This window comes from Muscardinus avellanarius, assembly GCF_963383645.1.
Source record: "Muscardinus avellanarius genome assembly, chromosome: 7".
Taxonomy (NCBI): domain Eukaryota; kingdom Metazoa; phylum Chordata; class Mammalia; order Rodentia; family Gliridae; genus Muscardinus; species Muscardinus avellanarius.
Genome location: NC_137793.1, coordinates 27,522,595 through 27,594,683, shown reverse-complemented (window position 1 = coordinate 27,594,683; position 72,089 = coordinate 27,522,595). Strand labels below are relative to the sequence as shown.

Below are 72,089 nucleotides of genomic sequence, written 5' to 3'. Positions count from 1 at the left end.
TTCCTGCCACATTTCACATATCATGCACTTTTTAATTTATGGTGCTTTCTTTTCAGAATGTTGTTTTTATGGCAATGAAGACCAAGTGTCAGCAGGGCTTATATGTGCTGCTTCCTTTGATCCCCATCTTTCTGGAAGTCCTTTAAAAACATCTTAAAAATAACTCATGGACTTCCAAAGGCCCCATCTTACCCAACCGTGTCAGGACTGCGGATTCTGCACCTCCAGAGACCCCAGAAAAAAAGCCAATGACTTGAAGTAAAGTAAATGGCTACAGCTCATTGGAATGTAAGAAGTTGGCCCCTGCTGCATGGACCATGGCTATGACTTGCTGCACAGGTGGCCTAGCTCATCGCATCCTGCAGAGATTTAGAGCAGTGCTCAACAGCACTGTAAGTGAATCAACCATTCCTGAGGGAGACTGCCCAGTGTGGCTGCAGGGACTCATGCAGCAAAAAATAGAATCTCAGTGTCTGAGATTTTGTGGTTTGCCCTGGTGAAGGAGGAGATGGAGTCTGCTCTTCGACACAGCAAAAGCACAGATCAGCAGACAGCTTCCAGGACCAAGCAGGCAAAAAGGCTCAGAGCCCTAGTAGGGCCTTTGGAGAGTGCTGCAGACCACCCAGTTGTGGTGACCAGAGAGAAATCAGACGAACCCAGCCCTAGCTTGGAGAATGTGGACTCCAAATTATACACTGTGTCTGATCTCAGTAGCATCAACACCTATGCAGGTGGGGAGAGGTGGGGGTTAGCATTGGTTGAAATCATGTAGGCCTGTACTTAACATTAAATCCAGCTCCATTGAGACTGGCTGCCTGCATAGACTGAGAAAATCTGAGACAGGGGTGCATGTGTGCTTCTGTCATCTTGTACCTCATGAAGAAGTATGATTACAATGCACCAATAAAATTAAATAAAGAAATAAAACAATTCACTTGCACTGTGAGACTGTTCCTTGTTTTATTTTATGCATGCATTATCACTTATTTTCCCTTTGAAAAGATTAACTCTTTAGGGACTATTTCTTGCTCTCCTTGAGTTGTCTCTGTTTTTTGTCAGTGCCTTTATTTCATTTTTAAATTTTTCTGCAAATTTCATTTGACTCTTTCATTTCACAGGATCTTCTCATATATCTGCCATTTCTTCTCCATTCATTTGTACTTAGCAACCAGTCAGAAACTTTGGGACTACCTTCTTGTCTGGCCAGAATACATACTGGTTGTTTCATGGGAACACAGTGCTTGGGGAGCTATTTTGTCTGGAGATGTGTTTCTCCAGAGGAGAGCCCTCCAGTATTCACTGAAAGGAGTTATCTTTCAGTTCTTATTATATAAATAGTTTTAGAAGTGGGAGAACTAAATTTATTAAATTGGCGGTTACTTAATATTTTGTGACTAGTCCTCAATCAGCCTTTGCCTTCCACTGTGACCCATCTTTCTATATTATAGAAATCATGTCCTTCAAATTCTCCATTAACTAATTCCACAAACACTTATTGGGACTTACCATGTGGCATGTTGAAAGGTAAATAAAAATACATGCCTATGTGGAATTTACACTGTAACAGGTTGAAGCAGGTAATTAACAGAGAAAGTAAAACAAACAATTTATTACACAATATTTTGTGGGGTGGCCATATTATAATTACATCAAACAGCTGCTATGAATAATACAAATGTACTGAAAAATATTGTGCAAAGTTGAGCAGGAAATGAATAAGGAAGCTGTACATTGGAGAATGTTGTGATTTTAACCAGGGAAACCAGGATGGACCTTGTCCAGAAGGGGTACTAGAAATAAAAGTTTGTAGGAGAGGAATGATATTGGCTGTGCATATACACATGGGAGGATTTTGCTCCATTGGGCCAGAATTCTGGAAGAGAAAGTGCTTGATGTGTTCAAGGACCACTGCAAGGGCCACTGCAGTGGAAGCCCAAGAAGCAAGAGCTTAGTGGGAAATGCTGTTCAGAGTGAAGTGGGGCTAGTGTGGGACTGATGTGAGGGCCATTAGAGTGTCCCCAAGAGTTTACCAAACACTTTTAGACAGACGAATTATTTCCCCTCTGTTATTTTTTAAATTAATAGAACTATTAATTAAGGCATACCATATCATTACATTTTATGTAAGTTTGCATAAAAGTCTTCAAACTGTGAAGAAGTTTTGATACTAAGAGTGTAAGTATAGATGAAGAGATGAAAGTCATCATCTCCTTCAATAATATTTACTGCATAGTGTTATGGGTCACACATTCAGCTAACTGCTATTACTGTCAAGCTGTCACCAAGTTCATGATCTAGGGTCTTTGCCAGAAATTTAAAATAAGTGTAGGGGAGGGAATGGGATGGGAACTGGGTAAGGGCTAAAGTGATATGTGCATATGTTCTTTTAACATCTTGTATTCCATTAAGATGTATGGCTATAATGCACCAATTAAAAAATAAAATATGTATAAAATAAAAAATTTGTTTTAGATAGTAGAAATTAAAAGGTATAGTTGGAAGAATTTGTTTCAAATTGGCAGTTTGGACAAGATTCTTGAATAGTGAAGTAGGAACATGGGTTTAGACTGTGAAAAGAATATTTTGGCTTAAGAGAAGAGCAAGAAATAGTGCTCTAATATTTGGGATAAACTGAAGTGAGAGCAATGTAGAATAAAAAAAATACAAAATGCAAGAGAAGCTGGAGCACATGGAAATTAGGAAAAATGCTGGGACCGATTGTATGGAGCTGTGAGAATTAGTGGAGTTTGTAAGATCTACTGAGAAATCCCTGGAAAGATTTGAATAAAGGCCAATGTAGCGGACTGGCCAGCCATGCAGCCAGCTGCAGTGTGTTCAGTGAAGCCTCAAGGGTTTCCTGAGTTGCTTTGGAAACTCTAGGAAACTTCACATGACGAGAATCCTGACTTTAGGGACCACAGAGCACTGCTGTCTCTGACCACCACGTGTTGATTCACATTTCCTGGGAGCAGGAAATCCCAAAGGGCCATCCCAGGAGCTCTCTGGGGTGTTTGAGTTAGATCTTCAGGCTTCCTAATAAAGTCTGGCTCTTCTCTCAACATCAAGAGGGCAACAGCCCTCTTCCTAAATACAGATTGTTTACAAGATAGTATTATTTTAATTTACAAGATTTCTTCAAAATTGAGAGGATACTACATAATCTGGGAGGTTCAAATTGCATTTCCTGTAATCTCCTGATACAACCGACATACTGAATGAAAGGAACGTTGAGGTCTTCGAGTTGAACAGAGTGAGGAAGAGGATTTGAGTGGCGCCTGGTGATGTTCACAGTTTTCTAACTTCAGAGACACCCTTCCTTCTAAAGCATTTGCGGCAGTTTCATTGTGAGTCACAAATTTAGTTAAAATACAAATTCTTTGACTTAAAAATCATTTTAAAATGTAGAATGGTGAACCGGAGGCTGGGAAGAGTAGAGGATAGGGAAGGATAAGAAAGGTTGATCAATGTTTATTAAATTGCAAATAGATAGGAGTAAGAAGTTCTGGTGTGTAGAACAACTGTAGAGAACAATAATGAAATGTACATTGAAAAAAATTTAGAAAAAATAATTTTGAATGTTTTCACTATAAATAAGTTATATGTTTGAGGAGTTAGACACATTTAACCTGTTTCAAACATGATACAATGCATCCATGCATTGGGACATCACATGACACCCTATTAATAGGAACAATTTTTATGTTTTTATGTATCAGTTAAATACATCTAATTTAAATTAAAAAAACTAAAAATTATAAAATGACTTTTTTAGAGTATATCCTGGGATGCTTTCATTTTCATTTTCTCTTTCCAGAAACATTTAGAAATGAGCCTGCCTGTGAGTTCAAGATCTACAATGAATTGATAGCAGATTATTTAGGATTAGTGTGAACATGGAGCAGAGAGGAAGTAACAGGGTAATGCTATTTTGAAGAAAAACCATTAGTGGGGTATGAGAAATTGGCTATTGAGTGACTTTGAAAACTGTCATTCCCTTGGTGAATTGATGAAAGAAGAGGCCTCTCTTTAGTTCTGTGGTCTCAAAATACTATGAATTTAAATTTTCCTATTTAAGGCCAGGCATAGTGGTGCATGCTTGCAATTCCAGCATTTGAAAGGCTGAGACAGGAGGATCACCTTTTGTGGCCAGCTTCAACTACTTAGTGAGGCCCTTTGCAACTCAGTGAGACCCTGTTTCAAAATAAAGAATAAAAAGTAGGGATGGGGTTATATCTTGGAGGTAGAATGCCCTTGGGTTTCATCCCCAGTAATACCAAAATAAAAATAAATAAATAAATAAATAAATTGTCCTACTTAATAGTGGTATACCAGCACTCAATCAGATTTTAGCAAAAATCCTTTTCTCTGAGAAGCTTAAATTTACATTATAGTAGGAATTATATTTTTATAACCCATCTCTTTTATAGTTCAACTTTCTCCTCCACATTTTCATTTAACTTCAAAATAAAGAGGAAAAGGAGGAATTACTCAACAAAAGAAAAAAACCCTGAGATCAGAATAAATGTCTGTTGAAGAAATGAGACAAGTATGCATGTTACCACAGCAAGAATCAGACCTGGCTTCACTCTGGGCTGCTCAGAGGGAAAATTACAGGTGAACTTTGTATGCTAACATATTTTAAAGGTAATCTTTAAGATCTTTCCAATGTTCTTTCATCCCATAAGTAATACCTGTATGATTTAAAATATGTAACAAGATAGTTGAAATGCACTTGGATGAGAGTAATTGTGCTTAGATAGAGTGTGCAGGGTCCATCCTGCTAGAGGAGGGAAGCATCCTCTGCATTGCTTCCTGTACCCTACATTTTCCCAGAATGTACTGAACCAGAAGCACTTTGAAATTTAAATGCCAGTGGCATACATACCAGGTTTTCTCTACTGGTGTGATTAAGTGAATATCCCTAGACCCAGGAGCTGCAGAGCTGTACTAAACCTACCAGTGCTCCCACCACCCCCCTTTCTCAGCATCTTCATCAATCCCTGATATTACTCAGAACCACCTTCCATTGGTCCAGTTTGTATCTCCCTATTCAATCTCTTGTACTCTCCTTCCTCCAGAACAGAGCATTCAGATGCATTTATCTCAAATAGGAGTTTCTATAGCATCAGGGTGACACTGTTTCCTACCTACAGTCATGCAGTATAAAGACTATGTTTAAATATTAAACATCCAAGGGCTCCCCAAAGAGCCATTAGAGCCTGAAAGTTTGAAGGTATAACTAGAAATCATTTTGCCAAGAGACATTTTACCAAGCCAACCATTTTAGAGGAGACCAGGGGCCAATGAATGACACACTAAGAGAGGCTTAGATGGTTAGGGGGTACATATGTGTCCATTTCTCCCATCCCACCAGGGATTAGGAGGTCTGCAGAGAGTGAAGAGCCATGTCTCCCTAGGTGTATTACTTCTCCATTCTCATCTGGGGTCCCCCTCTGATGTTGCACATGGGGACATCACTTTAGACTCATTGTGGAGAGAATTAGGTTCACATGAGTCACATCCTTGGAGTGGAGCTTGGTACCTGGTGAGTCTTCTGTAGTTGTCCCTTCTGATTTCATCATGGGCACTAAGAGCTCCCAGCTCTGCTGTTAAATCTATATTCAGGCACTCATATTTTTGTAGAAAATGTAGTTTCAATTTTTTTTATAGCAATGTGTCTTGGATGCACAGAGAAGTTGATAGAAACTGGTGTCAGTATTTCCAACATTCACTTAAAATTATGCTGTTAAAAGATATGCTATTAAAAAGATAGAAAAAATTGTGCTGAAAATTAAAGATATTTCCATATATCTCTATGTAATATAAAATATAATGAAATAAGCAAAAAACCCTTTCATATTTGTTTTATTCATGTGTATGTGCACATACACATCTCATTCATTTTTCATGTGTCGTTAGTCCTACTCTATATTCATATGGTATGGGACATGCATCCATTTTGTGAAATAATACTGTTTTCCATGAGGCTCATAAGCAGCTCTCTTAGGAGCTGTATTTATATTTTTGTTAAACATCTCAGTACACATATTACAGTATGATCATTTGTTCTCAGTGAATAATATTGTGGTCAACAAACAGACGTTTACTTAATAAGAATTTTTTGGAGACTACATTAGATAGTAATGGCATAAAGACAAAATAAGGCATTGCATTAACAGTACTTTGATACAAATAATGTACAAATAAAATACAGTGTCTTAAATGAATGAAAAATATAGATTTTCTCTAAAGATCCACATGTTATTTGAATTGAGTCTTAAAGGGTATATAAAATGTCCAGGCAGATCTCATCATGATATCCTGGAAATCACTGTGGGCGACAGGATTTGGCTTTGAAGAGCACACTGTTAAGTTTGGGAGCCGGGTGAGTTCTGGGTGGTTGGAACTTGCTGTGGCTCAGAAGCAGCCAGTGAAAGCTTGGGAGGGAGGTTTAGGTAAGATCGCTGCGGTGCTGGTAAACTACATGAGGGCCTTCAGATTTTATCTTCAATGTCCATGAGTGTACAAGATTCATTTTACTCATAGGCATTTGTCCCACCACAGGGCAGGTGCTCTCTCATTTGTTCTTATTCTCTTCCTTCAATGTGAGAGTGACTTCTTATCTCCATGCTATGGAGCAGCCAATCAAAGCTCAGTGGTACTCAAGGATTCATTCAAGGAAGTCAACCAAAACGTGGAAGACCAGGATGTGAACCTAAGCCTGTCCTCTCCCCCAAAGTTTGTGATTTTTCATCTGATTCTGGAGCTTCTGTCAATGTGGCAAGCGACAATGAGTGAGTGCACATCCAAGGACACTGGAAATGACTTCAGTAGGGCCCTGATGGCAGGACACTAGTTACAAGTCAGGTTTAGAGCGTAAGAGAGAGAAGTTGTGAAAGCTTGAGTGGAAATAACAAACTTGGTGATATAGGGAAAGACATAGTTAACCAACATGCATAATTATATTGTTTGTGGTGCTAGAGATTCAACCCAGGAGCATTCTACCTCTGAGCTACATCTCCAGCCCAATTTTTTATGATTTATTTTGAAACAGAGTCTCACTAAGTTGCAGAGGGTCTCACTAAATAGCTGAGGCTGGACACAATTTTGAGGTCCTCCTGTCTCAGCCTCCCAAGTACTGGGATTACAAGCATGCACCGCCATTCCCAGCCCCCAAATTTAAAAACTGAATGAGATTGCATTTAAATAACTGCAAAATAAGAGCTGAGTGTGGTGGTGCACACTTGTAATCCCAGCATTTGGCAGGCTGAGACCAGAGGATTGCAGTTCATAGACAGCCTCAGCTACCTAGTGAGGGTCTTTGCAAATCAGTGAGACCCTGTTTCAAAAATAAAAAAAAAAGACATCCGGGAGTTGTGGAGCATGCTTGTAATCCCCGCGCTTGCGAGGCGGAGACAGAAGGATTGCGCAGGTTTGAAGCCAACCTCGCTGGTTTAAGAGACCCTGTTCCCAAATAAAAATATAAAATTGGTCTGGGAGTGTAGCCTGGAGGTAGAAGGGTTTTCGGGAACCCCAGTACCACCAATAAATAAATAAATAAATAAATAAATAAATATTACAAAAGACAAAAAAGTAGGGCTGGGAACTTAGCTCAGAGGTAGAATGCCCCTGGGTTTCATCTCCAGTACCACCCCCCCAAACCTGCAAAATAAAGAATTAAAGTCTTGATGTATTTTACTGCTCAGCTGTGTTTGCTTCTGAAAGGAGGCTGAGGAATTTATCAGTGACTAATTTGTTACATTGTTCTTCAGATAACCAGTGTTCTGGCAGTTGCTAAGGAAAGTATTTATATTCACTTGGCTTCCCTAATAATGTTATTTTTGAATTGTCATAGTCACATAAGTTGTATACGTTTTTGTTTATGTGTGTCTTGATTGCACAAGAGGTCACATCGGTAGCTGGCATTAATGTGTTACAGGTGTGTGTGAAGCCAGTGGAGCAAAATCTTTATCCCAAGAAAATCATCAATCATTCTAATTTTTTCACGGGAGGTTTTAGACATAATTAGTCTTGTTTTCAGCAACAATTTGTTTGGGACTGAATGGACCGGAATGATTTTTAACTCTTCAGTATTCTTTTTGTTTCATGTGAAAACGTCAACCATTTTAATTTTTTCCTATTAATTGTCCCAATGCTCCTTTTTAGTCAGATCTGAATGAAGTTTACCTAATTATTCCTCTGCTGTGCTTCTTGATTTTTACATATATTTCTCACTCTCTTCCAAATGTGTGACATAGGGGTCATTGTCCACTGTTGCTTTAACACATACATAGACTCTAGATCAGGATGTCTGTGTTTTAAATTCTTTTGTACTGGGCAGACATACTTATCTTAAGAAGGAAAATTCAAGCCAAATTATAACCCATTTTCAGGCTTATGCTATCCAAATAATGCCTACTGACATTGAAAATTTGATTTAAATTCAGCTTCAAAGTACCGTTTTCTATTATGTAGCATAGTCAGTGTAAGCAATAATTGCTCCCCAAATGACAGTTCCTTTTTCCCTCTGGCTTCTTATAACGTGCCCTTTCCATTTCTATACTCAAGCACTTCTTCAGACCTGGCTTGCTTTCCTGCTCATCTCTTCAGGAACAAGACATAACCACATTCTGAACTCATTCTGAACCAAAACTGTGTAGACTGTTGTGTAGACCCTCCTCCACATTCTTGAGTACAGCAAGTCTTTCATCCTCTACCTACCTTGTCTGTCTATGCAATCAGTAGATTCTGAGAATGTACTATATTTCTACGGTGTGTGTTAGCTCCCCTAGCTCCTATAAAGTTCTAATTCTTTAAAATTGAAAACAAAATTATGATGAAAATTGGGGTAAACATCATTCATACCTCATTTTAGCTTTTGTTTTATCCTCATGGTATATGGAAAACCTATAAGGTATGACACTTCATGGGATAATTAAAAGTAGCTCATAATGAAGTTCCCCACTTTGGCCTTTTCTCTTCACATATCTCCAAAGACTTATTTCCCAGATTCTAGCTCTTCACTGTCAAGGATTACCTCCAATCCCTGTGGTTTCTGCCTAATGTGACTTCACCTCTCAGGGGCAAGAATGATGTGGCAAAGCAATGCCAGTGTCCTCTCTGGGTTTGTTCTGGTAGGGTTCTCAGACCGTCCTCAGTTAGAGCTGGTTCTTTTTGGGGTGATCTTGTTTCTTTACCTCATGACTGTCTTGGGCAACACCATCATCATCCTTGTCTCCATCTTAGACTCTAAACTCCATACTCCCATGTACTTTTTCCTCTCCCACCTCTCCTTCCTTGACCTGTGCTTCACCAGTAGCATCATTCCACAGCTTTTGGTCAACCTGCGTGGCTCAGATAAGTCCATCACCTATGGGGGCTGCGTGGCTCAACTCTACGTCTCTCTGGCACTGGGGTCCACAGAGTGTGTCCTCTTGGCTGTGATGTCCTACGACCGCTATGTTGCAGTCTGCCGTCCTCTGCATTACGCCTTTGTAATGCATCCACGACTTTGTCACACTCTGGCGTCCATGGCATGGCTCAGCGGCATGGCCACCACCCTGGTCCAGTCCACCCTCACCTTGCAGCTCCCCTTCTGTGGGCATCGCCGGGTGGATCACTTCTTCTGTGAGGTCCCTGTGCTCATCAAGTTGGCTTGTGTGGACACCACGTTCAACCAGGCTGAGCTCTTTGTGGCCAGTGTCCTCTTCCTCATAGTGCCTCTGTCACTCATCCTGATCTCCTATGGGAAAATCGCCCAGGCTGTGCTGAGGATCAAGTCCACCAGTGGCCGGCGCAAAGCCTTCGGGACCTGCTCCTCCCACCTGGTGGTCGTCACCATCTTCTATGGGACCATCATCTTTATGTATCTGCAGCCAGCCAGGAGTAGGTCCAAGGACCAGGGAAAGTTTGTTTCCTTGTTCTATACTGTGGTGACCCCCATGCTCAACCCTCTTATTTATACTCTCAGGAACAAGGAGGTGAAGGCAGCACTGAAGAAGATTCTGGGGAAGTTATGAGTGAGTGGGACTTTCTGATGATCAGGAAACCTTTTGGAGAAATGGAGTAAACTGCTTCTCTTAATGGAACAAGACTCAAAAAAAAAAAAAAAAGATTGGAAGAAGAAGTTTACCCTGGAGTCTTAGAGTTGGATGAACTGAGCCATCTGAGTGTCCTGAAGAATCTCTGTCACCTTTAGATGGTTGCATGGCATTAAGCAGCCTAAATTAAAATGAGTCAGCTATCCTAGGCTTTTACTAATTAGGAAATTCAACCTTTCTAATAGTGCAACCACATGTTAGATAGACGTTTTAGCATTTGATCATTTGCTCTGAACAGAAAGCACATTCTAAACCTCGGGGACAGTGCCATCTCGACTAGTTGGCCCCCGGCCCCTGGCCCCCGGGATGTTCAAGTTCACTTCCCCATTGGGCCACATTCCCTCCATCGTGAGTTTCTGGCTTTTGTATTTCTCTCTTCACTGTGTTTTTGAGAATGGCAGCTGCATTGTGACTTGATCACTATTTGAAATAAAAGCTTGGCACAGGCGAATTAGAAATTTGTATTTTGGCATGGGTCTTTTCTGTCTGTGTCCTCGTATTAACCCACACTGTGTCTGAATGGTCTGTTGGGTATATTAGAAGCAATCTCAAAATTAACACTGTAACTAAATCATGGGCTCCCTATCTGTGATTTATTCCTCACTATTGGTAATGAAATATACTACATCATCCAATCTCTCGTCTTTTCTCTACCTACTGTACATAACTTACACAGAGTCCTGTGGATTTTACTTTGCTGTCACCTTTCTCCCACCTCTTTCTGTTTTACCCTGCTATCATTACGTGCTGTGTGGAGTGTGGGGTGCTGATGAGAACTTCCTACTAAACAAGGGTTATACATTTAATGATATAAGCACCTCTTTATGGGTGTTCATGTTGCCATGCATCATTTTTTAGCAAATTATGAACAATCTGAGTTAATGCATCAACATTTCTAAACTGCTTCTTTTAAGAAATCAGTTTTTGTCCCCTGAGGCATCGAGGGCACATACCTGAAAAAACACTACCAACAGCTTCATGGAATTTCTACTCTAATGGTCAGCTCAATTTTCAGATCTATCACTATGTCACCACATACATTATCAAACAGCAGAAGTAAATATTAGGGGAAAGGCCTTCAATTTTAGAAGATTATTTGTAAAATCTGCATCAATCCAACTAGAAGACTAATGGCAATCTGTTTTCTTTTCATTTGGATTTTGGTAGTAAATTGATGCAGCACCAAAGCAACATTACCTCAGCAAGGGTGCTTCACTTTGAAGAAGGGTGAACGAATTTTTATTATTTCCTAAATCACAAATATGTAAACAAGTATATCAGAAATGAAAGACTCTGAGCTGGGCATGGTGGCGCACGCTTGTAATCCCAGTACTTGGGAGGCTGAGACTGGATGATCGCGGTTTGTGGACAGCCTCAACTACTTAGTGAGGCTCTCTGCAATTTAGTGAGACCCTGTTTCAAATTAAAGAATAAAAAATAGGACAGAGGGTATAGCTTGGAGGTCGAATGCCCCTGTTTTCCATCCTCAGACCTGAAAAAAGAGGAAAGAAAAGAAAAGAAATGAAATGAAATGAAAGACTCTGTGGGTCAGTGTTAAAGGGGCGGACATCTTGTAATGGGCATAAAACGGTCCTAAGGTGCTACAATCTGTAAGTTGAAAGATTTTTTTTTCCCAAGGCTCTTGGAAGGGTCAAGTTTAGAAGTTATTTAGATCTTTCTATTTTTGCAGCCAGCATTTCCTGGCTGCTCCAGAGACAACATGCACTACAGGGACATCTTTGGAGCTGTGGCAAGAAATGCAGCCTAGAGGATTAGTTCTGAGCTGTGGAGATGCTTCCTGCTCATAATTGAGGCCATACTGTATTTGTACTCTAGAGTCCCTGGAGATGTCTTTAGTGTCCCTGCACAGGCTCCCGGGTAGGGACAGTCATTATGGGCATCTTGTCAGTCTGCCAGACTCCACAGAAGCTGGGACAAGACTCTGTGTTCCGCTTCCTCAAGGCATTTACCTGGCAACCACTTTAGTACTAGTGGCTGCTGTGTCTCTGGGACTGCCACCTGGGAAGCATATTTAGTTCCCTTCAGATCACAGGCAGCAGAGACACCACGCAGCAGGGAGTTACTCCCAAGGCCAGAAAGCATATTCTTGGCCAGAAAAAGGTAAGCAGACAGGAGCCACAGGCCTAGTCAGGATGGTCGGGGGTAGAGACATCAGAGGAACTAAACAGAATGGTGAAGTCCCTGTGCTTCAGAGTATCATTTCACAGTCTCCATTTCCAACAGATTTTCTTACTAACCCTTCCTTCCTTCCTTCCTTCCTTCCTTCCTTCCTTCCTTCCTTCCTTCCTTCCTTCCTTCCGTTCTTCCTCCCTGTCTTCCTAGTTAATTTTTACTAAGCTTTCACTGTTTCTAAAATGAACAAAAATATTCCAATTTATAGCTTCCTCCATAGTATAAGTAGAGATATAGCATAAAATACTTTCCCATCATCTAGAGACAATCCAGTGTGTTAAAAGGAATTAATTCAGTATCTATCTATCTATCTATCTATCTATCATCATCTATCTAATCTGTGCTCTGGTTGATCTAGAGCTACACCCTCTGGTCCTTTGTGTTTTTAATTTTTAGACAGGGTCTCAATAATTTCCCAGACTTGCCTAGAACCTGAGCTCCTCCTGGCTCAGCTTCCTGCATCACTGGGATTATAGATATGTGTAACCACACTTAGTTTTGCTTCTTTCTTTAATTGCAACCACAACCTCCTGCCTGCCCTGTGTCATGATTACCTTAAAGACAAAGTGCTTGTCCCCCATCTTTTACACCACTATCCTTTTCTTGTTCATGCTATATCCCATAATCTCCACATGTTATTAAAGACATTTGGGATCATTTAAAAAATAACTGGGATACAGCATTTTAATTTTAAAGGGTGGAAGGGGATTGGAAGCAGGAAATGGAAAGGAAAAGAGGATTGAGGAAGGTAATAGTTTAAATAAAATTATGCCTATAATGAAGGCATCACTGTCAATCTCATGAACATGTATTGGGGGAGGAGGCAGGAGCTGGGTGTTGTGGGAGGAAACACACCAAGTGCTGTGGGCATGTCTGTTTGTATCACTCTGAACCTCACTCATTACAATGCACCAATAAAAGAATATATAGTAAATCCCCTAAGAATAGTTCTGGGCACCTGCAATAAGTGTTTAGAACAAGGTCAGCTGGGCGTGGTGGCACAGGCTTGTAATCCCCGTGCTTGGGAGGCTGAGGCAGGAGGATCGTACAGGTTCGAAGCCAGCCTCAGCTACTTAGTGAGGCTCTCAGCAACTTAGTGAGACCCTGTTTCCAAATAAAATATAAAATAGGTCTGGGAGTGTAGCCCAGAGGTAGAAAGCCTCTGGGTTCCATCCCCAGTAACACACACACACACACACACACACACACACACACACACACATACACACAAATAAAAACAAGGTGACCAAGGATGGCTCAAGAAGTATATCAGTGTATGTACTTTTATTTTTATGTTGGAGATCAAGAAATATTAAATGCATAGTTAGGACCAAAGAAGAAATTAAAAGAAAAAAAAAACCCAGTTAGTTGACAATATTTATTACCTTTAGCCTAAACCTTTATTCTGCTTTGAAGAGAATGTTGTGTTTAGGATATTTTCATTTGAATAAGATTTCATATATGTGTTCTGTTGTTGGATTTGGGAAATAAAAGAATCGACCTGAATCGAGTGAAGGACACTCACTTTCATAAAACTAAAATTAATAGCAAAAAGGTTAATGCCGAAATTTAAATAGTTTATTAAAATGTATCATTAACAGAAAACCATCAAAACATAATGATATTCAATTTAACACACATTAAACAAGATACAACATAAGCAATTAAGTTAGAAATTGGAAAATTATCAGAAAATAAGAGAGCTTATAAATCTAAAAGTGGGGAAGGGCTAAATGAATGATGTGTATATGTATGCATCTACCATCTTGTACCTACCTTATTAAGATGTATGACAATAATGCACAATAAAAAATCTAAAATAAAAAAATCATAATTTTTTTAAATCAATAAAACCAAGCATAATAGGGCATAACTGAATCCCGGCTACTCAGGAACCTGAGGCAGGAGGATCACAAGTTTGAGGCTGTCCTGTGCAACTTGACAAGATCCTATCTGAAAATAAAAAGAGTGAGGATTTAGCTCAGTGGTAAAGTGCTTGCCTAGCATGTTTGATACCCTGAGTTCCATCCCCAGTACTGCAATGCTTGTATACTTAAAAGTACTTTAAAGAGAATAATAATCTTATGGGCTCAGTGAAATATATGCTTTTAACTCTTACCCTGCAGTCACATAAGAAAATGGGGTTGCTGGACTGAAAGAAATCAGCATTATCGAGCAGGGCGCCTGTGGGAGTTCACATTATCTCTTGAGTCAGGTGGTGTTCCTGATGGTGATCACCCAAAGGGGAAGACGGGGTGGGTAACACCAGAGCCTGGGCCTCATGGATGCACCGGGTGTGAGCAGGTTGGTGAGGGAAAAACAGTTGCTGGTTGGGTGTGAGGTGTGAGAGGGGTGTTCAGCACAAGGGGATGTTTTCCATGCTTAGGTTCCAGTCAGGCAGATATGGTGTGGCAGGAAACCATTTAGAAGTTTGCAAGATTTTAAGATAGAGAGTTGGGCCAGAGATACACTCAATACAACATTTAACATGGCTGTTTCATTTTATAAAGGTGGAAAATAATCCATGGTCTTTAAAGATGATGGCAGGTGCTGTGAGGAATCAGAATTGCATCCTTAAGGTTTCAGAGAACTCTGTTCCCTGGGATGCCCTGGTCACTATGAATTTCTTCTGGGAACAAAGGACAATGCTTTTTGGGAGGTCTTTTCAGCTGCCTGTTCCAAAACTCTGCTTCCAGCATGGTTTCAGGCTCACACACAGAGTGTGAGGCTCATAGAACAGGTTGCACAGAAAGGAGAAACAGAGGCAAGCTGTCAAGTCAGCACCTGGGGAGGGCAGAAAGGGAACTTGGTTGGGCTGGGCAGAGACTTTGGGTGTGTGGATGGAGGAGCAATTGTTAGTATGATTCCTTTGAGCTCAGTGAGGTGACTCAATTCTTTTCAAGATGTGTTTGTATATTCAAGGAAACGGATCTTGGTCTACAAATCTTTTTCTACTTGAGTGTTATATTGTCATTTTATTAAAATCATTCTACTTTAATTAAAACTATTCAACAATGATGTGCTGCAGTACAGATATTCTAGTGTTGTAACCAAAATACAAATGGTTCTGAAGCATTGCAAAAATTTACAGTAATTGTTAATTCTAATTATTTATTTATTTATTTATTTATTTATTTAGTGGTGCAGGGGATTAAATTCAGAAAGTTCTGCTTCCAAACTATATCCCTAACCCTTACTAAATTGTTGAGGGCCTTGCTAAGTTTCTGAGGCTGACCTCTAACCTGCAATTCTTCTGTCTCAGCCTCCCAAGTACTGAGGTTACACGTGTGCAACCACCAGACTCAGCTTGTATTCTTCCAATGTTTTAGTTAAGGAATTTTTCTTTTTTGACATTACTGGGGATGGAACTCAGGGTATCACACATGCTAGGCAAGCACTTTACCACTGAGCTAAATTCTTACCCTTTTTATTTTAAGATAGGATCTTGCCACATTGCACAGGACAGCCTCAAACTTGTGATCCTCCTGCCTCAGGAGGATTCTCCTACCCAGGTTCCTGAGTAGCCCTGGGATTACAGGTATGCCCTATCAGGCCTGGTTTTACTGATTTTAAGAATTTATGATTTTTTATTTTAGAATTTTATTGGTGCATTGTAGTCATACATCTTAATGGGGTACAAGATGGTAGAGGCATACAATAACACATCATTCACTTTTTAAAACTGTCGTATTTTTTGATAATTTTTCAACATCTAACTTAATTGCTTATGTTATATCTTATTTAATGGGTATTAAATTGAATATTATTAGTTTTGATCATTTTCTGTTAATGATACATATTAATAAACTACTTAAATTTTGGCATTAACATCTTTGCTATTAATTTTAGTTTTATGAGAGTCAGAGAAGATAAGGAGCAAAATTTTTATGCTGTTCATAATTAAAAACTTATTAAAGCTTAATATTTGGTTATTACACAAAGCTTATGTCACCAGTCCTTTCAGTTTATATTTGTTTATATTATGTTATTTGTTGCAATATATTGTTGTGTCTTATCTATAATAGGTAGTTATAAAACAACAGTGAGAATTACCACTTTTGCTTGTATATCAGTTTTCATAAGGTAAAAAGTGAGTTACTAATTTCTATACTTTGGGGATGATAAAAATTAATTGGCCCCCTTTAAATTAAAAATTGCTGAGATGGGTTTGGTATTGCATGTCTGTTATCCTAGTAGTTAGTAGGCTGAAACAGGAGGATCACCAGGTTGAAGCTAGCCTCTACACTTGAGAGAAGCTCTCAGAACCTAGAGAGATCCTGTTTCCAAATACCAAAAGGCTGGAGGTGTAGCTTGGAAGCAGAATGCTCGTAGTTCAGTACCTAGCACATTAAAAAAATTGCTGAGCTGGGCACGTTGGTGCAGGCTCGTAATCTCTGTGCTTGTGAGGCAGAGACAGGAGGATCGCGCAGGTTCGAAGCCAGCCTTGCTGGCTTCAGACACCCAGTTTCCAAATTAGAAAAATATAAAAAATAGGTCTGAGAGTGTAGCCCGGAGGTAGAAGGGTTTCCAGGAACCCTAGTACCACAAAAAATTGCTAAAATTATATTTCTGTCTGTAGTTTTTACTTTTCTGTGACCAAAAAGATCATTTACAGAAATAAATTTTGTTAGATTAAAAGGATGACCTAACTTATTTCTGAAAAAGGTGATTGTCTTGCCCCTCCCCTCCTAGCTTCTCCCCTCCCTTTTCTTTCCCTCCCCTTCCCTCCCCTCCCCTCCCCTTCTCTTTTCTTCTTTTCCTTCCTTTCCTTTCTTCTCCTCTCCTCTTCTTTCTCTCTTCCCCTTTTTTTTCTTTTTTTTGCACTGGGGATTGAACTCAAGGTAGTTCTTCCTCTGAGCTACACCCCTATCTCTTTTTATTTTTTTTTTATTTTGAAATAGGGTCTTGCTAAGGCATTGAGTGTCTTGCCAAATTGCCGAGGCTGGCCTCAAACCTGAGATCTACTGTGTCAGCCTCTCAAGTGCTGGGATTATATGTGTGCCCCAATAGTGGTGGTGTTTTCTAAAAGTGTTCTGCTTTAGAGTGCATCGTAGCACAGGTAGACACTAAGAGATACTGACTGCACTGTTGTGGAATGTGTCTGCTTGTTGAGACACTGCTTCTAAGCACTTGCCATGCAGTGCCTGTTTGGGAGGTGACATTGGGGCTCTTGTGACCATCTGTGATGTCACCTCTCCAGCTGAGCCTCAGCCTTCAGGAACACACTATTCATGCCGGGATGGTGCAGAGCGCCAATGAGAGCCAGGTCACAGGCTTCATCTTGTTGGGGTTTTCTGATCATCCTCGGTTATTGAAGGTCCTTTTTGTGGCCATCTTGAACTTGTATTTACTGACCATTCTGGGGAACTCCACCATCATTCTGGTATCCCGTCTGGAGCCCAGGCTTCATACACCTATGTACTTCTTCCTCTCCCATCTCTCCTTCCTCGACCTCTGCTTCACCAGCAGTGTTGTCCCCCAGCTCTTGGTTAACCTGCAGGATCCCATGAAGATCATCACCTATGGGGGCTGCGTGGCTCAACTCTACGTCTCTCTGGCACTGGGGTCCGCAGAGTGTGTCCTCCTGGCTGTGATGTCCTACGACCGTTATGTTGCAGTCTGCCGTCCTCTGCATTACACCTTTGTAATGCATCCACGACTTTGTCACACCCTGGCATCCATGGCATGGCTCAGTGGCATGGCCACCAGCCTGGTCCAGTCCACCCTCACCTTGCAGCTCCCCTTCTGTGGGCATCGCCGGGTGGATCACTTCATCTGTGAGGTCCCTGTGCTCATCAAGTTGGCTTGTGTGGACACCATGTTCAACCAGGCTGAGCTCTTTGTGGCCAGTGTCCTCTTCCTCATAGTGCCTCTGTCACTCATCCTGGTCTCCTACGGGCACATCGCCCAGGCTGTGCTGAGGATCAAGTCCACCAGTGGCCGGCGCAAAGCCTTCGGGACCTGCTCCTCCCACCTGGTGGTCGTCACCATCTTCTATGGGACCATCACCTTTATGTATCTGCAGCCAGCCAGGAGTAGGTCTAAGGACCAGGGAAAGTTTGTTTCCTTGTTCTATACTGTGGTGACCCCCATGCTCAACCCTCTTATTTATACTCTGAGGAACAACGAGGTTAAAGGGGCACTGAAGAAAGTTCTAGGGAAGATTCTGAGGGTAAATTTTACCTGATTTTTGTAAACTTTTTAAAAAACAGTACTGTGGTGAATATCTTTTATACATGGCAAAAAGCACATAAAATCTTGTATTAGAATTTTGGAGTGCTTAGGAATTCGCCGAATCCAGTACAGCTACATCTGTGTACTCAAGAACAGTGAGTCAAATTGCGGGCCACAGAGGAGAAATCCCAGTACTGTACCTCACCAGTGGGGGAGTTGTGGTGGCAGAGATATCACACCATAGGAGAACGTGCAACCTGGCACCCCCCATAGTTTAAAGCAGCCTCTATTGACTCCCTGGGTCGGAGACTCTGTGATACAACCCAGTAAAGGAGTAGTGGGGTCTGAGATACTACTGACTCGAGATCCAGAACACCTTAAGTGAAGTCATAGTGACCCAAGGGAAGAACCCAGAGAAGGCACAAACATCCGAAATCATGGGAAAGAGGAATAATACTGGAGCAATGAATGCCGCCCACAACCCCACAACATCAGAACCTGATAAAACAGAAAATCAGAGATTTCTAAAAGATCAAATCAGGAAAATAACTGTAGAAATAATAGAGGTGCTTCGAAAAGAACTCAGAGAGAGCCAAAAAGAGATAAAGGATGCAATTAATGAAGTAAAGGCCTCAATTCAAAGCACAAACAACCAATTAGACCACATGGAGAACAGAATCTCGCTCTTAGAAGATGAGCAATCCAAAAATGAACGCATAGTTTCTAATCTAGAAAAAAATATCCAACAGCAGGAATCTGACATTGAAGAAATATGGGCCCATCTTAAGAGAGCTAACTTAAGAATAATTGGAATAGAGGAGGGAAAAGAAAGTGAAACCAAAGGGATCAACAATCTCTTCAAGGAACTAATAGCAGAAAATTTTCCAAACATAGAGCAAGAGGTTGATACACAGGTCCAGGAAACTTATAGAACTCCCTTTAGACAGGATCGGAGAAGAGGATCCCCACGCCACATAATTGTCAAAATGACCAATGTGGAAGCCAAGCAGAGAATCTTAAAGGCAACAAAAACAAAGGGCCAAGTGACATTCAGAGGCAAACCGATTAGAATCACTCCAGACTTCCCAAACCAAGTCATGACAGCCAGAAGGGCTTGGAGTAACATATTCCAAACTCTGAAAGAAAACAACTTCCAGCCAAAAATTTCCTATCCAGCAAAACTTTCTATCAAATTAGATGGAGAAATAAGAAGCTTCCATGACAAACAGAAACTGAAGGAATTTATGTCTTCAAAACCAGCGCTAGAGAAAATACTCAAAGAGATTAACTACAAAGAAGAAATAGGTAACACTCACCAGAACCAGAGAAACAAGATTTTCCATCCAACAGACAACTAAGATTGGTTATCTGTGGAGATTCATTATTTATGTTAGTCTTTTACCTATCTCTAAATGGTATTGTTTGCCTTATTTGTTGTTAATTTTTAGGATTTCTAGTTGGGATATTAATATACCTTCAGATATAGCATTTGGAAATATTTTATCCAATTCTATTAGTAACTGTTAACTCTGTTTACATTGTCTTTGGATATCCATTTTTTTTATTTTTTAGGGAGTTTGTATACTCTTCTGTTGCCTGTGCCATTGAAATCATATCCAAGAAATCACTGCCAATTTCAATGTTGTGAGGTTTTATGACCCAGATTTTCTCCTAAAAGTTTATAGTCTTAAGATTTATATTTAGGTCTTTTATCTTTTTTGAGTTAATACTTGTATGTGGGATTAGGTAAGGGTCCAATTTTATTCTTTTCCATGTAATTATTATTTTTCAACAATATTTAGTTAAAAGAATATTATTTCCACCACCAAATGTTCGTGGAAACCTTGTCAAAAATAACTTGACAATATAGGGAAGAATTTAGCTCTAGGCTTGTATTTAACTCCAATGGTTTATATATCTGCCATTAGAATAGTACTACACTGTTTCAATTATTGTAGCTTTATATGGTTTGAAATCAGAAAATATATATCTGCTAGCTTTGTTCTTCTTCAAGATCGTTTTGGGTATCTAGAATTCATATTCCATATTAGGATAGATTTTTTTCTGAAAAATAAATATATAAATATATGATAGTTTCACCAAAAAAACAGAAAAAAATATGCTCTGGTAAGAAAGAAAGCAAAAAGAAATATTGAAATGTTATCTTTAAATCATCAAAAGCTTGGCATCAGACAAATGAAACTGTTATGTGAGATTATCATTTTTAATTTTGGATAAATTGCTATAATACTAGATGGCAACCACTAAGCCAAGCATGGGAGGGAGGGATGGGGAGAGAATGGGGTGGGGATCAGGTGGGGGCTGACTGGACGATGTGTGCATGTATGTCTACAAAAGTTTGTATCCCACTATGATGTATGAATACAGTGCACCAATAAAATAAAATTAAAAAAAATAATTTTGGAGTGCTTAAATACTTAGGCATGTTGTTCTTGTTGTTGTTTATGTTTATTTATTTATTTATTTATTTTCTTAGTGGTACTGCGGTTCCTGGAAACCCTTCTACCTTTGGGTTACACTCCCAGACCTATTTTTATACTTTTTATTTGGATACAGTGTCTCTTAAGGCAGCATAGCTGGCTTTGAACCTGCGCAATACTCCGGTCTCTGCCTACCAAGTGTTGGGATTACAAGCATGCTCCACCAAGCCCGGCTGTTGTTCATTTTTTAGGCATAAGAATATGAAAGTTTAAGTTAAGGAAAACAGAAAGAAACTCCTGCAGGGGACAGGACCCCAAAGAGGGAGCACATGATATTTTTATTATTCAAACTACTATGAAATCTGCCGGGCGTGGTGGTGCACTCGTGTAATCCCAACATTTGGGAGGCTGAGACTGGAGGATTGTGGTTCGTGGACAGCCTCAGCTACTTAGTGAGGCCCTCTGCAACTCAGTGAGACCCTGTTTCAAAATAAAGAATAAAAAATTGGGAAGGGGGTGTAGCTTGGAGGTCATATGCCTCTGGGTTCCATCCCCAGACCTGCAAAACCCCCCCCCCCAAAATAATAAAAACAAAATACTATGAAATTTATGTCTAGTTCCAAGTTGGTGAAATTGCATAAATAACAATACCTATCATTGCTATTATAACTCTACATTTCTATTATATAACATGTTTTTCATAATCTTCAGAGTTATCATTCAGATAAAAGCTTAATCAGACATACTAACAGGTTGATCATCAGTTCACCTCGGTTCACTCTAATAGTAGCACAATGTGAACCTTTTAGTTAATCTGTGCTTCAGAGTTTATTTTTTCCTATAAAATGCATATTTATATAGAATATATGGGACTCATTTTGATTAAATGCATCCAGATTGAGATAAAAGTGAAAATTCTCAGAATGCTTAGGCACAAGTTAACCTCCTTTTCTTTTGCAATTGGGTATCTGAGTGTTCTAGATGGACACATGGCTTAGATATTTCCAAGGATGAGCTGGGAGGGACACACACTGGGAAAGCTGTCATGGAGTAAATTTTTTTATTGCACTCTATAATTCATCCACTTAAGTTATGGAAGAGATATGCAGAGGTGTAAAACAACATGCTGACAAGACACTACATTATGGGTAACATGGTGGAAGGGGGCGGGCTGTCTGGCTATGCAGTGGAGCCCAGGAGCCAGAATGAATTTTCTGTCACATCAGACTGATGTCTGATTCCTATGAAAAAGCACAACTGTATAATTTTCTGTGGCATACACAGATGCATAAATAAAAATACCTATCATTGCTATTATAATTCTACATTTCTATTATATAACATGTTTTTCATAATCTTAAGAGTTATCATCCAGATAAAAGGTTAATCAAACATACTAGGTCGGGCGTGGTGGCGCACGCTTGTAATCCCCGCATTTGGGAGGCAGAGACAGAAAGATTGCGCAGGTTCAAAGCCAGCTATGCTGGCTTAAGAGACCCTGTTTCCAAATAAAAAAGTATAAAATAGGTCTGCGAGTGTAGCCTGGAGGTAGAAGAGCTTCCAGGAACCCCAGTACCATAAAACACACACACACAAACACACACACACACACAAAAAAAAAAAAAGCAAAAAAAAATCTACTAACAGGTTGATCTTCAGTTCATCTAAGTTCACTCTAAATGGCTTTTGCATATAGCATTGCTATTCTGGAAATGAAGTTTGTTTTACAGCTTGATTTTTGGTAAATTTGTGTGAACACATACAATTATATTTTCTATTTCTCTTTACTGTAACAGGCATTGAGCTACAGAGTCTATAGAAGGAAACAATTCTCTGTGTTTAAACTTATATCTGAATAAATATCTGAATTCAATGAGATGAGTGGAACACGATGGGAGGGTCCTATAGGTGCAAATGTGTTGACCATTTCAAATAAAGGATAAGTTAAGGAAACCTCATTTATAACTAGTTAGAAGCAGAGGCATAATTAGGCAGAATGCACTGCCAGGAGTTCATGCCTGCAGTGCTGGAGTATGAATCTTTCAATTGTTTATTTACCCATTTATTATATTTTGGGTGTGCAAGTACTGATTCCTGTAGACTGTGCTAGTTACTGGGCTAGTTTTGAAGAAAACTAGCAAGAAGTAAGCATATGCTTAATTTGAATGCATTGCCATTAGGAAAGATGGATTCTTAAAAAAACTATAGGATAATTAGGGAGATGAAATTGGGATTAGAGCATGAAGGAAAAAATAAGTCTCAATGTAGTTGAATGTTAAAGAAAATATGAAACTATTCTAAGTGACCTTTAAATTGTGACTTCAATAAAGCTCTAGTCCTGAAGGATTTGGATACAGAAGGGAAGAGCCATCAGGAGACTCTGCAGGAGGCAAGGCACTCAAGATGTCAGGTGGAGTTTTATTCTGAGACCCTAAATCTGAGTAGTATGGGTGTCCCCTCCATCAATTACACAGGCTGTTGTATTTCAACCACTATCCCTAAATCTCTAAAAATTCCTGGCTTCTATTCTTAGAGTGTCTGTAGTCTTGACCTGGCTCCTTATAAATCTCTAAGTTTATACCAATTTAAACAAAATTGTGTTTTGAGCAGGACCTTTCATATCTTCTTTGGAACACTGCATTCCTTCCTCACATCGTAACTAGTCGTTTTTCTACATAAATTTGATATCAGCAATCTGGGATTCAGTATAAAAGTGGGGAAGTTATTAAAATATGGTTCCAAATATGGACACCATTCTTCCTAAGAGGACCTCTAGATCCATATTGAGGTGAAAAATTTCCAAATCATGAGATAAAAGTAAAAGTAGGATACTCATTACTTTTTATGGATAAGTAAAACCAGAAAAAATTTATAAATTATGCAGTCTGTAGTCATCAATATTTTATTTTAGGAATTTATTTTCTACTCAGCTAGACATTTCCAATGGAAGATTAGGATCTATGTTTATTATATCACCTTTTATGGAGACAATAATTTTGTTTGCTAAACAGTTCACTTGTAAATTGTGTCACAGCTAACATATGCCTATTAAATATGTTATCACTAAAGTCTAGTGAAAGTTATTTTATTTTATTTTTTGTGTGTTACTGGGGGTGGAACTCAGGGGTTTTTCTACCTCCGGGCTATACTCTCAGACCTATTTTATACTTTTTCTGGAAACAGGGTCTGAATAAGTTGACGAGAGCCTCACTAAGTAGCGGAGGCTGGCTTCGAACTTGTGTGATTCTCCTGTCTCAGCCTCCCAAGCACTGGGATTAAAGTGTGTGCCACCATGTTCTGCTGGAAGGCATTTAAAAAAGATGTTTGATGATGCCTTTATTCTCAAGTAATAATAACAGAAGATTTGTCTTCATGCATGAAAATATTAGAATCTGAAGGAGGCTGTATATTCAGAGTGGAGAGAGTCCAAAAAAATGTAAAGACAATATAAGCGTACACATATGGAAGTCAGATAAGAATCATATGTTTGTAAGTAAATTCAATTGTAACACATAAACTAATGTCCTAAGTCGCAGTGTGCCAAGAACATTATATTCAGAAGATATGTTTTTGGTCTTAGTCTCAAGCCTTCTACAAAGCTCAAATCTCCACACTTATTTGGACTTGCTTTTTTTCTTAATTTAATAAAACAAATACTTTACAACAGAAAACACCTTCTTTTAGCCTATACACAGCTAACATTTGGTTATTGTGAATTTGAAAGATTTTGAAATATTTAAGAAGTAGAGGTATCGGCAGGTCAGCAGAGCTTTTCTAATGTTGAGGGCTGGGTGATGGGGAGGAGCTGGGGCCTGTTCTTCTGTTGTCTTCCCATTGATTGTGGGTATTGTGTATAGTCCAGTCTTAGTAATATGGATTTAGAAGGGTTAACAGGTAAAGAGTACTTTTTCTAATGGTGGGGGTTGGGTGATGGTGGAGTAGCAGGGGTCAGAAGTCAGGAACAATAAACACCCAAATTTTGTTTCTCTGCTTCACAAAATGACAATAAACAGTAACTCGCTGCCACCCCCGAAGGCAATATGGCACTGATGTCATACCCTCGGCCGTGAGGCTGGCATATTTCTTTTCTGGTTTTAAGCTCCACTCTGAGTCCCTGGAGGGCGTGCTGAGCCTGGCCTCTGGGAGCTTTAGATGCTCCTTGCACTGAAAAAACTGCTGAATTACACCTGGTATTCTGCAGCTGCTCACCTCAGCTCGCTGTCCGCCCCTCCTGTCTGGAGCCTGGTGGCTGGTTGAGTGCGCTAGTCTTGAGCCGTCCAGTAAATTCTCCGCTGCCAGCAGCAGTATGGCGCTGCTGCCGTGTCCAGGCCATGAGGCCGGTGTATCTCCTCTCTGGGTCTGAGCTCCATTCTGAGTCCCCCTCCTCTCTGGAGCCCAGCGCTGCCAGGAAAGATGGCGCCGGTGGCGCGGCTCCGCCGCCGCTGGAATGCAAGCTGGTTTCCTCTCTGGCGTCTGGCTGTTCTTCTAACCTTCCTTCTCTCTGTCCCTTGTACTTGCAGTTTTTATTTCTCTGCTGGTGGTGTTTTCTGGCTATGAAAAGCACTGTATTTGTAGTGATAAAGATCGATTGTTAGCGGGATTCATAAACGTGACTTTACTTGGTTGCTATCTTCCCAGAAGCATTTTTGAGAATGGCAGCTGCATTGTGACTTGATCACTATTTGAAATAAAAGCTTGGCACAGGCGAATTAGAAATTTGTATTTTGGCATGGGTCTTTTCTATCTGTGTCTTCGTATTCACCCACACTGTGTCTGAATGGTCTGTTGGTATATTAGAAGCAATCTCAAAATTAACACTGTAACTAAATCATGGGCTCCCTATCTGTGATTTATTTCTCACTATTGGAAAATGTAATATACTACGTCATCCAATCTCTCATCTTTTCTCTCACCTACTGTACATAATTTACATACAGTCCGGTGGATTTTACCTTGCTGTTACCTCTCTCCCACCTCTTTCTGTTTTACCCTCCTATCATTACGTGCTGTGTGGAGTGTGGGGTGCTGATGAGAACTTCCTACTAAACAAGGGTTATTCATTTAATGATATATGTACCTCTTGCTGGGTGTTCATATGTTGCCATGCATCATTTTTTAGCAAATTATGAACAATCTGAGTTAATGCATCAACATTTCTAAACTGCTTCTTTTAAGAAATCAGTTTTTGTCCCCTGAGGCATCGAGGGCACATACCTGAAAAAACACTACCAACAGCTTCATGGAATTTCTACTCTAATGGTCAGCTCAGTTTTCAGATCTATCACTTTATCACCACATACATTGTCAAACAGCAGAAGTAAATATTAGGGGAAAGGCCTTCAATTTTAGAAGATTATTTGTAAAATCTGCATCAATCCAACTAGAAGACTAATGGCAATCTGTTTTCTTTTCATTTGGATTTTGGTAGTAAATTGATGCAGCACCAAAGCAACCTTACCTCAGCAAGGGTGCTTCACTTTGAAGAAGGGTGAACGAATTTTTATTATTTCCTAAATCACAAATATGTAAACAAGTATATCAGAAATGAAAGACTCTGAGCTGGGCATGGTGGCGCATGTTTGTAATCCCAGTACTTGGGAGGCTGAGACTGGATGATCGTGGTTTGTGGACAGCCTCAGCTACTTAGTGAGGCTCTCTGCAATTTAGTGAGACCCTGTTTTGTATTAAATAATAAAAATTGGGGCAGAGGGTATAGCTTGGAGGGCAAATGGCCCTGGGTTCCATCCTCAGACCTGCAAAAAAAGGAAAGAAAAGAAAAGAAATGAAATGAAATAAAAGACTCTGTGGGTCAGTGTTAAAGGGGCGGACATCTTGTAATGGGCATAAAACGGTCCTAAGGTGCTACAATCTGTAAGTTGAAAGATTTTTTTTCCTCAAGGCTGTTGGAAGGGTCAAGTTTAGAAGTCATTTATTTATTTATTTATTTTTAATTTTTTTATTGGTGCACTGTATTCATACATCATAATGGGATAAAAAAAAACTTTTGTAGACATACATGCACACATCGTCCAGTTAGCCCCTACCCAGTCCCCACTCCATTCCCTCCCCATCCCTCCTTCCCATGCTTGGCTTAGTGGTTGACATCTAGTATTAATAGCAATTTATCCAAAATTAACAATGATAATCTCACATAACAGATTAATTTGTCTGATACCAAGCTTTTGATGACGTAGAGATAACATTTCAATATTTCTTTTTGCTTTCCTTCTTACCAGAGGATATTTTTTTCTTTTTTTTAAGGTGAAATATTATACATTTATTTATTAACTTTTCAGAAAAATCTATCCTAACATGAAATATGAACTATAAATACCCAAAACAATCTCGAAAAAGAAAAGCTATAAGATGTACATTTTCTGATTTCAAACCTTATAAACCTACAATAATTGAAACAGTGTAGTACTGCTATAAAGGCAGATATATAAACCTGTGGATTAAAATAAAAAGCCTAGAAATAAATTCTTCCATATATGGTGAAGTTATTTTTGACAAGGTTTCCAAGAACATTTGGTGAAGGAAATAATAATCTTTTCACTAAATATTGTTGAAAAATAATAATTACATGAAAAAGAATAAAATTGGACCCTTACCTCACACTAGAATTTATTTAGATCTTTCTATTTTTGGAGCCAGCATTTCCTGGCTGCTCCAGAGACCTCATGCCCTACAGGGACATCTTTGGAACTGTGGCAAGAAATGCAGCCTAGAGGATTAGTTCTGAGCTGTGGAGATGCTTCCTGCTCATAATTGAGGCCATACAGCCATTGTACCCTAGAGTCTCTGGAGACGTCTTTAGTGTCACTACACAGGCTCCCGGGTAGGGACAGTCATTATGGGCATCTTGTCAGTCTGCCAGACTCCACAGAAGCTGGGACAAGACTCTGTGTTCCGCTTCCTCAAGGCATTTACCTGGCAACCACTTTAGTACTAGTGGCTGCTGTGTCTCTGGGACTGCCACCTGGGAAGCATATTTAGTTCCCTTCAGATCACAGGCAGCAGAGACACCACGCAGCAGGGAGTTACTCCCAAGGCCAGAAAGCATATTCTTGGCCAGAAAGAGGTAAGCAGACAGGAGCCACAGGCCTAGTCAGGATGGTCGGGGGTAGAGACATCAGAGGAACTAAACAGAATGGTGAAGTCCCTGTGCTTCAGAGTATCATTTCACAGGCTCCATTTCCAACAGTTTTTCTTACTAATCTATCCATCCTTCCTTCCTTCCTTCCATGCTTCCTTCCTTCCTTCCTTCCTTCCTTCCTTCCTTCCTTCCTTCCTTCCTTCCTTCCTTCCTTCCTTCTGTGCTTCTTCCCTGTCTTCCTAGTTAATTGGTACTGAGCTTTCGCTATTTCTAAAATAAAAAATTCCAATTTATAGCTTCCTTCATAGTATAAGTAGGGATATAGCATAAAATACTTTACCATCATCTAGAGACAATCCAGTGTGTTAAAAGGAATTAATTCAGTATCTATCTATCTATCTATATCTATCTATCTATCTATCTATCTATCTATCATCTAATCTGTGCTCTGGTTGATCTAGAGCTACACCCTCTGGTCCTTTGTGTTTTTAATTTTTAGACAGGGTCTCAATAATTTCCCAGACTTGCCTAGAACCTGAGTTCCTCCTGGCTCAGCTTCCTGCATCACTGGGATTATAGATGTGTGTAACCACACTTCGTTTTGCTTCTTTCTTTAATTGCAACCACAACCTCCTGCCTGCCCTGTGTCATGATTACCTTAAAGACAAAGTGCTTGTCCCCCATCTTTTACACCACTATCCTTTTCTTGTTCATGCTATATCCCATAATCTCCACATGTTATTAAAGACATTTGGGATCATTTTAAAAATAACTGGGATACAGCATTTTAATTTTAAAGGGTGGAAGGGGATTGGAAGAGGGAAATGGAAAGGAAAAGAGGATTGAGGAAGGTAATAGTTTAAATAAAATTATGCCTATAATGAAGGCATCACTGTCAATCTCATGAACATGTATTGGGGGAGGAGGCAGGAGCTGGTGTGTTGTGGGAGGAAACACACCAAGTGCTGTGGGCATGTCTGTTTGTATCACTCTGAACCTCACTCATTACAATGCACTAATAAAAGAATATATAGCAAATCCCCTAAGAATAGTTCTGGGCACCTGCAATAAGTGTTTAGAACAAGGTCAGCTGGGCGTGGTGGCACAGGCTTGTCATCCCCGTGCTTGGGAGGCTGAGACAAGAGCATCATGCAGGTTTGAAGCCAGCCTCAGCTACTTAGTGAGGCTCTCAGCACCTTAGTGAGACCCTGTTTCCAAATAAAATATAAAATAGGTCTGGGAGTATAGCCCAGAGGTAGAAAGCCTCTGGGTTCCATCCCCAGTACCACAAAAAAGGAAAAAAATAATAAGAGCAAGGTGACCAAGGATGCCTCAAGAAGTATATCAGTGTACATAATTTTATTTTTATGTTGGAGATAAACAAATATTAAATGCATAGTTAGGACCAAAGAGGAAATTAAAAGAAAAAAAACCCAGTTAGTTGACAATATTTATTACCTTTAGCCTAAACCTTTATTCTGCTTTGAAGAGAATGTTGTGTTTAGGATATTTTCATTTGAATAAGATTTCATATATGTGTTCTGTTGTTGGATTTGGGAAATAAAAGAATCGACCTGAATCGAGTGAAGGACACTCACTTTCATAAAACTAAAATTAATAGCAAAAAGGTTAATGCCGAAATTTAAATAGTTTATTAAAATGTATCATTAACAGAAAACCATCAAAACATAATGATATTCAATTTAACACACATTAAACAAGATACAACATAAGCAATTAAGTTAGAAATTGGAAAATTATCAGAAAGTAAGAGAGCTTAAAAATCTTAAAGTGGAGAAGGGCTAAATGAATGATGTGTATATGTATGTTTCTACCATCTTGTACCTACATCATTAAGATGTTGACAATAATGCACAATAAAAAATCTAAAATAAAAAATAATAAATTTTGTAAATCAATAAAACCAGGCATAATAGGGCATAACTGAATCCCGGCTACTCAGGAACCTGAGGCAGGAGGATCACAAGTTTGAGGCTGTCCCGTGCAACTTGGCAAGATCCTATCTGAAAATAAAAAGAGTGAGGATTTAGCTCAGTGGTAAAGTGCTTGGCCAGCATGTTTGATACCCTGAGTTCCATCCCCAGTACTGCAATGTTTGCATACTAAAAAGTACTTTATTTTATTTTTTTAAAATTATTATTGGTGCACTGTATTCATACATCATAGTGGGATACAAAAAACTTTTGTAGACATACATGCACACATTGCCCAGTCAGCACCCACCCGATCCCCACCCCATTTCCTCCCCATCTCTCCTTCCCATGCTTGGTTAGAGGTTGACATCTAGTATTATAGCAATTTATCCAAAATTAAAAATGATAATCTCACATAACAGTTTCATTTGTCTGATACCAAGCTTTTGATGACTTAAAGATAACATTTCAATATTTCTTTTTGCTTTCTTTCTTACCAGAGAATATTTTTTTTTCTTTCTTTTTTTTTAGGTAAAACTATCATATATTTATATATTTATTTTTCAGGAAAAAGTCTATCCTAATATGTAATATGGATTCTAGGTACCCAAAACGATCTCGAAAGAGAACAAAGCTAGAAGATATATATATTTTCTAATTTTAAACCATATAAAGCTACAATAATTGAAACAGTGTAGTACTGTTCTACAGGCAGATATATAAACCATTGGAGTTAAATAAAAGCCTAGATATACATTCTTCCATATATTGTCAAGTTATTTTTGACAAGGTTTCCACAAACATTTGGTGGAGGAAATAATAATCTTTTAACTAAATATTGTTGAAAAATAATAATTACATGAAAAAGAATAAAATTGTACCCTTACCTAATCCCATATACAAATATTAACTCAAAATAGATAAAAGACCTAAATATAAATCTTAAGACTATAAACTTTTAGAAAAAAATCTGGGTCATAAAACCTCACAACACTGAAATTGGCAGTGATTTCTTGGATATGATTTCAATGGCACAGGCAACAAAAGGGTATACAAACTCCCTAAAAAATAAATTATTTTATATCCAAAGACAATGTAAACAGAGTTAAAAGTTACTGATAGAATGGGATAAATATTTCCAAATGCTATATCTGAAGGTATATAAATATTCCAACTAGAAATCCTAAAAATTAACAATAAAAGCAAACAATACAATTTAGAGATATGTATAAGACTAACATAAATAATGAATCTCCACAGATAACTAATCTTATTCGTCTGTTGGATGAAAAATCTTGTTTCTCTGGTTCTGGTGTGTGTTACCTATTTCTTCTTTGTAGTTAATCTCTTTGAGTATTTTCTCTAGTGCTGGTTTTGAAGACATAAATTCCTTCAGTTTCTGTTTGTCATGGAAGCTTCTTATTTCCCCATCTAATTTGATAGCAAGTTTTGCTGGGTAGAAAATTTTTGGCTGGAAGTTGTTTTCTTTCAGAGTTTGGACTATGTTACTCCAAGCCCTTCTGGCTCTCATGACTTGGTTTGGGAAGTCTGGAGTGATTCTAATTGGCTTGCCTCTGAATGTCACTTGGCCCTTTGTTTTTGTTGCCTTTAAGATTCTCTGCTTGGCTTCCACATTGGTCATTTTGACAATTATGTGGCATGGGGATCCTCTTCTCCGATCCTGTCTAAAGGGAGTTCTATAAGTTTCCTGGACCTGTGTATCGACCTCTTGCTCTATGTTTGGAAAATTTTCTGCTATTACTTCCTTGAAGAGATTGTTGATCCCTTTGGTTTCACCTCCTTTTCCCTCCTCTATTCCAATTATTCTTAGGTTAGCTCTCTTAAAATGGACCGATATTTCTTCAAAGTCAGATTCCTGCTGTTGGATATTTTTTTCTAGATTAGAAACTATGCATTCATTTTTGGATTGCTCATCTTCTAAGAGCGAGATTATATTCACCATGTGGTCTAATCGGTTGTTTGTACTTTGAATTGGGGCCTTTACTTCATTAATTGCATCCTTTATCTCTTTTTGGCTCTCTCTGAATTCTTTTCGAACACCTCTATTATTTCTACAGCTATTTTCCTGATTTGATCTTCTAGAAATCTCTGAATTTTTGTTTTATTGGGTTCTGATGTTGTGGGATTGTGGGCATTCATTGCTCCAGTGTTATTCCTCTTTCCCAGATTTCGGAAGTTTGTGCCTTCTCTGGGTTCTTCCCTTGGGTCACTAAGACTTCACTTAAGGTGCTCTGGTTCTTTAGTCTGTGGTATCTCAGTCACCACTACTCCTTTACTGGGTTGTATCTCAAAGTCTCAGACCCAGGGAGTCAATAGAGGCTGCTTTAGACTATGGGGGGGGGGTGCCAGGTTGCGCGTTCTCCTATGGTGTGATATCTCTGCCACCGCCACTCCCCCACTGGGAGTCAGTACTGGGATTTCTCCTCTGGGGCCTGCAATTTGACTCACTGTTGTTGAATACACAGATGAAGCTGTAGTGGACTCGGTGAATTCGCTGCTGCTGCCACTGCCGCTGGTGGCAATATGGTGCCGTTGCAATGCCCTCGGACATGAGGCTGGCATATTTCTTTTCTGTTTTTGAACTCTGCTCTGAGTCCCTGCAGCGTGTGCCGAGCCCAGCCACTGGGAGCTTTAGATGCTCCCTGCGCCGAAAAATCTGCCGAATCCTACCAGGCTCTTCCACAGCGACTCACTTAGGCTCGCTGTCTGGGCTCTTCCGCAGCAGCTCACCTTACCTTGGCTGGCTGTCTGGGTTCTTCTGTAGCGGCTCACCTCGGCTCGCTGTCCGGGCTCTTCTCAGTAGCTCACCTTGGCTCGCTGTCCGCCGCTCCTCTCTGGAGCCTGGTGGGCTGTTGAGTGCCTTGGACTGTAGCTGTCCGGTGAGCTCGCCGCTGCCGCCAGCAGTAAGGCGCTGCTGCCGCGTCCTTGGCCGTGAGGCCGGTGTATCTCCTCTGTGGCTCTGAGCTCTGTTATGAGACCCCCTCCTCTCTGGGGCTGGTGATTTTTTTTTGTTTCTCTGGTGATGGTGTTTTCTGGCTATGAAAGGCGCTGATTTTGTGGTAATAGAGATTGTTGTTAGTGGGGCTCTTAAGCTCCTCTTTTCTTGGTTGCCATCTTCCCGGAAGTCTAAAGAGTACTTTAAAGAGAATAATAATCTATGGGCTCAGTGAAATATATGCTTTTAACTCTTACCCGGCAGTCACATAAGAAAATGGGGTTGCTGGACTGAAAGAAATCAGCATTATCGAGCAGGGCGCCTGTGGGAGTTCACATTATCTCTTGATTCAGGTGGTGTTCCTGATGGTGATCACCCAAAGGGGAAGACGGGATGGGTAACACCAGAGCCTGGGCCTCATGGATGCACCGGGTGTGAGCAGGTTGGTGAGGGAAAAACAGTTGCTGGCTGGGTGTGAGGTGTGATAGGGTGTTCAGCACAAGGGGATGTTTTCCATGCTTAGGTTCCAGTCAGGCAGATATGGTGTGGCAGGAAACCATTTAGAAGTTTGCAAGATTTTAAGATAGAGAGTTGGGCCAGAGATACACTCTATACAATATATAACATGGCTGTTTCATTTTATAAGGGTGGAAAATAATCCATGGTCTTTAAAGATGATGGTAGGTGCTGTGAGGAATCAGAATTGCATCCTTAAGGTTTCAGAGAACCCTGTTCCCTGGGATGCCCTGGTCACTATGAATTTCTTCTGGGACCAAAGGACACATGCTTTTTGGGAGGTCTTTTCAGCTGCCTGTTCCAAAACTCTGCTTCCAGCATGGTTTCAGGCTCACACCAGAGTGAGTGTGAGGCTCATAGAACAGGTTGCACAGAAAGGAGAAACAGAGGCAAGCTGTCAAGTCAGCACCTGGGGAGGGCAGAAAGGGAACTTGGTTGGGCTGGGCAGAGACTTTGGGTGTGTGGATGGAGGAGCAATTGTTAGTATGATTCCTTTGAGCTCAGTGAGGTGACTCAATTCTTTTCAAGATGTGTTTGTATATTCAAGGAAACGGATCTTGGTCTACAAATCTTTTTCTACTTGAGTGTTACATTGTCATTTTATTAAAATCATTTTACTTTAATTAAAACTATTCAACAATGATGTGCTGCAGTACAGATATTTTAGTGTTGTAACCAAAATACAAATGGTTCTGAAGCATTGCAAAAATTTACAGTAATTGTTAATTCTGATTAATTAATTAATTAATTAATTAATTTATTTATTTATTTAATTTTGTGGTGCAAGGGATTAAACTCAGAAAGTTCTGCTTCCAGGCCTTATCCCTAGCCCTATTATATATTTTGATTTTGAAACAGGGTCTTACTAAATTGTTGAGGGCCTTGCTAAGTTTCTGAGGCTGACCTCTAACCTGCAATTCTTCTGTCTCAGTCTCCCAAGTACTGAGGTAACATGTATGCACCACCAGACTCAGCTTGTATTCTTCCAATGTTTTAGTTAAGGAATTTTTCTTTTTTGACAGTACTGGGGATGGAACTCAGGGTATCACACATGCTAGGCAAGCACTTTACCACTGAGCTAAATTCTTACCCTTTTTATTTTAAGATAGGATCTTGCCACGTTGCACAGGACAGCCTCAAACTTGTGATCCTCCTGCCTCAGGAGGTTCCTTCTACCCAGGTTCCTGAGTAGCTCTGGGATTACAGGTATGCCCTATCAGGCCTGGTTTTACTGATTTTAAGAATTTATGATTTTTTATTTTAGAATTTTATTGGTGCATTGTAGTCATACATCTTAATGGGGTACAAGATGGTAGAGGCATACAATAACACATCATTCACTTTTTAAAACTGTCGTATTTTTTGATAATTTTTCAACATGTAACTTAATTGCTTATGTTATATCTTGTTTAATGGGTATTAAATTGAATATTATTAGTTTTGATCATTTTCTGTTAATGATACATTTTAATAAACTATTTAAATTTTGGCATTAATCTTTTTGCTGTTAGTTTTAGTTTTATGAGAGTCAGAGAAGATAAGGAGCAAAATTTTTATGCTGTTCATAATCAAAATTTTATTAAAGCTTAAATATCAGCAAATATCAGCAAAGTTTGAATGGAAAGATAGGAGAGGAGGAATTTGTTTAAAAAATTTTTTTAGTGACACAAAGCTTATGTCACTAGTTCTTTCAGTTTATATTCATATTATGTTATTTGGTGCAAAAATTGTTGTGTCTTCACTATAATAGGTAGTTATAAAACAACAGTGAGAATTACCAAGCTGGGCATGGTGGTGCAGGCTTGTAATACCCACACTTGGAAGGCACAGACAGGAGGATCGAGCAGGTTCGAAGCCAGCCTCACTGGCTTCAGACACCCTGTTTCCAAATTTAAAAAAATATAAAAATTAGGTCTGAGAGTGTAGCTCGGAGGTAGAAGGGTTTCCAGGAACCCTAGTACCACAAAAAAATTGCTAAAATTATATTTCTGTCTGTAGTTTTTACTTTTCTGAGACCAAAAAGGTCATTTACAGAAATAAATTTTGTTAGATTAAAAGGATGACCTAACTTATTTCTGAAAAAGGTGATTGTCTTGCCCCTCTCTTCCTAGCTCCTCCCCTCCCTTTTCTTTCCCTCCCCTTCCCTCCCCTCCCCTTCTCTTTCCTTCTTTTCCCTCCTTTCCTTTCTTCTCTTCTCCTTTTCTTCTTTTTTTTGCACTGGGGATTGAACTCAAGGTAGTTCTTCCTCTGAGCTACACCCCTATCTCTTTTTATTTTTTTTTATTTTGAAATAGGGTCTTGCTAAGGCATTGAGTGTCTTGCCAAATTGCCGAGGCTGGCCTCAAACCTGAGATCTACTGTGTCAGCCTCTCAAGTGCTGGGATTATATGTGTGCCCCAATAGTGGTGGTGTTTTCTAAAAGTGTTCTGCTTTAGAGTGCATCGTAGCACAGGTAGACACTAAGAGATACTGACTGCACTGTTGTGGAATGTGTCTGCTTGTTGAGACACTGCTTCTAAGCACTTGCCATGCAGTGCCTGTTTGGGAGGTGACATTGGGGCTCTTGTGACCATCTGTGATGTCACCTCTCCAGCTGAGCCTCAGCCTTCAGGAACACACTGTTCATGCCGGGATGGTGCAGAGCGCCAATGAGAGCCAGGTCACAGGCTTCATCTTGTTGGGGTTTTCTGATCATCCTCGGTTATTGAAGGTCCTTTTTGTGGCCATCTTGAACTTGTATTTACTGACCATTCTGGGGAACTCCACCATCATTCTGGTATCCCGCCTGGAGCCCAGGCTTCATACACCTATGTACTTCTTCCTCTCCCATCTCTCCTTCCTCGACCTCTGCTTCACCAGCAGTGTTGTCCCCCAGCTCTTGGTTAACCTGCAGGATCCCATGAAGATCATCACCTATGGGGGCTGCGTGGCTCAGCTCTACATCTTTCATGCTCTAGGGTCCACAGAGTGTGTCCTCCTGGCTGTGATGTCCTACGACCGCTATGTTGCAGTCTGCCGTCCTCTGCATTACGCCTTTGTAATGCATCCACGACTTTGTCACACCCTGGCGTCCATGGCATGGCTCAGCGGCATGGCCACCAGCCTGGTCCAGTCCACCCTCACCTTGCAGCTCCCCTTCTGTGGGCATCGCCGGGTGGATCACTTCATCTGTGAGGTCCCTGTGCTCATCAAGTTGGCTTGTGTGGACACCACATTCAACCAGGCTGAGCTCTTTGTGGCCGGTATCCTCTTCCTCATAGTGCCTCTGTCACTCATCCTGGTCTCCTACGGGCACATCGCCCAGGCTGTGCTGAGGATCAAGTCCACCAGTGGCCGGCGCAAAGCCTTCGGGACCTGCTCCTCCCACCTGGTGGTCGTCACCATCTTCTATGGGACCATCATCTTTATGTATATGCAGCCAGCCAGGAGTAGGTCCAAGGATCATGGAAAGTTTGTTTCCTTGCTCTATACTGTGGTGACCCCCATGCTCAACCCTCTTATTTATACTCTGAGGAACAATGAAGTTAAAGAGGCACTGAAGAAAGTTCTAGAGAAGATTGTAAGGGTAAATTTTACCTGATTTTTGTAAACTTTTTAAAAAACAGTACTGTGGTGAATATCTTTTATACATGGTAAAAAGCACATAACATCTTGTAATTGAATTTTGGAATACTTTCATTTGTTTAAATACTTATGCATGTTGTTGTTTTTCTTGTTGTTTATTTATTTTTTTTTTGTGGTACTGGGGTTCCTGGAAACCCTTCTACCTCCAGGTTACACTCCCAGACCTATTTTTTATACTTTTTTTTATTTGGAAACAGGCCAGCGCGGCTGGCTCCAAACCTGAGTGATCCTTCTGTCTTCCTTCCCTAGCATGGGTTTTACAAGCGTGTTATACCCCACCTGGCTGTTGTTTATTTTTTAGGCACAAGAGTATGAAAGTTTAAGTTAAGGAAAACTGAAAGAAACTCCCGCAGGGGACAGGACCCCAAAGAGGGAGCACATGATATTTTTATTATACAAAATACTATGAAATCTGCCGGGCGTGGTGGCACACGCTTGTAATCCCAGCATTCGGGAGGCTGAGACCGGGAAATCGCGGTTCGCGGACAGCCTCAGCTACTTAATGAGGCCCTCTGCAACTCAGTGAAACCCTGTTTCAAAATAAAGAATAAAAATTTGGGCAGGGGGTGTAGCTTGGAGGTCAAATGCCTCTGGTTTCCATCCCCAGACCCACAAAAAGAACCCCCCTCCAAAATAAAAACAAAATACTATGAAATTTATGTCTAGTTCCAAGTTGCTGGAATTGCATAAATAACAATACCTATCATTGCTATTATAACTTTACATTTCTATTATATAACACGTTTTTCATAATGTTGAGTTATCATCCAGATAAAAGCTTAATCAAACATACTAACAGGTTGATCTTCAGTTTATCTAGGTTAACTCTAAATGGCTTTTGCATATAACATTGCTATTCTGGAAATGAAGTTTGTTTGTTTTTGCAGCTTGACTCTTGGTAAATTTGTGTGAACACATACAATTATATTTACTATTTCTCTTCACTGTAACAGACATTGAGCTACAGAGTCTATAGAAGGAAACAATTCTCTGTGTTTAAACTTATATCTGAATAAATATCTGAATTCAATGACATGAGTGGAACACGATGGGAGGGTCCTATAGGTGCAAATGTGTTGACCATTTCAAATAAAGGATAAGTTAAGGAACCCTCATTTATAACTAGTTAGAAGCAGAGGCATAATTAGGAAGAATGCACTGCCAGGATTTCATGCCTGCAGTGCTGGAGTATGAATCTTTCAATTGTTTATTTACCCATTTATTATATTTTGGGTGTGCAAGTTCTGATTCCTATAGACTGTGCTAGTTACTGGGCTAGTTTTGAAGAAAACTAGCAAGAAGTAAGCATATGCTTAATTTGAATGCATTGCCATTAGGAAAGATGGATTCTTAAAAAAACTATAGGATAATTAGGGAGATGAAATTGGGATTAGAGTATGAAGGAAAAAATAAGTCTCAATGTAGTTGAATGTTAAAGAAAATATGAAACTATTCTAAGTGACCTTTAAATTGTGACTTCAATAAAGCTCTAGTCCTGAAGGATTTGGATACAGAAGGGAAGAGCCATCAGGAGACTCTGCAGGAGGCAAGGCACCCAAGATGTCAGGTGGAGTTTTATTCTGTGACCCTAAATCTGAGTAGTATGGGTGTCCCCTCCATCAATTACACAGGCTATTGTATTTCAACCGCTATCCATAAATCTCTAAAAATTCCTGGCTTCTATTCTTAGAGTGTCTATAGTCTTGACCTGGCTCCTTATAAATCCCTAAGTTTAGAACAATTTAAACAAAATTGTGTTTTGAGCAGGACCTTTCATATCTTCTTTGGAACACTGCATTCCTTCTCCACATTATAACAAATGATTTTTCTACATAAATTTGATATCAGCAGTTTGGGATCCAGTATAAAAGAGGGGAAGTTATTAAAACATGTTTCCACATATGGACACCATTCTTCCTAAGAGAACCTCAAGAACCATATTGAGGTGAAAAATTTCCAAATCATGAGATAAAAGTAAAAGTAGGATACCCCATTACTTTTTATGGATAAGTAAAACCAGAAAAAATTTATAAATTATGCAGTCTGTAATCATCAACATTTTATTTTAGGAATTTATTTTCTACTCAGCTAGACATTTCCAATGGAAGATTAGGATCTATGTTTATTATATCACCTTTCATGGAGACAATAATTTGTTTGCTAACAGTTCACTTGTAAATTGTGTCAAAGCTAATAAAATAATATATGCCTATTAAATATGTTATCACTAAAGTCTAGTGAAAATTATTTTATTTTATTTTTTTGTGTTACTGGGGGTGGAACTCAGGGGTTTTTCTACCTCCGGGCTATACTCTCAGACCTATTTTATACTTTTTCTGGAAACAGGGTCTGACTAAGTTGACGAGAGCCTCACTAAGTAGCAGAGGCTGGCTTCGAACCTGTGTGATTCTCCTGTCTTAGCCTCCCAAGCACTGGGATTACAAGTATGTGCCACCACACCTGGCTGGAAATCATTTTAAAAAGAGTTTGATGATGCCTTTATTCTCAAGTAATAATAACAGAAGATTTGTTTTCATGCAGGAAAATATTAGAATCTGAAGGAGGCTGTATATTCAGAGTGGAGAGAGTAAAAAAAAAATATAAAGACAATGTAAGAGTACACATATGGAAGTCAGATAAGATTCAGATGTTTGTAACTAAATTCAATTGTAACACATAAACTAATGTCCTAAGTAGCAGTGTGTCAAGAACATTATATTCAGAATATAAGTTTTTGGTCTTAGTCTCAAGCCTTCTACAAAGCTCAATTCTCCACACTTATTTGGACTTGCTTTTTTTCTTAATTTAATAAAACAAGTACTTTACAACAGAAAACATCTTCTTTTAGCCTATACACAGCTAACATTTGGTTATTGTGAATTTGAAAGATTTTGAAATATTTAAGAAATATGCAGGTGTTGGTATCTGTGCACCTTGTTCATTAAATATAGGGATAAAAGTGGTAATGTAATTGAAAACCAAATAAAAGATAATTGTATAATTGGAATAGTGCTGACCTCTTTACTTTCACAAAAAAACAGAGGTGAGAACAAGGGTTAATATTTAAACAAGATGCCTAAAAGGTGTGTCAGCAAGTGGACATGGCATATGAATGTTGGACACATGAATCCAGCACGAGGAAAGGAACCTGCCCATTTTTAATGTCATGGTTACTTTGGCAAAGATTAAATTGATAAGATATAAAGAAACTGGTGTGAAGTTCACTGAATCCAACATTCAAAGATTGCAGAAAGATGAGATTATAAGAGAGATTATATCTAGATTTTCCCCTGATAATTATAAAGTAAAGTTGCTTTGTACTGATGGAGAAAAAATGCTCATAGAGAGTTATTTGGTGCAGGGAATCCAAAGTACAGGTGGAAGAATTGATATTAAATGAGATGAATGGGATCTTCTTTGTTATAAATGGTGAAAATAAGCCAGACGTGGTAGTGCACACCTGTAATCCCAGCATTTGGGAGTCTGAGACAGGAGGATCATGGTTTGTGGACAGCCTTAGCTTCTTAGTGAGGCCCTCTGCAACTCAGTGAGCCCCTGTTTCAAAATAAAGAATAAAGAATAAAAAATAGGGCTGGGGGTGTAGCTCGGAGGTAGAATGCCCCTGGGTTCCATCCCCAGTATCAAACAAAAAAAAATGGTGGAAAGAGAGAAAGGATTTAACAGAAGTAAGCTAGTTTTATGAAAAAGTTATTTTATGGTTGCATTGTAATTTTACAACAGAGTGAGATTCAAAGTGATACATTTATCCATGCAAACATCACTTGGTTATTTCTCTCTGCATCCCACCCTGCGAAGCCCTCCCTCCCCATACTTAGTGAGATGAGAAGTGACATCTTCATCTATGAACATAATGTTATTTGCTCTGCTCCCTTCCTCCATGTCTTCTCTTACATGTGGAAGCAAGGTAGAATACAGAAAACAAAAGCGACTTCAGACAGATGAGAGAGATCACTAGGATGGTGGAAGGCTAGTTTTCTTAAATTGTGCTTTTATTTTGAGTTTTGGATGGGTTCTATTTCCTTTGTAAAATAGATAGTACCAGAATGATGTTCAGGGGAGAAGAAATGTCTCACACTAGGGAAATGCACATGTCTCTCCTCCCTGGGAGATCCCCAGATAGTCAGCGCCTCAGCTAATTGCTTGCTAGGGACAAAGGCATTCCCTGAAGACTTGGCACCCATAAGCAAAGCACGACCTTTATATGGGGTTGTCACTGCTCCTACTTCAGGAGCCCCTTGCCTCCCTCATAGTCTCAATACCACAAAACAGTTTATTCAGGCTTGGCTTCTATGAAAAATCTGTGGGAATTATATAGACACGGAAATACAAAGCTAAAAAAAAAACGCTACACAACTTGCTTTCTGAAAATCCGAAAAATGTGAATATACTTAACCATTTCTGACAGTAAGTAAGAATTCAGGGTGTTTAGCCTTGAGTGTCCTTTTATCTTCATGGAGTTCATAAAAGCGAATGAGGTCAAAACCTTACTTTTTTTTCATGGTTGAGTTCGTGCTACCATAAAAGGGACAACGATGTGTGGGAGGGCAGGTGAATAATCTGGATTTCATATTTATTCTGACAAGTAGAAAATGAGATATTTCTTGCAATTTCTCACAAGTGACAGTTATTGCCACACACTTGATTAGTATAACAATGACACTTATGAAATGAATATTTTTATAAGAACACAATAAATATTATAATCATGGTGACGATATATTGATATAAAGCTAGAAAGGTAGATACACAGACACACAGAGAGATGCATAGAGATACACACTCGATTCGACAACACAACTGTACAATACCTGTGAAACAGTCCCCCAGTGGGATTTCAGCCTCTCTAAGAACTGCTCACGAAGAACACTGAACTGTGGGGTCTTTCTCAAGTAACACAGCACTGCAGACTCTGAAGCTGGGAGTTCTAAGTTAGCTCAAAGGAATAGTGTCAGCAGCACTTAACCAAAATGATTACTGGTTTAAAATATTGAATTGTGAATCTACCTTTCTAGCTATTTATTAATACTCAGTCTACTTATCAGAAAGACTGAACTATCATCACCTCACAGCTTCGGCCAGCCATACTGCAGTGTAGACAAAGAGCAGAGATTGGTTTAATTAGAGTCATAGCTGGAACAGTTTATAGGACGGATATAGACATAGTCTAAGACTGTATGATTATGAGGTTGTATTTTAACATTTACCTCCAATGAAATCTCTTAAGTGGGAAAGGAGACAAATGAAGGAAATGAGGGAGAGGAGTTAAAAATGGAAAAATGGAGCCCGGCGTAGTGGTGTTCTTTTTAAATCCTAGTACATGGTTTGCAGCCAGCCTCAGCTATTTAGTGAAGGTGTCCATAACTTAGTGAGAGCCTGTTTCAAAATTAAAAAAAATAATAAAGTAGGGCTGGGGTGTAGCTCGGATATAGAATGACCCTGGGTTCCATCCCCAGGACCACACACACACACACACACACACACACACACACACACACACACAAATTTAAAGATATTTTAACATCATTTAGATTCTTGTTAATAAAGGAATGGCTGTGATGATTGGGCGACATTCCTGTTTCCGCTGCTGTTGTTGGATTATACAGACTATGATTACCCAGGAAGGGTACTGAAGAGGTCACCTTGCTGCAGGTAGTTGCATGAGTAGACTCAGCATAATGAGGGCAGCAGGAGAGGTGGGCTGCTCAGCAAGGCAGGTGGCAAGTTGGGTGTAAGGGGGCACAGGGCTGCCCCAAGGCTGCAAACTAGACTGGGGCCTTGAGCACTCCTGGATGGCACTCCCAGACACAACTCTGCCTCCCAGTGGTTAACTGGAACCAGAATTAGGCACAGATCATGAAATTTACTACCTCATTCTTCAACTCATATCTGCCTATTATATGCCTTAGCTTCTTTGATTATTATTATTATTATTATCATCATCATTATTATTTATTATTATTATTTAGCCAGTTAATTCTATAACATCAGGTAAGATATTCTAACTCAGCCTTGTTCAAAACACATTTCTAAGTTTCTTAACATGGATTTCAAAGTCCTTCACAACTTAAAGCATAGAATTAATCACTTTATACTTTTATTGTTTTCTACTTACACACACACACACACACACACACACACACACACACACACACTATTTTAAGAAACCTACAGGAAAAGGCCTTCTCTGAGATTGCTTACATGACTTGCTCTGCTTGGAACGCCTTTCTTACCTGATTGGTTCTGTGTATGAAGTCTCAGTTTGCTCTCAGCTACTCTGTACAGGCAGTTGTGGCCACCCACCTCAGGGACTTGTGTAATACCAGCCTTTGTTTCTCTTGTCACATTTAGTGTAGAGATTCTCAGTTACAGGGACAAATGGGCATTAGAAATGTAGGGAAAGACAGAGAAAGACATCTGAGGTTACCCTGAGCCCACAGGACATAGACCTTCCTCGTGTGTGTGTGTGTGTGTGTGTGTGTGTGTGTGTGTGAGAGAGAGAGAGAGAGAGAGAGAGAGAGAGAGAGAGAGAGAGAGAGAGAGAGAGAGAGCGCCAGTCTGACTCTGCAGGGAACCTATATACAGGCACTGGACACTGGACTCCTTACTTAAGACCCATGCTGTCACTTTTCAATTAAGCAGGAAAAATAGCCTGCTGATGGGATTATGAAATGAATTATGAATTGGAAGTCTTGGTAAAGTAGACAAACCTTTTCTGATGAAAATCATTCTCTATTAGGTCATATTTTTGTATTTTTCTCATCCTGAAAACAAAGCACAGAGTCATAGTACCAGTTTCTCTTCCTTTCCATTAAAATTTGGTATTAGATATGTGTTGTCATTTTCTTTTCTTTCCTTTTATTTTTGTGGGTCTGGGGATGCAACCCAGAGGCATTCAACCTCCGAGCTACAGCCCCTGCCCTATTTTTTATTCTTTATTTTGAAACCGGGTCTCACTGAGTTGCAGAGGGTCTCACTAAGTAGCTGAGGCTGTCCACGAACCACGATCCTCCTGTCTCAGCCTCCCGAATGCTGGGATTACAAGAGTGCGCCACCATGCCCGCCGGCTATGCTGTCATTTTCGTTCAATTATTTTTCTCTGACTGATTTTCATTCAGTTAATGCTGTGGCTCTCTGTAGTACTCAGTCAATTCATAAATCTAACTTATGTCCTGAAGTATCCCTAGCTGAGCCTCCTGACATCAATGTGCTTCCCCACCCACCCCAGTCAAAGCCAGACAAGTGTTTGCAAGACAGGACTAGAAAGTGCCACTCTCCCCAGAGCCTTTGTTGAGGTCTTCCTGCCTCTACAGAAAGGCTGAGAAGCTCAGTGAGGTCTACACAGTACTGCTGAGGCTACCTATCCTAGACCTACCCTTAGCACCCACGGGTCTGATTCTCTCACATAGCAAGGGGATCGTATACACACTGCGTGCAGAGTTTACCCAGCACCTGAGATGCTCTTCATGAGACTTTTGCATTTCTGTCTAAAATTTAATTTGCACTTTTGCCATGTTTAAAGGTAAGTAGCAGTTTTAATAGATCTATCAGGGTATTCTCTTTTATAATTTTTTTGGTGCATTGTAATTCTACAACAGTCTCTTAAACTGTGTTTATAAGAATGACAACATATTTTAAAATCTTTATTATTAATACATATTCTTTACTATTAATCTTTATTAATGACATAGACTTTATTATTCTATATATGATACTTTTTAATATTAAGGTCATTTTGTTAGCTTATTTAAAGAATACCTAAATAAATGAAACATACTTTTAAGAATAATTTTAATTTTTTGATATTTTAATCATTGGGTGAAATTGTATATCTTGTTTCATAAACTTTGGTTCCTAAATATGTCTTTCAATTTCTTCTCAGTTATTAATTTTGTTACACATCAAAAATGATCTTTTATCCCCTTCTATACAAATCTTACCCATTTTAAAGACCTTGTTTTAAGTAGTTTCATTGGAAGTGCATCTATGTCTCTACATTTGAAAATAAATTTTCATGCATTTTTTGAAAACTGTTTGAAACAAATTTACCTTGTTTGGTCTTTTGAAATTTTTAAAAAAATGTATATTTTTTCATTATGTAACTATTAGATTTTGTTTTGTCTCTATAGAGACTATTAAGCCCTTGGACTACTTAACTTTTCCTCCTGCTCAGTGCTCAGAGATGCAAACACACTCATGTGTGGAGGTGAATTTCCTGTCCCCATTTGTGTCTACAATTAGATTTTGCATATATAGTTTTGTCCACAATTTTTAAACTGTAGCGATGGCATTACTTCATTTGGAGAGGCTCTTGTTCTTAGTAGTAGATGCTCGATACATAAGCAGATATTCGCTTTGTTTCCCAATCAGTTTTCAGATCATCCTGAAGTTAAAGTGCTCCTGAGTTTTGCAGTGTGTGTGTGTGTGTGTGTGTGTGTGTGTGTGTGTGTGTGTGTGTGTGTTTACTTGTATTTACTGGGCATTCTACCTCTGAGCTACTCTCCAAGCCCTATTGTTTTTAAATTTTGAGACAGGGTTTCACTCGTTGCTGAGTGCTAAATTGCTGAGGCTGGCTTCAAACCTGTGATCCCCCTGCCTCAGCCTTCCAGGAACTAGGATTACAGGCACCTGCCACATGTCTGGCTCCTCATGAGTTCTGAAGAGCCATCGGGCTGCAATGAAGAAATTGGACTGATGCCTCTGGTTGCAGCGGGTTAGGGAGAGTGAAGAGTGAGACTCCTCTGTCTAGTGATTCTCTCAGCCCCATACTGTAGTTGTAGGTGAGCCCTCTCTTCTTCCTGCAGGTGCAGCTTGCTCTCCAGGGATGCTCGAGGCCAATGGGAGCTTCCTCAGCGGCTTCATCCTCCTGGGCTTCTCAGACCACCCTCGGCTGGAGGCCGTGCTCTTCGGATTGGTCCTTGTCTTCTACCTGCTGACCCTCGTGGGCAACATCATCATCATCGCCGTCTCGCACCTGGACCCCGCGCTCCACACCCCCATGTACTTCTTCCTGGGCAACCTCTCGGTGCTGGACCTCTGCTTCACCACTAGCCTGGCCCCGCAGACGCTGGTGAACCTGCGGGGGCCGGACAAGAGCATCACCTACGGCGGCTGCGTGGTGCAGCTGTACGTGTCGCTGGCGCTGGGCTCCACCGAGTGCTTGCTGCTGGCCGCCATGGCTCTGGACCGCTACGTGGCGGTGTGCAGGCCGCTGCACTACGTGACCAGCATGAGCCCGCGGCGCTGCGGGCGGCTGGCGGCCACCTGCTGGCTGGGCGGCGCGGCCAACTCCCTGACCCACGCCACCCTGGCGCTGCGCCTGCCGCTGTGCGGGCGCCGCCGGCTGGACCACTTCATCTGCGAGGTGCCGGCGCTGCTGAAGCTGGCGTGCGCCGACCCTGCGCAGAACGAGCTGGTGCTGTTCGTGGTGAGCACGCTGTTCCTGGTGGTGCCGCCCGCCCTCATCCTGCTCTCCTACGGCCTCATCGCCCGCGCCGTGCTGCGCATCCGGTCCGCGGCAGCCAGGCACAAAGCCCTGAGCACCTGCTCCTCCCACCTGGCAGTGGTCACCGTCTTCTTCGGCACCGTCATCTTCATGTACCTGCAGCCCAGGGACAGGTACGCGCAGGAGCAAGGCAAGCTCATCTCCCTCTTCTACACCATGGTGACCCCCGCCCTCAACCCCATCATCTACACCCTGCGGAACAAGGACGTGAAGGATGCGCTGTGCAAACTGCTCTCAGGGAAACTGTGCGCTCTGCGCCCCTGAGGTGCTGCGCGCGGAACTGAGGATAAGCCTGCTTCCGAGCCAAAGCTGCAGCCGAGTTTATGCCGACTCACTGCCGCCCAGTTATCTCATCCTCCTGAGAGATGATTCCGTCTGGTGCATAAGTAAGCAAACCGATACATAGTCATCTAAGTCAAAGCTTGAGCCATAGAAAAAGACGCATGCGCAGAGAGAAATCGCACCACTATGTGGACATTCTACTTCTGACACTTATTCACAGGAATTCAAATAATCAGATTAATTATTTACCAACTGTTTATCCAGGTTACAAGACTTTTATATTTTCAATGGCAATGAAATGTTTTCATCTAAATAGCTTATATTTATAAAACTCCCATTAAAGCTACATATTGGAACATACGCAATTTCCACATGCTTTCTCTGCCAAAGCAGAATTAGTGCCCACTTTTACTCCCAATTTATTGATTAGTAGGGTGTCTCAATAACTATTCTTTTCCAGAAACCAGTTTTCATTTTAAGCTAGGCGTGGTGGCATACCCTTGTAATCCCAGCATTTGAGAGGCTGAAACAGGAGGCTCGCGGTTCATGGACAGCCTCAGCTATTTAGTGAGGCCCTCTGCAACTCAGTGAGACCCTGTTTCAAAATAAAGAATAAAAAAAATAGGGCTGGGGGTGTAGCTCGGAGGTAGAATGCCCCTGCATTTCATCCCTAGTACCGCCAAACAAAACAAAACAAAACAAAACAAAACAAAACAAAACAAAACACACATTTTAAGAAGGGTCAAAAGAAACAAAATATATTAAACATTTGTTGTTTTATAACTTAGTGCATTTTCTTTTGGGGCCCGTAGGTCACTGTAAGCATGGTAGATGCATGTCTTTTGAAAGAAAAAATAATCTCATTATTGATCGAAACATTTCACACATTAGACAGATATGATTAATTAGAATTCAAAAGGCATCATTTCCTTTTTGGAAAAATAGCTTTAGTGAGGCTCAATTGCTATACAAAAGGTGTAGATATTTAATGTATACAATTGGATGAGTTATCACATATACATACATCTGAGAAAAGGTCACCACAGTAGTTACAGTATTATACATATCTGCCACCGCTATAGTTGCCTTGTGCCTCTATTTTGTTGTTGTATGACAAGAACACAGCATCAGATCTATCCAACAATTTTTTTGGTACTAGGGATTGAATCCAGGGGAGCTCTACCACCAAGCTATACCCTCAGTACTTTTACTTTTTATTTTGGGACAGAGTCTTTCTAAGTTACCCTCACTGGCCTCAAATTTGTGGATCTTCCTGCCTCAGCCTCCCAAGTGATGAGGATTGCAGGCATGAGCCACTGCCTGTCTACATTTAAACAAACACAGTGCAGAGCATTGCTGTTAACTATGAGCACTCAAAGCTCATTCACCTTGCAGAACTGAAACTTGATTGAACAGAAATCCCCATCTCCTCTTCTTGCATATCCTAGCAGCCACCATTCTATTCCCTACTTTTATGACTGTCACTATTTTAGATACCTCATAGAAGTGCAAAATGTACTATTTTATCTTCAGTGTCTAGCTAATTTCATTTAACATAATGCTCTTGAGGTTCATCTATGTTCTTACAAATGGCAGGATTAAAAAAATTTATTGGTGCATTGTAGTTATACATCTTAATAGAGCACAAGATGGTAGAGGCATACATGCACACATCACTCATTTAGCCTTTCCCCAGTTTCTACCTCATTCCCTACCCACCCTCCTTCTCATATTTGGCTTACTGTTTGACTTTGATATGTTTGTTAATGTACATCATGTACACTAGAGAATTTCCTTCTTCCCCCTTTCCACCCACCTCAGTTAGGTCACCTTATTTGCTCATCTATAGTATCTTCTTCATATAGAGTTTCTCCTATGGCCCATTTTCTCCTTAGCTTCTGCATATTAGAGAGCATCCAATTTCTTATTTTGTGACTGACTAATCTCACTTGGCATGATGTTCTCCAGTTCCATCATTTTCCTGTAAATGACATAATTTTGTTCTTCTTTATGGATGAGCAAAATTCCATTGTGTACATATTCCATAGTAACCCATTTGTAACCCATTCATCTATTGATAGACATCTTAGTTGGTTCCATACTTTGGCAATTGTGAATTTTGCAGCTATGAACATATATATGCATTCATTAGTTTGGTAGTTTGGTTTCCATTCTTTAGGGTAGATACCCAGAAATGGTATTGCTGGATCATATGGTAGGTTCATTCCCATTCTTCTGGGAATCCGCCATACTGTTTTCTGAAGTGGTTTTTACCAATTTGCAATCCCACCAACAATGTATTAGAGTTCCCACTTCTCCACATCCTCGCCAGCATTTGCTGTTGTTTGTGTTTTGAATGACTGCCATTCTAGCTGGAGTTTGGTAAAATCTCAGGGTAGTTTTGATTTGCATCTCTCTGATTGCTAATGATGCTGAGCAATTTTTCATACATTTATTGGCTATTTGAATTTCTTTTTGTGTGAAGTATCTATTTAGTTTACTTGCCCACTTTTTTATTGGGTAATATTTTTTTTTTTTAGTGTTGAGCTTCTTGAGTTCTCTGAATAGTCTAGATATTAGTCCTCTATTGGAGGAATAGTTGGCAAAAATTTTCTCCCATTCGGTTGGCTCTCTGTTGAGGTTGTTGATAGTTTCTTTTGCTTTACAGAAGCTCTTCAGTTTAATGCAATAACATGTCCTGATCCACCTTTTAGTTTCTTGTTCTTTTGGAGTCTTGTGGAGAAAGTTTTTATCTGTGCCTGTGTTGTAGTGTTGACCTATGCCCTCCTCAAGAAACTACAAGGTCTCTGATTTGATTTACAAGTCTTTGATCTATCTTAAATTAACTCTTGTACAGGGTGAGAAAATGAAACTATATGAAGGAAATAAGGGAAAGAAGAAAGAAAGAAAGGAAAGAAGGAAGGAAGGAAATCAGGTGATATATTTCTATACTGGAATATTATTTAATTAAAAAATCCTATGTTAGATTGTCACACTATTGTAATGGTTTGAATCTGGAATGTTGTACCCAAATCCCATGTTTTAGGCAATGTAGCAATGTTAAAAATGGAAAAGATTGGATTATGAGCATTCTGACCTCATCAATGGGTTAATCCACATGATGGGCTGATAATATCTAGGGGACTTACTTGAAAGTAATGAAAATGATAGGCAGACAGGGCATGGGTGGAAGAAGTAGATCACTAGGGGCAAGTGCTTGGGGCCCTGTATCTGTTCTTGGCCTCTTCATGTCTCGCTTTCAGCTTCCTGGCTACTGTGAGCCCAGCAACATTACTTCACCATGCTATCACTATGATGTTTTTACCTGGGAGTCAGAAAACCTCTGAAATCATGAGCCAAAATAAACAAATAAAAAACCTCTCCTTCTCTGAGTTGTTCTTGTCAGTTATTTTGTTCATAGCAATGCCAAGCTGACTAACCCAACTATTTCTTTTTTTTTTTTTTTTTGGTGGTACTGGGTTTCTTGGAAGCCCTTTTACCTCCGTGCTACACTCCCAGACCTATTTTTATATTTTTATTTGGAAACAGGGTCTCTTAATCCAGTGAGGCTGGCTCTGAACCAGCGCGATCCTCCTGTCTCCACCTCCAAGCACAGGGATTACAAGCATGCGTCACCACGCCCGGCTCCAACTATTCTTAATTGGCAACATTTTTCTCCCCGCTCATTACTTTCAATACATCATCTTATTGGTCTGCTAGGTGCTGCCTGTGTTTAAATTAATATTTCTTTCCGGGTGTGGTGGTGCACGCTTGTAATCCCTGCACTTGGGAGGCAGAGACAGGAGGATCGCGCAGGTTCAAAGCCAGCTGCTCTGGCTTAAGAAACCCTGTTTCCAAATATAAAAAAATAGGTCTGGGAGTGTAGCCCGAAGGTAGAAGGGCTTCCAAGAACCCCAGTACCACCAAAATTAATTAATTAGTTAATTAATTAATATTTCTCAACATGAGTTGGAAAGTTCTGTCCCATCATCTTGGTAGTATAACTGTATGGAAGACTTTCTTGACAGCAAAAGGACAAACAAAAACAAACTTTTAAAAGTAACATAGACAGCCAGGTGTGGTGATACACAGTTGTAATCCCAGCACTTGGGAGGCTGAGACAGGAGGGTCACACAGGTTCAAAGCCAGCCCCAGGTACTTAGTGAGGCTCTCAGCAACTTAGTGAATCCCTGTTTCTAAATAAAATATAAAATAGGTCTGGGAGTGTAGCCTGGAGGTAGAAGGCCCCTGGGTTCCATCCCCAACGCCACAAAAAAGTAACATAGTCATAAAAATTTACCATAAAATTAATACCTTTTATTTATTGAAGATAATATAAAAAGAAACACCCAACTATACCCTGGAAAGCAGCCCATTTTATCAACAAAGAATTAGTATTTGATATGTGAAGTTAACTTCTGCATATCAATAAAAACAATCCACTTTTTGCAGTACTGGGGATTGAACCCAGGGACATTCTACCTCCAAGCTACATGCCCAGACCTACTTTTTATTCTTTATTTTGAAACAGGGTCTCATTAGGTTGCAGAGGACCTCGCTAAGTATCTGAGGCTGGCCATGAACCTGTGATCCTTCTGTCTCAGCCTCCCGAATGCTGAGTTTACAAGTGTGCACCACCGTGCCTGGCTAAAATAATCCAATTTAAATGAGGAAAGTTAAACAGCATTACAGGAGGTAAAAGATCTCTACAAAGAAAATTATAAAACATTAAAAAAAGAAATCAAAGAAAACCTTAGAAGATGGAAAGATCTTCCATGTTCAGGGATAGGCAGAATAAATATCAAAATGGCCATCCTCCCAAAAGTGATCTACAGATTCAACACAATGCCCATTAAACGGCCAAGATAATTCCTCACAGACATAGAAAAATAAGTCCTTAAATTTATCTGGAATAACAAAAAGCCCAGAATAGCCAAAGTAGTTCTTTAGCAACAAAAATCATGCAGGAGGAATCACAATACCTAACTTTAAACTATACTACAAAGCCATTGTAATAAAGTATTAAGAATGAAAATCTAGGCCGGGCGTGGTGGCGCACTCTTGTAATCCCCACGGTTGGGAGGCTGAGATAGGAGGATCGCATGGGTTCGAAGCCAGCCTCAGCTAATTAGTGAGGCTCTCAGCAACTTAGTGAGACCCTGTTTCCAAATAAAGTATAAAGTAGGTCTGGGAGTATAACCCGGAGGTAGAAAGCTCCTGGGTTCCACCTCCAGTACCACCAAAAAAAAAAAAAAAAAAAAAATCGGAACAGCCGGGCCCTGGTCTTGGTACGTAAGAACCTGGGTCCCGGGCAGGGGTCTGGTGTGCCCTGCCCGACCCCGGAAGAGCCAGGGCCCGGGTCGCGGGACTCTGGGCCCCGGGCCAGACCGCGCGTAGCACGCCAGACCCCTGGAGAAACTGGACCTAGTAAGACCCTGGGTCCCGGGCAGGTGGGGCATGCCGGACACCGGAACAGCCTTGGCCAGGTTGCAGGACTCTGGGCCCCAGGCGGAGTAGTGCGGAGCACACTGAACCCATGAGGAAACCGGGCAGGGTCACAGTGCTACCGAGTGCCTGATCCCACTACCTCCTCAAACCACACATACTGTCTTCACTTATTAAAAAAAAAGAAAATAAAAAGAAAAAGAAAATATTGGAGAGGAGTTAAGAAGGCTGTGGCGGATGGCAGGATATTGGAGATGCAGACAAAATTTATCCAAATGACCTGGAACTTATGGAAAAATTCCCCGTGAAGGAGGACTGCTGTTTCTCTATATTGTTAAGAATCTTGGATATCACCTGTAAGAAGAGAGACTTTAGCGGAGACCAAGGAGAAAGGCGGTGCTGAAAGTGGTCTCCACGTTGGTGGTGGAGACTTATATTCTGAAGAAGCAGAAATCGGAGCCTACCAATCTTGTTTTTTTGGAGAAATTACACCAAATGTCGAATGCTACCGTTGTGCATGCTTAAGAACACTGGACAACATTCAGAGTGGAAAAAGAGCTTGGGAAAGATTTGAAATGGTGGAGGCAGTGGCAATGGCAGTGGCCAGTACTCAGGGGAGGCAGAGATCTGATGCATTACACCTGGAACCTTTGAAATAATAACCCCAGAGGCAGAATGCTACCACCACGCACCCTTGAGAACATGGGACAATTGGTTGGGCGAAGAAGGTGCTTGGATTGGAGCCTGCCATGAGGCAAGGCCGGTGCTGGAGCCCCCGAGGCCGGGATCGGAGCCTGCCGAGGGGTTAGGCCGGTGCTGGGGCCAGTGAGGCCGGGATCGGAGCCTGCCATGAGGCAAGGGCAGTGCTGGGGCCTTTGAGGCAGGGGCCGGAGCCTGGCAAGGGGTTAGGCTGATGCCGGGGCCAGTGGCCAGCATCAGAGCCTGCCGTGAGGCAAGGCCGGTGCTGGGGCCTCCGAGGCCGGGATAAGAGCCTGCTGAGGGGTTAGGCCGGTGCCAGGGCCAATGGCTTGCATTGGAGCCTGCCATGAGGCAAAGCCACTACTGGGGCCTCTGAGGCTGGGATTGGAGCCTGCCAAGGGGTTAGGCCAGTGCCGGGGCCAGCGGCCGGCATTGGAGCCTTCCATGAGGCAAGGCTGCTACTGAGGCCTCCGAGGCCAGGATCGGAGCCTGCCGAGGGGTTAGACTGGTGCTGGGGCCAGTGAGGCTGGCATCGGAGCCTGCCATGAGGCAAGGCCAGTGCTGGGGCCTTCGAGGCCGGGGTCGGAGCCTGCTGAGGGGTTAGGCCAGTGCCAGAGCCAGCGTGGCTGGGATCAGAGCCTGCTGTGAGGCAAGGCCAGTGCTGGGGCCTCTGATGCTGGGATCGGAGCCTGCCAAGGGGTTAGGCTGATGCCGGGGCCAATGGCTGGCATCAGAGCCTGACAAGAGGCAAGGCCACTACTGGGGCCTCAGAGGCCGGGACTGGAGACTGCCGAGGGGTTAGGCCGGTTCTGGGGACAGCGAGGCTGGGATTGGAGCCTTCCATGAGGCAAGGTCGCTACTAGGCTGCTGAGGCCGGTATATGAGCCTGCCTTGAGGCTAGTACAGTGCTGGGGTCAGTGAGGCCGGGATCGGAGCCAGCTGAGGGGTTAGGCCGGTGTGTTGGGGCCAGCGAGACCAGAATTGGGGCCTCCCATGAGGCAAGGCCGCTGCTTGAGCCAGTGAGGTCTGGATCAGTCTACTGTGTAGCCAGGCCACTACTGGGGCTGTCAAGCATGGGATTGGTACTTGCAATGCGGCATGCACAAATATTGCAGAAAATAAAAATCAGATGCTTCCCCTAATCAGCAAAAACTAGGAGGAAAGGGGCAACAGGAAGAGGTTGAGCCATAGAAAGGGCCCTATAGTGAAGCAACTAAGGTGACCAATCAGAGGGTATGGAATAGGGGAGGATGGAGCCCCTTTAAAACGTAGGAGGTACATAAACAAATGTGTCAAAGTTAATCACCAGATAAGCAGGGGATCAAGGGAGTGGGAGGGAATAGGATGGGGGCTTGATGAGGGCTAATTGGATGATGTGTGCTTGTAAATCCTCTCAAGTCTTGTATTCAAATGTGATATTTGATTACAATGCACCAATAAAAAAATAAATAAAATAAAAATGAAAAATAAAAATAAAAATAAATAAATAAATACAAGAAAACCCCATAAAACATAAGTTTAATATTAATATGACTTAATTGTATATCTGAGAAATTGTTAATTGTATGTGCAATGAAATACATTAATGAATAACAGGCATTAAATTCTATTCATAATAATAATAATACAACTGTATTATTACATTTGGAAATAAATTACATTAGTAATGGAAAATCTAAAAAAAAAGAATGAAAATCTAATTTCAGCATCTTCTAAGATCTTCAATTTCTTTTTTCAGTGTTTTATAATTTTCTTTGTAGAAATATTTTACTTCCTTGGTTAAATTTATTCCTAAGTATTTTATTTTTTTTGTGGGAGATCCTGAGTGGAAGTATTTTCTTAATTTCTTTTTTAGTGGATTTATGGTTGGTGTACAGGAAAGCTTCTGATTTTTTAAGGTTGATTTTGTATCCAGATACTTTGCTGAATTTGTTGATCAGTCCTATAAGCCTTTTGGTTGAGTTTGTTGGATTTTCTAAATATAGTATCATGTTATCTGCAAATAGTGAAAGTTTGAGTTCTTCTTTTCCTATTTGTTCTCCTCTGATTTCCTTTTCTTGCCTTATTGCTCTGGTTAGAGTCTCTAGTACTATATTGAAGAGAAGTGGTGATAATGGACATCCTTGTCTCGTTCCTGTTTTTAGGGGGAATTCTTGAAGTTTTTCCCCATTTAATATGATGGCAGTGGACTTATTGTAGATTGCCTTAATAATGTTGAGATATGTTCCTTCTATTCCATTTCTCTGCAGTTCTTTTATCATAAATGGATGTTGAATTTTTTCAAATGCTTTTTCAGTGTCTATAGAAATGATCATGTGATTTTTTGTCCTAGGTTCTGTTTATATGGTGAATTACATGGATTGATTTTCATATGTTGAACCAGCCTTGCATCCCTGGGATGAACCCTACCTAATCATGGTGTATGATTTTCTTTATGTGGTTCTGAATGCGTGTTGCTAGTATTTTGTTTAATAGTTTTGCATCCAAGTTCATCAGAGATATAGGCCTGTAGTTTTCCTTCCTTGAACTGTCTTTATTCGGTTTGGGTATTAGTGTGATGTTGGCTTCATAGAATGTATTTGGGAGAGTCCCAGATTTTTCTATTTCATGAAATAGTTTGAGTAGTATTGGAGTTAGCTCTTCTATAAAGGTTTTATAGAATTCACTTGGGAAACCATCTGGTCCTGGGCTTTTTTTTAATGGTAAGCTCTTTATTGCTGTTTCAATCTCTTTGATTGTTATTGGTTGGTTTAAGTGTTCTGTATCTTCTTGACTCAGTTTAGGAAGGATGTATGCATCTAGGAAGTTGTCGATTTCCTCCAGATTTTCCATTTTGTTGGTGTATAGTTTTTCAAAGTAGTTTCTGATAATCTTCTGGATTTTTACACTGTCAGTAGTAATGTCTCATTTTTCATCCCTTATCTTCATAATTTGGGTTGATTCTCTTTTTTTTTTTTTTTTAGTTAGGTTGGCTAGTGGTTTACCAATCTTGTTAATTAAAAAAAAAAAACCCAGCTCTTGGTTTTGTTGATTTTCTGTATTGTTTTTTCTCTATATCATTAATTTCTGCTCTAATTTTAATAATTTCCTGTCTTCTACTGGCTTTGTGGTTCAATTGTTCCTGCTTTCCAAGGGCTTTGAAGTGTGTTGTTAGGTTATTTATTTGAAGATTTTCTGTTTTTCTTATGTGAACACTCAGTGCTATAAATTTTCCTCTTAATACTGCCTTCAAAGTGTCCCAGAGGTTTTAAAATGTATCTTTATTTTAATTTTTTCTAGAAATTTCTTGATTTCATCTCTTACATCTTCTCTGACCCATTCTTTATTCAGAAGTGTGGTGTTCAGTCTCCACATGTTTATGTTGTTTCTTGGGGTATTCTTTTGGTTGATTTCTAGTTTCATTCCATTATGGTCTGAAATGACACAAGGAAGTATGTAACATTTTTAAAATTTGCTAGTGCTCGTTTTGTGTCCCAGGTTGTGATCTATTTTGGAGAAGGTTCCGTGAGTAGCTGAAAAAAATGTAAACTCCGCTGTAGTTGGGTGAAATATTCTATATGTGTTCACCAGGTCCATTTGGTTAATGGTGTTCTTTATTTCTGAGGCATCTTTACTGACCCTTTGTCTGGAAGATAGGACTAGTGTTGTGAGAGGTGTGTTGAAGTCTCCCAGTATTATTGTATTAGGATTTATGTGTGACTTCATGTCACAAAGAGTTTGATTTATGAAAGTAGCTGCCCCTATGTTTGGGGCATAGATGTCGATTATTGTTATTTTCTCTTGCTGGATTATTCTTTTTACCAGTAAAATGTGACCTTCTTTGTCTCTTCTAATAAGTTTGGGTTTGAAGTCTAACTTGTCTGATATCATAGTTGCTACTCCTGCTTGTCTTCGAGTACCATTAGCATGGATTACCTTGCTCCAGCCCTTTACCTTGAGTTTGTTCCTATCTTTACTTGTAATGTGTGTTTCTTGAAGGCAGCAGATGGATAGATTCTGGTTTTTAATCCATTTTGCCACTTTATGTCTTTTTATTGGGGAGTTGAGGCCATTTACATTCAGTGTGATTATAGAGAGATAATTTTTAATTCCTAACATGTTAAGATCTTATTTCTGTTTGAGATACTGTTTATTCTTCTTTGCTTAGTTGTCTGCTGGATGGGAATTCTTGTTTCTTTGGTTCTGGCGTGTATTACCCATTTCCTCTTTGCATTAATCTCCTTGAGTATTTTCTCTAGCGCTGGTTTTGAAGACATAAATTCCTTCAGTTTCTGTTTGTCATGGAAGCTTCTTATTTCCCCATCTAAATTGATAGATAGTTTTGCTGGGTAGGAAATTTTTGGATGGAAGTTCTTTTCTTTCAAGTTTGGAATATGTTACTCCAAGCCCTTCTGGCTTTCATGACTTTGTTTGGGAAGTCTGGAGTGATTCTAATTGGTTTGCCTCTGAATGTCAGTTGGCCCTTTGTTTTTGTTGCCTTTAAGATTCTCTGCTTGGCTTCCACATTGGTCATTTTGACATTTATGTGGTGTGGGGAACCTCTTCTCTGATCCTGTCTAAAGGGAGTTCTATAAGTTTCCTGAACCTGTGTATTGACCTCTTGCTCTATGTTTGGAAATTTTTCTGCTATTACTTCTTTGAAGAGATTATTGATCCCTTTGGTTTCACCTTCTTTTTCTTCCTCTATTCCAATTATTCTTAGGCTAGCTCTCTTAAAATGGGTCCATATTTCTTCAGTGTCAAATTTCTGCTGTCGGATTTTTTTTCTAATTTAGAAACTATGTGTTTATATTTGGAGTGACCCTTTTCTAGGAGCGAGATTCTATTCTCCATGTGGTCTAATCGGTTGTTTATACTTTGAATTGAGGTCTTTACTTCAATGATTGGATCCTTTTTCTCTTTTAGACTCTCTCTGAATTCTTTTCGAAACACCTCTATTATTTCAACATTATATTCCTGATTTGATCTTCTAGAGATCTCTGAATTTCTGTGTTATCAGGTTCTGATGTTGTGGGGTTGTGGGCATTCATTGCTCCATTGTTATTTCTCTTTCCCATGATTTTGGAAGTTTGTGCCTTCTCTGGGTTCTTTCCTGGGTTACTATGACTTCACTTAAGGTGCTCTGGATCTTGAGTTTGTGGTATCTCAGTCACCAATACTCCTTTATTGGTTTGTCTCACAAAGTCTCAGGCCCAGGGAGTCAATCGAGGCTGCTTTAGACCATAGGGGTGCCGGGCTGGGCATTCTCCCATGGGGAGCTGCAATTGTGGTGTGATATCTCTGCCATCACCCCCCCCCCCACTGGGTTGGACTGCAAAAGTCTCCGACCCAGGGAGACTATTAGCACAAGTCCCTTGAAGTGCAGTACTGGGATTTCTCCTCTAGGGGCCACAATTTGACTCACAGTTGTTGACTGCGCTGATGTGTAGCTGTTGTGGACTTGGTGAACTCGCTGCTACCGCTGCTGACAATATGGCGCTATTGGTATGCCTGCGGCCGTGAGGCTGGCGTATATTTTCTTCGGGTTTAGCTTCGCTCTGAGTCCTTACAGGGTGTGCTGAGCCCTGATCCTGGGAGCTTTAGACGCTCCTTGCGGTGGAAAAACTGCTGAAATACACCTGGCTGTTCTGCAGCTGCTCACCTCAGCTCGATGTCCACTCCTCCTCTCTGGAGCCTGGTGTGCCACCATTATTTCCTTTTCCTCGGCATCTGCGTGTCATTTCCATGCAGGAAATTGACTAAAGTTTAAAGTAAGCAGAGCCCCGAGGGGAAGTGTTGTCTCTGGCCAAAGTACTCCCCCACTCTTAGATATTCTTTCATAACTATTATTCTTTTGGTAATGATTCTTTTAACTTTCCACACGAATTGCTCCGGTGATGTAAAATCAGGACTGTGAGAGAAACTGAGTCCATGGAAACTAAATTTTCTAGTAATTTGTCTAAGCCTCTAAACACCCTTGGCTTTGCTCAAATGGTAATAAAATCTAGTCAGAATTCAGATGCTGTGGAGGCATTCCAAGTCACAGCAATTACAAACGCAGATTTCCCCTCTATCTCTGACCTTCATTCTAATCATTAACTTACAGTAAAAGCCTTAAGAGTCAGCTGAAACCATTAACCCTAAAAAATTGTAAGGGAGGCAACTGGTGCCTCTGTTTACCCCCTCTCCTTGTGACCCTGCCTAGATACAGAGAAGATAAAATTTGTGTGTGACATCAAAGCAGCCTAGTTGATGAGCAGCTAATACTGCCCAATGCAATAGAGCCAAAGGCTAGGAATATTCTTGAACTTTACACCCAGTATGTGTGCTGCCCGAGATAGGGAGGCAGGCACCACGTGGTTAAGAAATGAATATGTCAGAACAAAGGACAGATATAATAAATGTGTAAGTGTGAAAGAAAGGAAATATGGTGAGAATAAGAAAGCATTTTTGTATGAAGAAGAGCTTATCCTAAGATTGTCCCAAATTGGAAAGAGAGAATCAGGGTAATCAGAAAAGAAAAGGATGTTGCAGAGTGCTTGTGATAGGAACATGGATTATTAAAAGAGGAATATGCTTATAATAAGCCTATCATTTGAGGAAAAGGAAAAGTGCTCAGCAGCTAGAGAAATACATCTGACAATAAAATCTAAAAACTTCATGTTACTTTTTGGTGTTTATCTGCTAAACTGTGTTGTGAGCTTGTTTAAGCTTTCAGACTTTAGATGGCAATGCGGACGAAACCTGGGAGACCTCCATCGCATCCCCTTGGATCGCCATATCTCCCCATGCCTGCCATATGGACTAAGCCCTAGGAACAGATAGTTACAAAAAGTTAAAGGAGATTCCATGAGAGGCTGTATTCTCCAAGCCCTGGGCATGCCTGTGCCTTCTGGAATTTGCCCTTTGGAGCCGTCTGTCTGCAAGGGCAGGGGGCTCAAGGACAGGGGCCTGGATCTGGTCACAATATCTGGAGCTAATCTTTTTACTTTGTTTACATGTCCTTCACTATTGTTCTGTGGTGATTGTACTTCTTCTTTTTTTTTTTTTTTTTACTATTAATCTCACTGGTGAAGGATATAAATTTTCCTGGGTTCTTGTAATAAAGTGTCAATTGCACTAGAGGCTTTTGTCCATGTCAGATTCTTTCGCAGAGAGGAATCTCCACCTTTAGCGCTGTGAATAGGATCTTAAAGGAGTTTATTTCATAAAAGGGAAAGAATCGCTGCAGATAAGTGGCTGCAGAACTGCGCCCGAAGCCTTTGCACACCTTCCTGAGATAAATCTGTCCCGAATGGACTCAGTGGCCATATTCAGTGCTGGATTTATTATTCCTGATTGAGCCAGTCTACCGCACTGGTGGGTTGTTGATTTCCCTGATCTGGAGTCGTCCGGTGAACTCGCTGCTGTCGCCAGTAATATGTCGCTGCTGCCACGTCCTCAGCCGTGAGGCCGGCTTATCTCCTCTCTGGTTTTGTGCTCCGTTCTGAGTATACATCCTCTCTGAATCCTGGTCCTGCGTGGGAAGATGGCTCTGGCACGGCTTCGCACCAAGGCTCTGGCCGTGGCACTGTGGGCTGGTTTCTTTCTGGTGTCTGATTGTACTTCCAGCCCTCTTTTTCTCTGTCCCTTGTATTTACAGTTTTTATTTCTCTGCCGATGGTGTTTTCTGGCTATGAAAGGCGCTGATTTTGTGGTGATAGAGATCAATTGTTAGTGGGACTCATAAACGCCACTTTTCTCCGTTGCCATCTTCCCGGAAGTCTATATCTGCCTTTATAGGAGTACTACACTGTTTCAATTATTGTAGCTTTATAAGGTTTGAAATCAGAAAATGTACATCTTCTAGCTTTGTTCTTTTCCAAGATTATTTTGGGTATTTAGAGTTCATATTTCATGTTAGGGTGTAGATTTTTTTCTCAGGCACACTCTGCAGCCTGGGAAGTACACTCCATACAAGTTTTCTGATAGATCAGTGCAGATCTTTAGATTCAGAAAAGCACAGCGGTTACTCCATAAACTAAGTCAAATTACTGGCTCTGGTTTCCTCTGAAGGCATGCAGCATTCCTGCAAATGATATTTAGCCTGATCTCTTTTTAATTTTTTTGTTTTATCTCTATTATTTAACACCTTGAAGATTGTTTTGTTTTTGTTTTGGGGGGTGTTTTAGAAATGAAACCCAGGCGTTTCTGCTTCTGTGCTATATCCCAGCTCTATTTTATTTTGAAAAAAAAAGTCTTACTCAGTTGCCATAAGCCCTGCTAAGTTGCTGAGACTGGTCTCAAACCTGTAATCCTCCTGTCTCAGCCTCCCATGTAATGTGATTACAGACATGAGCCAACATGCTAGACTTTAAGCATGGTTTAATGAGATTTTTTGAGGGGGTTGACAGCTATTTTCAAATTTTTGGATCTTTTTCTGAATATCAGGGGATGATTGTTAAATGAAGTGGGTGTTTATATAAAATGGTCCTTTTTTTTTGCTGTACTGGGGATGGGACCCAGGGGCATTCTACTTTCAAGCTACATCCCAGCCCTATTTTTATTCTTATTTTGAAACAGGGTCTCACTGAGTTGCAGAGGGCCTCGCTAAGTAGCTGTCTGCAAACCATGATCCTCAAATGATGGGATTATAAGTGTGTGCCATCACACCTGGCTTGTCCTGCTTCTTACTTGGAGTTTAGGTCATTGTATTTAAGGAGTGCCTCATGTGAGTGATGAACAATGTAAGTGTTTGACCAGTCTCCTTTGCGTGCAGATTTTCCGCAAAGATTGCTGCAGAGGACTGCATATAGGTCCTCAACTCTGGGGTGGTGGAACTAGAGAGGACAGTGCACCCATCTTGATAAGCGAGACACTAGGTGTGAAGGTTGTGTTGAAGTTCTTTAGCTATTGTGGGGGGTGTATAGAAAAGGAGCCTAGACATCTTTCACTTTGGGGTAGATCAGAGAGGGAGAAGGGGATATGAAGAGGATCGGTTCCCTTAGGGAGTATTGGGGCCAGGGGTGTAGGTGAGACTGAGATCAGGGGTCAGAAGAGAGAAGAAGGGAGTGAGAGCAGGAGGAGGGGAAGGTTCTGATGGAGATGGTTGCACTGAAGATTGGGAGGAGGGAAGAGGGCAGGAGAAGGGGCTTAGTAGATGGGGACAGTCTCTAGGAGCCTGGGGATTGTGGGAGGTAGTGGGGAGCATGGTTGGCAGCTAGGACACAAGTTAGATGCTTCCAGCTATGGCTGGATGTGCAGCTCTGTGCTGAACATTTTAGGAACATTGCATGGTCCTGACCCAGGAGCACCTCAGCCGGCAGATGGGGAGCAGCCCCGTGGCTCCTGGGGTCACTCCCTGGAGCTGTGGTCCAGGCCTTAGAGAAGCAGCTGCCCCTACTGGGAGCTCCTACTTTTGTGGGGCTCATCTGCCATTATTTATTTACTCTGTTGGAAATTAAAACTGAAAAGCTTAAAAAGTACTGTGTTTTCAGCCGGGCATGGTGGCACACGCTTGTAATCCCCGCGCTTGGGAGGTCCAGCTCTTTGCCCCCTCTTGAGTTAACTCTTGTGCAGGATGAGAGATTGGGGTTTCATTCCATCTTCTACTGAGGAATAATCATTTTTACCAACACCTTTTGAGGATGAGACTGTCTTTTTCCCAGTGTATGCTTTTGGCAACATTGTTAAAAATCAGTTGGCTCTAAGTGCATGAATCGTGTCCATGACTTTATTTCTATACCATTGGCCTATGTGTCTTTCCTGGTGCAGACACCTTGCTGTTTTTATTACAATAGTTCTATCTTATAATTTGCCATCGGGTTTTGTGATGCCCCAGTGTGGTTCAGGGTATTCATCTGGGGACCAGCCATCTCTGCACAGAGTGTGTGTGCTCAGCACGGGGCTGGGTGCTCCCGGGGAGAGATGAGAGAACGGCCATTGCAAAGGCGGGATGGGAGAGTGTAAAGGAGGAGACACTTCTGCATTCCATGGCCATTAGGTGTCAGATCTTCAGGGCACAGGGAAACAGCTGGATGCCTGCACCTCCGTCCCACAGTACACGGTGTGTGGCTTTCCATGGTGCAGCCCAGGCCTGCAGTCCAGCTCTAGCCTGCTCACTGTGGCCTCCTTTTCCTCTTCCTCTGAGCCTCAGTTTTATCCTCTGAAGTGGGGATACAGGTTGGTACCCTCACAGGGTCCATCCTTTGAGGATTCCTGCAAGTCACAGGAGTGGGTCAGTCTGTAGCGATCCTGGGACAGATAGATGTTGCTACAATCCACTGGCTGTCTAGATTCGAGCACCATGGACAGCTGTAGAGGAGTCAGTCACTGTTGACAGCAGGCTCATTCCAGAAGTTAGACCAAGTCTCTGCTCTTGCAGCTCTTTGGCTCCCCATGTAGCCAGTCAGAGATCTTTTATGTATGGTGACAGAGAATTGGAAGCGTTGTAGAATTTCTATCTGGAATTTAGAGCCAGTAGTGTTTCTGCATGGTGGGCGTCACCCAGGGAGCCTCCAGGACACGTGCTGGGTCTGAGCAAGCAGCAGGAGTCTGCTTCCACCCTGTTCTAAAGGTCTCTGTATTTTCTTAAGTGACTCCTGTTCCTTCTCGTCAGCAAAAGGAGGCTGCTCATCTGGTACCATCTAATATTCAGCACTGCGGACAGCGACCACACCGCCCCAGGCTGAGGCCAGAATTGAGTCTAATCCCACCATTGTGCCTCTCAGTCCTCCCCCTTTGTGGCTGGCAAGAGGTCACCCGGGCCGAGCATGGTGGCAAATGCTGAATTCCAGTATTGGGGAGGCTGAAACAGGAGGATTGCAGATTTGAAGGCAGTTCCAGCAACTTAGTGAGGCTGTCCACAACTTTAAGTGAGCATTTCAAAAATTAAATTAAAACAGGGTTGCGGAGTATAGCCCAGAGGTAGAATGCCCTTGGGTTCGATTCCCAGATGTACCACACAAAAACGAAAAAAAAAAAATAGGAGTTACCCGGGGCAGAGGATCCTGACTGTGTCTGTGAACTGCTCTCTCTCCATCCCCATCCCCATCCCTAGACTCTTTCTGTGGGGTCAGCAAATACCACTGTTGTCCAGCAGATCGCGGTTCATGAACATCCTCAGCTACTTAGTGAGGCTCTTTGTAACTCAGTAAGATCCTCTTTCAAAATAGAGAATAAAGAATAGAGATGAAGGTGCAGCTCAGAGGTAGAATACCTCTGGGTTTCATACCCAGTACCGCAAAAAAAAAAAAAAAAAGTCACTGCTGTCCAAGATAGTCTTCATCAGACACCGTGTAAATCCCAGGCTCTCCCGGGTTTGATGGTGAAGCCATAAGCCAGGGGTAGGGGACAAAGGGATGAGATAGAGATGTTGTGTGGACACTGGGATGGGATTGGGAATGGTTAAGAGACACGGGTGGTCTGGAGATGGGATGAGGGACCTGGGGATGAGGTTGGGGATGGTTAAGAGATACGGGAGGGATGGAGATGTATACACAATTGATTAGATTTCACACAAGTGATTATATTATGCATAATTGATTAGATTATACATAATTGATTAGAATACACAATTGATTAGATTATACATACTTGATTAGATTATGCACAATTGATTAAATAATGCACATTTGATTAGATTATGTACACTTGCTTAGGTTATACACACTTGACTAAATTATGGATAATTGATTAGATCATACACAGATGATTAGATTGTACATACTTGATTAGATTATGTACAATTAATTAGATTATGTGCATTTGATTAGATTATACATCATTGATTAGATCATGGATAATTGATTAGATGATATACACTTGATTAATTATGCACAATTGATTAAATTATACATATGTGATTGGATTATGCACACATGATTAGATTATGCACACTTGATTAGATTATACACAGTTGATTAGTTTATGTGTACTTGATTAGATTATACATGCTTGATTAGATTATACACAGTTGATAAGATTATGCACCGTTGATTATATTATGCGCCCTTGATTAGATTATGCACACTTGATTACATTATGGATAGTTGATTAGATTGTGCACAGTTGATTAGTTTATGCACACTTGATTACATTATACACCATTGATTAGATTAAATACTTGATTAGTTAACACACAATTAATTAGATTATACATACTTGATTACATTATGCATAGTTGATTAGATTATGCACCATTGATTAGATTATGAATACTTGATTAGATTATGCACAATTGATTACTTTACACACTTTATTAGATTGTACACATCTGATTAGATTATACACCTTTGATTAGATTATGCACACTTGATTAGATTATACACATTTGATTAGATTATGCACACTTGATTAGATTATGCACACTTGATTGGATTATGCACACTTAATTAGATTATATACAGTTGATTAGATTATGTACACTTGATTAGATTATACACCTATGATTAGATTATGCACCATTGATTGGATTATGCACACTTGATTAGATTATACACATTTGATTAGATTATATACGTTTGTTTAGATTATACATCATTGAGTAGATTATGCATTCTTGACTAGATTATACACAGTTGATTAGATTATGCACACTTGACTAGATTATACATACTTGATTAGATTATGCACACTTGACTAGATTATACACGGTTGATATCCTGGGGTCCAGCCCTAGAAAGAGTTGGGGGTCCACGAGCAGTGGAGTGAGGAGTCGGCAAAGTTTGGCGGAGAAACAGCACACAGATGCAATGCAGAGTGAAGCTGCTCTCTTTAGTTTACATTTTTGCTATCTACTTAACCAGCCTCATCTTAACCAGCAAGCGGTGCCCACGCCAGAATCCTGTGTGCTCACTAATGATGGGACCACAGCAGCATAGTGACACAGCGGCACCTGGATCAAAGAAGCCAGGTATCTGAGTGTGTCCAGGGAAGCTGTGGGTCTTAGCATGCGCCGCAGGTCTGACACTGGCCCTGGTGTCTGTCCCTCGCCCCAGAACCCAGCACTGTCCTCTTGCGCACTGTCTGTGCCCCAGGACCTCCGCTACTTGCCAGTGCCTGTGCCACCCTCACCCATAGACTCGGTGCTCACCTTGTGCTCCTAGATCCCGCACCCCACCAGAGCCTGGGCACATACCTCACCGGTCCAGCCTGCTTCCCGGGCGGCCAAAGCTCTGTGTGCCCATGAGATTTCCTCGTGCTCCCAGCCCACTCACCAGGCCCAGCACCAGCGTGTATGCTTGCTACACACTCTGGATCCTAGTGCTACTGTCTTGTGCCCTGCCAGAGCCAGAGACCATTGCTGGACACTGCGCTGCGCCTGCACACCTGGACCCGTGTGTGCACCCGCCCCGCACCCCTGGCCCTCCGCTGGGTGTCTGCGTTCACCCCGCAGCTGGAGACTCAGTTCTAGTCTAGAGCACAGCCCAGTGCACCCTGGTAGAGCCTAGAACCAGGCACTAGGTGTCTGCACCCACTCACGCCGGGGTCCAGTAATAGCAGCACACCCATCCTGCACTCTGGGAATTGGCAGTGCTCTGGTAGTGAGTGTGTGTGTCCAGGGACCAACAACCCTTTGCCCAGGGTGCATCTTGGGACCACATGAGCTAGCCCAGTTAGAATTTCCAGAGACACAGGAAAATTCAGGGGGAGGTTACAAGTCTACTTTGGACATCCTCCACCCCTGCTGTAGGGAAGCACAGGCCTGAGTCCAGGGTGCTGAGTGCAGAGGCGCTGAATACAGGTTGGAAATACACAGAACCTGGGAACTGTACAGAATTTATAAACAGTGAAACCAGACATCCTGACACCTAAACCCAAAGAAGTCAAAGGAAAGAAAGGTGTCCAAATACCCAGAGAGTGAATTAAGAAGATGAAAATAGAGAACAGAGAAAATTAAGAGACATTGGATTATATTCTGAAAGCTATCACCAGCAATCAGACATTCAAATATTATATTGACCTGACCCCATATTTGTAAATAAGTAGGACTGTTTTTTTCTTTTGATGTTGATGTTTCATTTTGTTTTTATATTGCTTTTGTTTTGTTGTGGTTATTGCTGTTTTGTTTTTCCCCCATCCTTCTTTTACTTTTACTTGTTTTTAATTTATATTTGATAGTTTGCTTTGTTTTCTGGTTTCACACAGTTGCTAGTTCCTTTTATTTTATTCTTGTCCTTTTTTCCTCTTTCTTTTCTTTTTTCTTTTTCCTCTTTTGGTTGGCTTTTTTCTTTGATTACATAATAGCTAGTCTTGGTATCTTGTGTTGATACTTTATTTATTTTCATTTGCTCCTTCCTCCACCCTTCTTAAAAACTTCCCCACACTAACCTATCTACTCCTTTCCCCAAAAACTTTTTTCCCATAATAAACCTCCTTGCTTAATACTCAAAGAATTTCATATCTCCATACTTACTCTACTAACTACAAGAGTCCTACTAATTAACTTTCTCTCATTCTCAGCAAGATATTACCTTATCATACTTAAAGTCTTTCTCAGCCTAAACATATCCTCTAACTAATCTGACTCCTATACTCATCACCCCAGCTCCTCCCCCATCACCCAACCCTCAACATTGGAAAAGCACTGCTGACCTGCTGATACCTCTAAAATCCTAATACTAAGATTGGACTAAATATAATATTCACAAAAGATGGGTAGAAATCAGAAAAATAGGATGGAGAATGCTGAAAATATGAGAGCCAGGAATAATGAAGAGACAACAGAAATCATGAATACTGACCTACAAGAAATGCAAGAAGGGGAGTTCAGAATCTTGATCTACAATATGATGAAAGGCTTTAAAACAAGTCTACAACAAATGAAAGAGGAAATTGAAACACTAAGAATCAGAAAGAGGTCTGGAATGAAATGAAAGAGTCAATAAATGAAGTGAAGACAGCAATAGAAAGAAATTATGGAAGATTAGATGAAATGGAAAACAGAATATCACTGTTAGAAGACAGTACATCCAAAACCAAAAACATGGTCAGCGATATACAGAAATCTTTACAGCAACAAAACCTAAGCATCCAGAAACTATGGGACAATATGAAGTGTCCTAACCTAGGATAAAATACATTGAAGAAGGTATAGAATTACAGACCAGGGGCATCCGTAATCTCTTCAAAGAAATAATTTCAGAGAATTTTTCAAACATGGAAAAAGACTTGGATCTTCATGTTCAGGAGACATACAGAACACCACTAATACAAGATCAAAGAAGAACATCCCCAAGTAATATAATAACTAAAATGACCAACATAGACGTCAAGGAAAGAATCATAAAAGCAGTGAGAACAAAAGGATGAATAACATATAGAGGTAAAACAATAAGAATCACTCCAGACTATACTTTCCAGGTCATGAATGCCAGAACAGACTGGTATGATGTGATCCAGAAACTGGAAGAAAATCTCTTCCACCCAAACTGCTATATCAAGCAAAATTATTATTCAGCATCATTGTTATTTAATTAATAGGCACTATTATGGAGAAGAACAATTCATACTTTCCCATGTCCCAAAGCTGTGTTTGGGTACACATCTATTCTTCAGTTGTCCACGCACCCATTGTACAACAAAAAAGGGGGTATGGTTACTGGGGGGGGCATAGCCACTCTACCATAGCCTACCTCTGATTAAACATGCTGGCCTTTTAGAATTCATAATGGTAGGAACAACTTGTCTTGGCTCTGTTTTAGGTTTATTAATATTTGTTTGGAAAAGGCCTGGGGAGGATCGGTTACCATTAAGGCTTGTTCTGCTTGTTATTGTCTGAGTCTTTATAGAATTCTTGTTAGATGGGTCATTTGGAAATTTAGGTGCAACTCAAACATAAATGTTACAGTTTCAGGGAGTAAATCTTGAATTGTTTTAAACAATTTGAAGCCATTAAAAACATAAGTATCAGGTATCTTTCTGGTAAAAAAGCCAATTCTAAAAAAGGCCCCAAATCCCCATGCTTAATACTATTGCCCAGAAGGAGATGCCGCGCCCTGTTACAGGGAATGTGTGCCATGCAGCATTCCTGCGAAAATGAGCCTTGATCAGTTTTAGACTGGGAAGAAGGCACGGCATTAGATTATGTACAGTTGATTAGATTATACATTCTTGGTTAGATTATACATGGTTGATTAGATTATGCACCATTGATTGGGTTATGCACACTTGATTAGATTATAAATATTAGATTAGATTATACATGGTTGATTAGATTATGCACCATTGATTAGATTATGCACACTTGATTAGATTATAAACATTTGAATATATTATACACACTTGATTAGATTATAAACATTTGAATAGATTATACACACTTTATGAGATTATACACCTATGATTAGATTATGCATGCTTGATTAGATTATGCACACTTGATTAGATTATGCACTATTGTTTAGATTATGCACATTTGATTAGATTATATAAACTTGATTAGATTATACACAATTGATTAGATTATGAAAAATTGATTAGATTATACACATTTAATTAGATTATACCCCATTTATTAGATTATGCATTCTTGATTAGATTATACACAGTTGATTAGATTATGCACACTTGAGTAGATTGTGTTTACTTGATTAGATTATGCACACTTGATTAGATTGGGCACACTAGATTAGTTTATACATGGTTGATTTGCCTGTTTCTAGCACTAAAAGAATAGGGGGTCCATGAGTGGTGTAGAGACGAGTCAGTGAAATTTGGCGGAAAAACAGGACAGAGATGCAATGAAGAGTGAAGTTGCTCTCTTTAGTTTACATTTTTGCTCTTTCTAATTTTGGCTTTGAAAGGAATTTTATACTTTCTTTTTTGACTACATTCTATCTCTTAAAATTTTTCTAGAATTAATACATCAGTAAGTATACAAAGAACAAATACATCAAGGCAAAGTAACAAACGGCCAGTTTCTTTTTAAAGGAACTTTTCCTCTTACCAGGAATCATGGAGAAGATAAAAATTTCATTAGGAACTACTAATATAATATCAAAATAATATCCTATGCTAAGTATTATACTGTGTGATTAATATACATCATTGATTTTTTAATCAATAGGCACTACTAAGCAGACAAACATTTCATACTTTACCATGTCTCAAGGCTGTGTTTGGGTAGCCATCTATTCTGCGGCTGTCCATGCACCCATTGTACAACCAAAAAAGGGTAGGTTTACTGGGGGGGGGTAGCCACTCTACCATAGCTTACCTCTGATTAAACATGCTGGCCTTTTAGAATTCATAATGGTAGAACAACATGTCTTGGCTCTGTTTTAGGTTTATTAATATTTGTTTGAAAAAGGCCTGGGTAGGATCGTTAGCCGTTATGTCTTGTTCTGCTTGTTATTGTCTGAGACTTTATAGAATTGTTAGATTGGTCATTTGGAAATTGAGGTGCAACTCATACATAAATGTTACAGTTTCAGGGAGTAAATCTTGAATTGTATTAAACAATTTGAAGCCACTAATAACAGATGTCTCAGGTATCTTTCTGGTAACAGCCAATTCCAAAAAAGTCACCAAATCCCCATGCCTAATGCTATTGCCCAGAAGAAGATGCTGCGAGCCTGTTCCAGGGAATGTGTGCCGTGCAGCATTCCTGCGAAAATGAGCCTTGCTCAGTTTTAGACTGGAAGGAAGGCACGGCATTAGATTATGCACAAATGATTAGATTATACATTCTTGATTAGATTATACATGGTTGATTAGATTATACACATTTGATTAGATTATGCACACTTGATTAGATTATACTCATTTGATTAGATTATGTATACTTGATTAGATTATACACAGTTGATTAGGTTATGCACACTTTATTAGATTATACACATTTGATTAGATTATACACACTTGATTAGATTACACATTCTTGATGAGATTATATACAGTTGATTAGATTGTGCACACTTGATTAGAAGGTGCACACTTGATTAGATTATACGTGGTTGATTTCCCGGTGTCCAGCCCTACAAAGAATCAGGGCTCCACGAGCGGTGTAGTGAGGAGTTGGCGAAATTGGGCAGAGAAACAGCACAGAGATGAAATGCAGAGTTAAGCTGCGCTCTTTAGTTTACATTTTTGCTCTCTGTACTTTCGGCTTTGGCAAGCATTTTATACTGTTTTTTGGATACCTTCTACCTCTTACAATTTTTCTAGAATTCATACATCAGTTAGTATAAAAAGAACAAATACATCAAGGCAAGCTGACAAACAGCCAGTTTTTTTTGAAGGGAACATTTCCTCTTACAAGCAATCATGGAAAATATCAGAGGTTCATTAGTAAGTACTAATATAATATCAAAATAATATCCTATGCTAAGTATTATACTCTCTGATTAATATATGTCATTGGTAATCAATAGGCAATACTAAGGAGACGAACATTTTATACTTTACCATGTACCAAGGCTGTGTTTAGGTACCCATCTATTTTTTGGCTACCTTCTACCCCTTACAATTTTTGTAGAATTCATACATCAGTAAGTATACAAAGAACAAATACATCAAGGCAAGGTGACAAACTGCCTGTTCCTTTTTTAAGGGAACATTTCTGTCGGTACCAGCCCGACAGTGACGGAGCTGAGCGGACAGATAAGTACTGAGAGCCCGATCACCACATGGAGCCAGGAGATTTGTCAAGCAAGATCTCATTTATTTTTTTAGGCAACCCAATTTAAAGCAAAAGGTAAGGGGGATTTTCTGGTCATGAAACTATTCTAATCTATCAAACCAAAGATAGCGCGGGCAAGGACACACCCTCTTGCATCCATTTGGCTCTATTTGTTGCAAGTCTCATCGGAAGTTCCAGCGGTTGTGCAGACTTGTGTTTGCTACATGCAGCCCATTCATTGATAGCGCATTTGCTACATGCAGCCCATTCATTGACAGCGCATTGGCTACATGTAATTCATTCATCGGAAGTTTTGACACGTGGCCAATGCCCTTGGCGCTACCTGTCATCTGGCAGTTGAGCAGACCTCCACGCGCTTGGCGCTACATGTAACTAATTTGTCGGAAGTTCTGTCAGGCAGTTTGAGTAGACCCCAACATCTCTCCCTTTCTTTTTTTTATATATGAGGGCGAAATGCATGGTCCCTGTCTTAGGTTGTCCTCTTTTGAGAATCTTACCCGTCATT

General features: G+C 40.5%; 4 protein-coding genes across 4 annotated transcripts; all 4 read left to right on the top strand.

The window, feature by feature from the left end:
• Positions 1 to 9,092: 9,092 nt before the first annotated feature.
• On the top strand, positions 9,093 to 10,019 carry LOC308265251 (olfactory receptor 2G2-like; the record flags this gene model as incomplete). Its single annotated transcript, XM_080698847.1, has 1 exon — positions 9,093 to 10,019. The coding sequence occupies one exon, from the start codon at positions 9,093 to 9,095 to the stop codon at positions 10,017 to 10,019; it is 927 nt and encodes a 308-aa protein (XP_080554973.1).
• A 7,513-nt stretch (positions 10,020 to 17,532) lies between these two features.
• Positions 17,533 to 18,480, top strand: LOC308265264 (olfactory receptor 2G2-like; the record flags this gene model as incomplete). Its single annotated transcript, XM_080698861.1, has 1 exon — positions 17,533 to 18,480. One exon carries the CDS (start codon positions 17,533 to 17,535, stop codon positions 18,478 to 18,480), a length of 948 nt encoding a protein of 315 aa, XP_080554987.1.
• Positions 18,481 to 36,042: 17,562 nt separating this feature from the next.
• On the top strand, positions 36,043 to 36,990 carry LOC308265265 (olfactory receptor 2G2-like; the record flags this gene model as incomplete). The annotated part of the gene is made up of 1 exon (XM_080698862.1): positions 36,043 to 36,990. The coding sequence occupies one exon, from the start codon at positions 36,043 to 36,045 to the stop codon at positions 36,988 to 36,990; it is 948 nt and encodes a 315-aa protein (XP_080554988.1).
• Positions 36,991 to 45,876: 8,886 nt separating this feature from the next.
• Positions 45,877 to 46,821, top strand: LOC308265027 (olfactory receptor 2G3-like; the record flags this gene model as incomplete). The annotated part of the gene is made up of 1 exon (XM_080698657.1): positions 45,877 to 46,821. One exon carries the CDS (start codon positions 45,877 to 45,879, stop codon positions 46,819 to 46,821), a length of 945 nt encoding a protein of 314 aa, XP_080554783.1.
• Positions 46,822 to 72,089: the final 25,268 nt, after the last annotated feature.